Below are 72089 nucleotides of genomic sequence, written 5' to 3'. Positions count from 1 at the left end.
AGCAGGAGATCCTTAGATTACATGAGTAATCAGCACGCAAATTTATTGTGGTTTCACAAAGCAAGAAGTGTTTGCGTAATGTATGCAAAAGTGGTACTTTATTCTCCGCAGTGAACAATTCTGAGCCCTTATAATAGAAAAATATTTAATAGTTTGAAAACTCTTGAGGCATAGTTTTTAAAAGTTGTTTGAGTGTGATTAATTTGACTCAATACAAACTAACATTGAAAGAAGGGCCAATTTATTTAAATGTACAAGAGGAGCCCGTTCATTAAAAATAATTATATAAGGTTAAACAAAGGATATGAAGACTATTGGAAACCCAAGTTGTACTCTGGGGAATTAAAATTTAGTAGTAGCAGCATTTACAAACTGTTTTTTTTTAAAGACACAGTAGTTTGAAAACCAAAACTTTCTTCATTGACCGATATCCCCAAAGCAGCATCCATACAAGCAGCACATTTAACATTTGAAAATAAAATATATTAAATTATATCTTCCATTTCATATAAATGTAGCCATGCTAATGCCTATAGGATTGTTTCCCTTTAAGTTAAAATGTGATTAGATAGTGCAGTTTTGACAACATATTTGGTGTGGTAGTTATTTTTGGACTTTTATCCTACACACTTTTCTTAGTTACCAAAAGAATATGTTACCTTTTTATTTGTAACATGTTTGTTTTATTTATTATACTGGGTCAGGAACCAAGTGTATTGGGGATATGGGAGACTTTATAAATATAAGGCCCGTGTAGAAATCAATCACATTTCACAATTTAGGCCCCAATCCTTCAAATGATAAAGTAAGCTGTGTGTGTGAATAGTCACACTGGAGTACTCATATGAGCAAAAAGTTATGCATCTGCTTAGGTGCCTGCAGGATTGGGGCGTAAACTGGGTACTGTGATGGGATGTTCAGGCTAGTTGTTCTGTAAGGTGAGAATTTGCTATATCATAAAGTAGAGTTGCCCAGTGTCTGCTTTTCAACCAGAACGCCTGTTCAAAAAGTAACCCTTGCGGCTCCGGTCAGCACCACTGACCAGGCCGTTAAAAGTCCAGTTGGTGGCGCAGCAGGGTTAAAGCAGGCTCCATGCTGGCCCCGGCTCCTGAAAGGAGCCCATGGCCAATGGGAACCGTGGGGGCGGTGCCTGTGGATGGGGAAGTGCAGAGAGCCTCAGGGCCGCATCTCCACATAGGAGCCGGAGAGGGAACATGCTGCTACTTCTGGGATCTGCTTGAGGTAAGTGCCATCCAGGGCCTGTACCTGTGACCCCCTCCCACACCTCAACCCCCTGCCCACATCGCTGGCACCACCCCAGAGCCCAAACCCCAAGCCAGAGCCCTCACCCCCTCCTGATTCCCAACACATTGCCTCAGCCTGGAGCTCCCTCCTGCATCCTGAACTCCTCATTTCTGGCCCCACCATGCAGTGCACACCCCCAGCCAGAGTCCTCACCCCCTCCGCCAGCCCAGTGAAAACGAGCAAGTGAGGGTGGGGAGACCGAGTGACAGAGAGAGGGAGGATGGAGTGAGCTGGGGCGGGGCCTTGGAGGAGTGGCAGGGCAGGGTAAGTGTGTTCGGTTTTGTGCAAGTATAAAGTTGTTAATCCTATCACAAAGTCATACAAAATATTTGGAATCAAACATAAAAACCACTCAAAACTGAATGTTTTTCCACAAAAATTGCCCATTTTTTGTTTAAAAATTATATTATGTAATGTTTTCGGAAAAAGTAGTCCGGTTTCCAAGAAAAAGTCAGTGAGAATGACTTGAGGTAAGCCAGATAAAAGGAAAGTACCATTAACGTCAGTGGGAACAGGATGGGGCTTTAGAGCCCTGATTCAGCCAGACATTTCAGGATGTGTTTAGGATTAAACACATGCTTTGCTGAAAAGGAATGAGATTTCTTATATGCTTAAAGTTAAACATGTATTTACATGCTTTGTTGATTGGGGCCTACATGGGCAAAATAAGCATGCTCAGTAAGCTGAGAAGGCAAGTAAATCATTTAATAAAGGGTGTAAGATCATTCCCACAAATATTAACTTGTGCCACAAACTTCACATGTTTGGCCTATGTTAAAATAGACAAAACTGCCTCTGAATTGCTCCCACTGATGCCAGCAGCTGATTTGGCCTCTGTAGTATATCAAATTAGTAGAGTTACATTAATTTTCTATAGCTACTAAATGCCAAAGTTATGAAAGTGATACTACTTTCCTACTTACTGTTCATCTGCCTTCTAAGTTTTCACCTAATGTGAAATTTACATCACCATTTATCAAATTGTTTTTGTTTAAAAATCTTTTCAGATTAAGGACTCAAAATCTCCATTTATAATGGAGAACTGACTTGACAGAGCTGGATACAGAACTTGCTGCTGTGTCAAGACTGGAAGATTAAAAAATAATATGATGTCACATACTGTAAGTCCTCTGTAAATTCAGCATAAGTCCCTAGAATGGAAGAGTTTCATATTCTTAGCATGTGATATATTTTAAAACTTGTTTAAAACTGCAGTTTTCATTAATCATTTTTTTAAAGTGTCTATGTCAACATTTTCAAAATCACTTAAGATGTTGGATAGTTTGATTTTTGGATGCACAATCAGACATCTTATCAGGCCTAATGTTCAGAAAATATTGAGTCCCACCTTCTGAAAATCAGGCTTCTTTAAGGTGTCTCAAGTTAGGCACCCAAAAGTTGAAATTCCCTAATTCACTAAAAGGAAAGGAGTACTAGTGGCACCTTAGAGACTAACCAATTTATTTGAGCATAAGCTTTCGTGAGCTACAGTGAATGCGTCCGATGAAGTGAGCTGTAGCTCACGAAAGCGTATGCTCAAATAAATTGGTTAGTCTCTAAGGTGCCACTAGTACTCCTTTTCTTTTTGCCAATACAGACTAACACGGCTGCTACTCTGAAACCTAATTCACTAGTCACTTTTGAAAATCTTGGCCCCAATGAGAAAATTCTTCCCCAACATACACCCAGGAGGCTCTTGAATGAAAACTCTGTATTTGAGGACAGAATTCAACACTAACGTTTATTCCAATATCCACAAGTTACATGGTCTACAGTACATGGTATTTCAATGTCCTCACAGCTCTTGACAAAATTGATTTTATTAGTATATGTTGTAGAAATAGAAATTTTATGTTCAATGTTTTATCATTAATTACACACATCAATAAATGTATTTGTTTTGTACTTTGGGGCTTAATTAAATGGACTAAAAGTGTCAATATCTTGCAGCTGTTCAACTGTCTCAGAAACGGAGCCAGATGATACTTTAACTTGACGGTTATTAATGTTCTATCGATTAAACAACCAAGGTGACTGAATGGGTCAGAGAATTAGTAGTAATAGAATACAGAAGCCTTTCATTTTTAGGTTACCAATTCAAATTCAGCCTGAGTTAAGAGTGACTGTAAATTATCATCAAAATGGCTGTTTGGGGTCTGATGTCACAAAGGCTGGGTCAAATGAGGTTGGCAGTCACGGTCCAGTTCCCTATGGATAAGTCCCCGCACCACTAAAACCATCCCCACATAGCACCCGTGTTGGAAGTCTCAGCAAAGTCCCTGGACTGAGTAACCATGGTGACTGAATCACTCTTTAAGCACCCTCCCCATCACAGGACTGAGGCACACTGAGGTAAATGGGTGCACTGTGACTGCCCACACTATACTTGTCCAGAAGATAAACATCAGGACTTTTATCTCCACGGCTGTCAATCTGGCACCTTTTAGGAGTATTATATTCATACGCACCCACAGCACAAAACCTTTGCTGATGTAAACTGGCGCAGCTTCACTGACATCAATGGAAGTATGCCAGTTTACACCAGCAGATAATTGGGCCGAATAAATATATATTTAAATATTTACCTTAGTATGATTTACAGAAGTGAGCTGATACTGCTAAATAATAGATTTTGTTAATTCTAAAGTAAGCATATGATCCCATTGTGAAAGATTGTTTCCATTCTATTCTATTCCATATAGGTTCTTATACTGCCCTCTCATCACAATGGTGATCTGAGATCCTCTTGTTTCTCACATCCAATTCGTTACTCCACCATGAAGTAACATGATTCCAACAGATTATTTGCCACTGACAGAAAGGCTAGAAGAATTTAGGTAAGGCAATCCTCAGCATCGCTACATACAATTTTAGGTGCTTAGAAAATCACTGGAATTCACAAAGTCTCAGTTAGGTCTCTATAATGCAATAAGTGGGGAGAGACAGACACCTCAGAATCAGATTCACAAAAACCACTGGGAGATAACAAGGAAATAGGGGTGTGTTCTAAGCTCTGCTCCTCTCAAATTCAGCGCCTAAATCCAAACTGCAGAAAGGTGCCTGCCTGGCTTGGGATTCTCAGCTGCATAGCCTCTTGTGGGGTTAGGCCATGCCATCACTGCTGCAACAGTTCCCTCATAACTTTTAGCTCAGTGGTCAGGTTCATCACTAGGGATCTGGGAGACCCTCCTTTGAGGGGGAAAAAGGGATCTGAACAGAGATCTGCCACCTGCCAGCAGAGGGCTCCAATCACTAGGCTATGGGCTATTCTGGTGTGGGCTTGACTGAGCGTGCGTGCATGCTGGGGAGAGCAGGGGTGGCTGGGAAGAGCAGCTCAGTCTTGCCTGCTGAAGCTGTTCCACTGTGGAAAAATATTTTTTAAAAAGTCATGGGAGTAGGGTTCCTCAGTCTCCTGTCTCTCAGGTGAGTGCTGTAGCCACCAGGCTACAGCCCTCTTGCTCATTTGCTCTCATGCTCTCTCTCTCTTTGACCCAATGACTCCTTTTTTAACCCCACAGTGGAAAACTTCAGGAGAAACTGAGGGACAAACTCCCTCTCCTACCAGACATTAGAATATCCCATAGCTCAGTAGTTTGGGAGTGCACCTAAGAGATGGCAGATCTCTGTTCAAATCCCTTCTCCCCCTCAGGCAGAGGGGGGGACTTGAACCAGGGACCTCCCACATCTCAGGTATGTACCCTAACTACTAGGTTAGAAGTTATGAGGAAGGTAATCTTCTGCCTCCTCCCCCTCTCAGCGAGTTTGTGTCAGCTTACCTACAAGGGCCTGATCCTGGACGCACTCTGATCCTGCCTACCAGATCTGGCCCTACAAGCGAGCTGGAGGAGGAATGCTTATCTTTCCCCACTTTGTGCACTGCACTGAGGCTTAGGCATTCAGATGGTCAATGTGAGGTTGCAGTCCGCATGTCCAGAGATACAAATCTAGGCAGCTTTTAGTGCCAAAATTTAGACACCAAATGAGTTTAGGCATTGGGACCTGATTCTGGACTTAGGTACCTAACATGGCAGTGTCATTTGACACCAACTAAAATGGGACCTCTTTAGTCCCACTTATTTTGAAGAGCACATTCATCTTCATTGCATAGCATATGAAAAACATGTATATGGCGTAAAGATAAAGTCATTAATAGAGCCATAGAGTCTAAGGCCAGAAGGGACCACCATCCCTCCTGTATATCACTGGCCACCATCATGGCCTACCACCCACATGCTAAAACCAATAAGCAGAATGAATTAATTTCCAATTGTTTTCATTTTGTAAATATTTTTATGTTTTCACATTAGAAAGACATTACACTGTGAAAACACAAATACGAGGCACGAATCATGTGTTCTGGTGTGTTCTCGTGTCTTCTGTGACAATGTCAGATTTCACATTTCACCATGATGCATTCCTAGAATTATGCAAAACAAAACAAACAAGAGTAGCTGAATTTTAAACATAATCTGCTAAAGCACTACAAAGACCTCTACACTGACATGTTTGCTCAGATTCTTCTACTAAAGGGTGGATTTCATAACCTTTCCCCAATAAAGTATTCTATAACAAAGGTGAAGCTAAAACTTTTGTCCTAGAGTCTCAGATCAACACAAGTTAATTATTTTTATCCAGAAACATTGTGTCTCATTAAATTTTAGCCTAATTCAGTCCAGGACCAGACTAATTATTTTCCTTCATATGTTGAGTAATCTAGATGTGGACTAAAGAGAAACTGTAACTGTCCAAATTGCAAGCAATTTGCATGTACTCTCTCAAATCTCTTCTAAAAAATGACATCTTCTCTTAATCCTATCAGTGTTTTTCCAACACCTGCAAAAATGATAGTACTTTCTACCATAACACTGCTGAAGTGATAGTTCCATCTTTCAATGATGTAATACTGTAGGATTTCCTTTTGCCCTTTGCCTTTAGGGTCCTTTGGCCATGTCTTCCGCCATATTCTGTAGAGTGCCAAGCAAACATGCTTAACAAATAAATAATCATATTCAAGGTCATGAAGCCAAGTGTACAGTATGCCACATGATGCAACTAAATATCATGTAATAGAAAGTAGTGAAAGATTAGTAGATCAGACTGGTAATAGAAATCATTAAAAAAAACAAACAAACAAAGCCAAGTGAGGAAGTTAAATCCACAGTTAGGCTATTTAACATGGTGTGCAGGCCCTTTAGAGCAAGTTACAAGCACAGGACTGAGCTGCTTACAATTTCAGCACAGAATGAGTGAAATTCTGAGAGTTATCATTCCCAGGGCAAAGGGGAGCTGTAGGCCTCACACAGCAATCATCCTGGGAAGGGAGGCTTCAAGGACTCCAAGAAAGACCTAGAAGAAGGAGGTTTTGTGGTCAGTTTCCTAGTTAAAGGATACAGACAAGAGTCAGGGAAGGGGCGTTAGAAGTCTCAGAAAGAGCCTGGGCAGGGAGGATAAAGAGACAGCCAGATGGTGAGTAAAATGATTTTACTAAAGTCCCACTGAGAAAGAACAAGATCTTTTTTCCTTTTATGTATTTTTTTTAGTACACCAAATTGAAGGATGACTACAAGGTGGGAATTTGTGCTTGCTTATACATTTGCAGGTATGCAACCCTAACTTGCCAACACATATCAAGTCTTTTTCATATATAAGCTGGGTGACTACAAAAGTGTACATGTACTGTGAAAAAAATGCTGCCGCAAGGCTAAGGATTTTCAAAGCAGCCCAGAACTAGGGCTCCAAATCCCGGTGTTCTCTATGGGCTTGTCTATACTACCCGCCGGATCGGCGGACAGGGATCAATCCAGCAGGGGTTGATTTATCGCATCTATAATCGACCGCCGAGTACTCTCCCGTCAACTCTGCTACTCCACCAGAGCGAGGGGAGCAGGCAGAGTCAATGGGGGAGTGTCAGCAGTCGACTCACCACAGTGAAGATACCACAGTGAGTAGATCTAAGTACGTCGACTTCAGCTACGTTATTCACGTAGCTGAATTTGCGTAACTTAGATCAATCCCCTCCCCCGCAAGTGTAGACCAGGCCTATAAAAATCTCTGCCTCAATGTTTAGCTGTCAAATTACTATGTTGTTTTCTATCAAGCTGCCAATCCTAATTGGTCTCTGGATTTTCCTTACTTAGCCAAGTAAAGTAAACTGTTTTGCTAAAATCTTTGCTTTAGGTTTCTCCTACAGATACAAATGATTTGTCAAAAATATACTATAGCATTGTTATCATTCAAATACTATCGTATGCAGGAACCATGTATTTAACAATTCAAGAGGCATCGCACACCAGATTTTAAGTGCTATTTCAACAAACTGTAACATAAAAAGCATTCTTGGTCCATTTAAAGTTCCATTCACATAGATGTAAAAGAATGTGAGGTAGTTAGAAATACAAGGCATTGTGGAAAGGAAGCAAGCACTCTAGATAAAAGTACTTAAGATTAATTTAACATGCACAGGATTTCCCAATTAAAACTTTCACATTAGCACTGCATTTTAAACAGTTAATCTCCTAATGAGACATCCCCAGCAATGAGAAATACATTGCAGGACTGACTATGGCCCTGAGGCCTGCATCTGGAAATGGCAGTAGTTTTGTAAATGCTGGGTTTATGCTATTTTGTGAAGTTCTGGAAAGAAAGAGCTATACTGCCATCTACTGGCAATGTGTTTTCTTGTGCCATGAAGAGCTGCCTCTAAACCTGATGAAATCCCATTTGCTCCCATACAAAGTACTAAATTATTGAAATAAGCGTAAATTAAAGCAATGGTAACACTTAATTCTTCATGTATACAAAAGTTATTTTGGTTTTTAACTCTGATAGCTGTAAAATGGAAAAAAATTCTCTCTCCATTCCTCATAAAGAGTCAGAAAAATAATATCATGCAAAATAATGTGGAATAATATATACTGGAGCCGCTGGATTCCCCCCCACCACACACACACACTCCTCTCCCTCCTCTCAGCTCTCCACCTTTGAATTTTGGCTGAGAAAGAGCAACCCTTGCAGTCATCTCAACTAATGATATTCTGTGACTGACCTATCCAAAAAGGTATGTTACAGTTGACTTCTCCCCTTCTTTCCCTCAGGGGCCAAAGGTATTACCTCTTTTGCCTGATCTAGAAAAGAAGGAGTCTCTTTCACAGCTGCCCAGAGCACTGCCATAGAGACACAAGTCTAACTGAAAACAGTTTTAATGCTGTTTCCTCTGAGGGTATTTTTTGACAGCTGAGTTTGCAAATTAATTAACAGATTGAAAACAATTACTTCCTCTCCTAGCAGAAGTATTCATCCTCACTGCTCATGAAATTTTTCATCAATAGGAAGAAAATATGGAGAATTAATGTTTTGGATGAAAAGAAAGTAATAACTTACCTAATCAGTGAAAGAGGGAAGAGAGATGCTTTAGAAAGTTGCCAGGAAAGATAAAAGAATATATGTCACCTGTATTTATCTAAAAATTCTAGTTAACTTGCATCACTATTTATCTAGAATTTTGGATACTATAACAGACAGACAATTGGATGATTTCCATATTTACTGTGGGTCCTTTCCTAAATTACATATGTAAAAAGCTCTTAAGATGTACAGATAACAGAAACACTAACATTACTGAGCAACTCCAAAATATGAGGATAAAGTACAAACCGATTCAAGCTGCTGTCAGGAAAAAATCACAAAGTGACATATCATCTGAAAGCACCCTGGGGAAAAAAGCATTTTTTTTCCAATTCAGTGCATGTCTAAAGGTGTCTTAGAAGAATGAGGCTGTGAGCAGGAGCTCATAGAAACACCCACCTTGCCCACATCACCATCAAAATAAATCCAAAACAAACAAGATAGATTAATTGTATTTTCTAAAAGCAGAAATTTCATGTCATATTTTTAAAGACAGGACTTGCTATCTACAAAAGAGTTGAGGATCACTTGCTTAATAGAAAAAAAATTCTTCTTTTTCCAGGCAGCATAAAGCTAGGTTATCCCCTCTGCCTGTGGGCCTGTGTGATGGGGTTGGGATTCACCACCACAGCGCCTCCTTCTGTTCACTTGGGGAATTAGCTTAGTTCTTGCTGAGCGCCCTCTGCTGGTGGTGTCCCATCCGTCTCTCGCCCTAGATTGGCATCTCGACCCGCATTGCTCCCAGCTCGCGGCATCCTCTTCAGGACACTGCCCTCCAGGAGTGCTCACTGCTCCAGTCTCACCCCCTTCCGGGGGTTTGGTGTTATCAGCAGTCCTTCTCTTTGCCCCAGCCACAATGGCCAACCACACCCCAAAGTCTAACCCTTTTTGGCAGGGGTCTGGTGCAGTTCATGATGGCCACTCCAATGGTCAGGTGGAAGTGCAAGGGGGGGACCCAGGCCCGTCCTCTACTATGGGTCCCGACCCAGGGACCCTTTGTCAGCAGCCTTCCCTCCTTCTCTCCCTTTGTCCGTCTCTCTCCCTGGGCCATTTCCCCTTTGGCCCCTTTGCACTGGCTAGACCCTTTTTCTCAGGGCCCGCAGCCCGGCAGGTACCAGGTGGGAGTTCCCGTCTGCTCCCCCCACCTGCCCAGCACTGTGCTGTCCCTGGTGCTAGTCTCCTCACGCAGGAGACAGATTTTTACCCTCTAAAAGAAAAGGAGTACTTGTGGCACCTTAGAGACTAACCAATTTATTTGAGCATAAGCTTTCGTGAGCTACAGCTCACTTCATCGGATGCATACTGTGGAAAGTGTAGAAGATCTTTTTATATACACACAAAGCATGAAAAAATACCTCCTCCCACCCCACTCTCCTGCTGGTAATAGCTTATCTAAAGTGATTACTCTCCTTACAATATGTATGATAATCAAGTTGGGCCATTTCCAGCACAAATCCAGGTTTTCTCACCCCCCTCCCCCACACAAACCCGTACTCCTTTTCTTTTTGCGAATACAGACTAACACAGCTGTTACTCTGAAATTTTCACCCTCTGAAGACCTGGGAGAGACTACCTGCTCCCTTCCTGGGCAGCCTTTATATAGGGCCTAGCCTAGCCCTGATTGGCTGGCTGTAATTCTGGCCCTGATTGGCTGCCACCTTGCGCAGCTGCTCTGGCCTGTTGTAACCCAATCTGGCAGGGGGGTGGGGCACCGCCCCACCACAGCCTGGCAGTACTCCACATTTCTAGTACAGTACAAGACTACTAAAATTGTATGTCTCCATTATGTGTCTTTTTAGAGACAGGTGCTGATCTAATATTGTCACAGCACCAAAAAATTTATCTATTTGGACCCGATAAGTGGGTTATTTCTTTTAGGAGAAAAAAAATGAAGTGGCTAGAAGTATACTTTGAGAGAGAGAGACACTGTGGGGCAGGATGGACTAGGGAAGAAGGGAGTAAAAGCTACAAGGAGACTTAGCTAAGGCTTGCACTTGACGCACAGCAGCAAAGCAAAGGTTTCTACTGTGTTTGGATTTTTAACTATTACCTCTTCAAGCATAGCGTAGGTCACTTTTTTGTCTATATTTATTTGTCACTTCCAAATATGAAGAGGATATTTGGCAGCACCCCACAACTCTTGGAACTACCATGGACAGCTCCAAAGTGAGCAGGTTGATCTCCCACTAAAATCCTTGAAATCAATGGGAATTGTACCTGATTATGTCAAGTCTGAAAATTGCTCCAGAATGCACAGTATCACTTTATACATATAAAAGGAAACCATCCAAAAATCAATAACCCACCTACTATCCCCTCAATCCCTCCCTTAATTTCCCCATGTGTGACCTATCATTCTAAAGATTATGATACCACTGAGTTCTTAACAACAGTACTTGTTCAGCACTAACAATGTGCTCAATATTAAATTTTTTAAAACTTTTACTTTTGGCACAATATGATTTATCCCAAAAAACACCAGCTATGTTTTCTGGTAGTGAAATTATTTTCTATCCTTTACAAAAATAAGAAAAAAAACTTTGCATATAAATTATAAAACTTGATATTTAGCTGTATAGAAACTTTTTACTGATATTAAAGTAAATGGCAAGGAAAACATTCTGTTCTCTAGTTTTATGGTACACTACTTCTTGAGGTAGTGTTTAAAATTCTCCATGTATTTATACACAAGATGTTTATATCAGTTTCATCTCTCATTTACCAAGGGAATACATCTAGAACTCATTTTCTTTGGAAATTCAATTCCATCTCTTGTCTTAAAATTGGAAATTTCATATTTATGACTTTATACAATCATCCACTCTATGGGCCTTTACCAGTGATGAGCTGCCAGAAGCTGAAGAATCGGTTCCTTCAGTTGCTCCGAGCCTTCAGCGGCACTTCGGCAGCACGTCCTTCAGTCACTCCAGGCCTTCGGCGGTGCTGAAGGACTCGCCACCGAAGTCTCGGGGTGCCGCCAGGTGAGTAAAAATTCACAGGGGAGCCTCCCCAGCCAAGAGCCCAGGTGGGACGGACAGGATGGTCCCGCAGGCCGCATGTGGCTCACGGGCCAGAGTTTGCCTACCTCTTTAACAACCGGTTCTAAACCAGTTTCTAAATTTCACAACTGGTTCACGCGAACTGGCTCCAGCTCACCACTGCCCTTTACTCCAAATGAAGTCAGGAGAAGTTTTGCCACTGGATGTAAAAAGAGCAAAAGCAGGCCAAGGGGCAGTATTTTTTAAACATAGAAATGCGGAAAGTGAGCTGATCAAAAAAATGAAAACATTTGTTCACCAAAATGTTTGTGAAAAACATCTCCCCTCTCCCCGTTGGAAAACTGTGAAATTTAAAATGTTTCTACCAGCTCCAGTCATAGTCATCACTTGAAATAATCCTTTGCATTCAGACAAAGGCAGAATTTATATTCTGAGTTTAAAAGCAAAATAAGTCTGTTCATTATGTACACTGAGTCTGTCCCAAAATTTACATTCAATCAAATATTAGATGGCTATAATGAGGGGTAGTAAATATTCTGTGCATCCCTGGGAAAATCCTTCAGACTATAAGGACCTAAAATTGTTCTAACCATATGTTGTTATCCTGCACCTAAAAAAACGCATCTGACAAGACTTTTAGCCCATAACAAAGGAAGACTGGAAACAAGTTTTAGCTGTTCACAACAGTTGAACTAGCATTAAATAGTTTGCAGCAGTAATATCATACAACAATTATCAGTAATACCAAGGCACAGCCAATTCCTTTAACATATAATAAAGATTTTTTTTAAAAAAATCCTAGAGATGAAGGGTATATGCTGCCTTCATTTAAACATGGAGCTCCTACTATGCCCAGAAGAGATTTGTTCAAAGTTCAAGGGCAGAGTATGGCCTTGTGTGAACGGTACCAATAGCTAGACAAAAACTTTCACAAAGGCAGAGCCAGAAAATCTATTATACTGTTTTTTGAATAATAAAAACAGGGAAAAAACAGACAGAAAGATAAACTTCTTTTGTACTATTTTTCTTTTATCTGCCTCACAGCCACTGACACACTTGAGTACCAACAATGTTGCCCCACTGTGCAATCAGTCATCACTGACAACAGTCAAGATGGAGATAATTTCCAGGAAAGTCCATAGTCAAGTTTCTCTTCACATCTGAGTCAGTAAGGGGTATGTCCTCTTTTCAGCACCCAGAACAAGTAGCCAGGCCAGCCACTTGGCAAAAGGGAAGGAGGACAGGAATCCTCCTCCCTGGGCCATCTAGAAGCTATGGAATTAACCACCCCCTTTATACATCTCTTTTTGCCCCTTCCCATCACTGTGAGGTGGGTGGAGGACAGGTGGATGTGTGTAGCAACACATCTTCTAGCCTTCCCCTCCCCAGCCGCTGAAACACTGCCATGCACTCACAGCTGAGAAACTTCCAGCAAGCCCTTATGGATTGGTATTGCATTGGTTCCACAATAGAGGGGCTCACACAGCTATAGAAAGGGGGAAGGGCTGGATTTCCCCTTTAGAAGGTAATATCAGTTAAATTCCTCAACTTTAATGTTTTCCTGGTGGCTTGGTCATAAAGACCAACTTTAGAGTGGAAGGGGGGCAATAAACCTAATGAATGACCTATTTTGGTGAAGAAGATACGAAGGTGGAGTTAGTAAAGATTATTATCCCTCACTTTCAACAAGGTGTTGTGTATAATTTCCACATTTAATTTTGTGATTGAATTCTACTGAAATCTTGAGCAGAGAAGGGATGAATACCTTCAGTCTTTGAGAAAAATATTAACTAGCAGTATAAAAATGCAGCTCTATACCTCTGAATGCTTCACAAGTAAACTAGTTCAGCTCTGATATCTTTGATGATTAGAAAGAAAATAAGATCTTTCAGGAACTGAAAAAAATCCTGATATAGAAGAACTTTCCAAAGGAGCCTCCAACTTAGTTCTAGTCACAAAACAAACAGCTTTGTTAAAATAATGTCAGTAAGTAAGCATGGCTAAGTATAAAACATCACAGTTTTAGGAAATGGGTTTCCTCTTTTGGCCTACAGGCCCAATGGGTTTGATGGTACTATAGAGATGGAAAATTTAACATTTCTTTTAAGTTGATTCAATATCTGGTAAATCAGAAGGTCTTGCCTATAATGCCTATGTCTTTCACTCTCACTTTTTTTTTCTTTTTTGGATAAAGTTAACTACTATTTTTCTGCCATCTGGTTCGATACACACCAGAAATAAAATTTTGAACTACTTAGATAAGGCTAGAAGTGACAGGTAGGTGAGCTATTTCAGTTTTTGCATCTTTACCTGCCCAGTGGGAGGATAACCAGTTTGCCACCTTCCTCAACACCACACCACACCCAAATACCCTCTAATCTGTGGTATAGAATTCACAAAATAAGCACACTTTGGTCTTTAGCCAGCACTTTGGCCTCTCTTTCTCTTCCCATCTCTTCTTGAACACCCCAGTACATAATTCCCTTCAAAATCCTCCCATTTTTACCTTTGACTCTGTTGTAGACATTTCACATTTTTCAACTGGATGAAAGAATTATTTTCTGTCATGTGACACTGGACTCACTACTTGAGGGTATTATGAGCAGATGAAGTTATAGGGAAATGCCAGGGTGGTAAGTTAATGCTTCCTCACTTTTAAGAGAGCAAAGAAAATCAGGAACATTCTGTGCCCTTCATGCCTCAGGAATATTGTCACAAAGTATATTTTCTGTAACCCCTCAGTAGCCATGCTGTGAATGCTCTCATCAGTGTTGCTGAATTAAGGTCCAAGGTTGTATTATTATTTAATCTTTGTTAAGCACTGACAATGTGCTTGGAGCTGTACCAAAATGAAGACAGTCCCTGCCCTAGAGGATTTCCAGTCTCAAAGACAATATAGGGAAGATGAGATATACTAGGAACCTTAGAGGGCAAACAAAATAGGTAGGAGACCAATTCAAAGAATTAGGCTGGAGGGGAGTTGTGAAGGGCCTTGAAAGTGAGACAAAGTAAAAAATGTGATCAGTTGTCTACAGTATAGGAATGTCATATACTGAATATGTTTTTCAAGTCATGTTTGCTTGCTTTACAGTATATAGCAATAGTTCTCAATCAGTGTTGAGAAATTCCCAGGAGTCCATAGAGCTGCCTCAGTCATAATTCTTGAACCGCATAGAAAGACAAGGCTAGATTTGTGGCCGGGGGGAGGCGGCAGGGGAGAGCCAGGTATGAAGATTATTCCATCTCTCCCCTCCAGCTCCCCCAGCCCCCCAAACTAAGATAGAAGTTTCAAAATCCTTATCATAATGATGATATGGGATGGACGCTCCCCACCCAAGTTTACTCAGCAATGAAGGGGCTGAGAAGCACCATTCCTACTACCACAGGTAGGGGTTATTTCTTTGTTAGGGATGGCTAGGCTGGTGTGAGCCATCTCTCTTTTTAGGCATACCGTGGGGAGTTACTCTACTGCTGAGGACTGTGGAATCTTCTCTGGCCTGTAATGCCCTAGTATTTGCTAGGAACCAGATGAATTGAGAATAAGGATTAGAAGTGTGAGAGACAGGGAGATCACAGGCTCTTCTCCCTGTCCTCAACCGTAAGGCCTGGTCTACACAACCATGGTAAATCGATCTAAGCTACGCTACTTAAGTAATGTGAATAACATAACTGAAGTCGACATAGCTAGATCCACTTACTGCAGTGTCTACGCCATGCTGTGTCAATGGGAGATGCTCTCCTGCCTATTTACCATATGCTTCTCAGAGAGGTGGAGTGCGCTCTCCCATCAATTTAGCAGGTCTTCACCAGACCCACTAAATTGATGCCACTGCATTGATTGCAGCAGTGCCTATTTAGCTCCGTACTGAAGACATGGCCTTAGAGCATGTTGCTGTTGTCCCTTTTGTGGAGGACCAGCATTTACTCTAGACAGATCAACTAATTGTGGAGAATGAATCTGTCACCTTCGTTTCGCATGTGGCCTTGAAGGCCATACATATTTTCTGTTGGCTCATGGCTATTAACAAGGGTTAAGGTGTCCACTCTGCATTTTCAGAATACACTAAACAAGCTTTCCATAGGAGTTCTAAGTGTTGCATTCTGCCTTTATTCCAAATAACCATCACAAATTTAAAAAAAAAAATGATGAGAGATCTGTTGTCACTTACAACACATAAAAAACCTCTGTGCATATACCTGTCATTTTATACTTGACAATAGAAAGAGCTGAATGTGCAGTGAAAAGCCACATATTGACAAAATTACCTTTCCTTCATCCATTGCAGGAAAATGTCCTCAATGCTCTACTGAGCGAAAGACAACTGGAAAAATATGTTCTATTATGGTTTGAGACCATCAATGACATTTCTGAAGGATGTGTTTTGGCACTGTAAACTACCTTCTCCAATCTTCCTGAAGGAGTGTTTCCTACAGTATAACCACCACATATCATATGGGACCAACGTTAATGCCAGATGTTCCCAGTGGTGGAAGAGTCAGCAGAGAGAAGCCCACAGTGGGGCAAGTCATCCTAAACTTCAGTGACACCAGGAGGGGCTACTGAGGTTAGTACAGCCCCGGATCCTCAGTAGTGCTGGCTGAAAAGTGGGCCAGATCTTCTGCAGTGTATGATGACTCAGTCCCTGCTCTCAGTGCCCACTATAGAGCTCCAATGGATTTCAAATTGCTCCCTGAGAAAAGGCAGTGATAGTACCACCAGCTGTCCTCTGCTAGGATGAATTCCTGTTCCAGCATGCAGGTTTTAGCTAGTGCAGGGCAGCGACACTTCTTACACAGCTTTTCTGAATTTAGCACATGGTCTGCATTCCATTATCATAAAGCTAATTGTTGTTATATCTAGGCTGCTCTGCATATTACTATTATGTATCCATATGTTTATCCCCAGGTTAACACCTGATAGTGCCAATCTCCTTATTCCAAGGGCAACTCAATGTTTGATCTCCAAGTAGCAAGAAAACTGCCAAAGCTCTTTTTTAAAATTACTAGCCCTAATCCATGTGTCCATCATCACTGCTTATATGGACACAATTTATAAATATTTCTGTAGAGAAAATGTTTAGCAGAGCTGCAGACAGAAGCTTTAAATCCTCTAGACTGTCTCTAAAATTGCTTTCTTTAGGCTTAGCCTTTTTATTTTAAAAATATGGGAAAGAGCATGATATTGAAAAGTCATTATATTGCATCAGGTTTCAGAGTAGCAGCCGTGTAAGTCTGTATCCGCAAAAAGAAAAAGAGGACTTGTGGCACCTTAGAGACTAACAAATTTATTTGAACAAACTTCTGTGAGCTACAGCACACATGCATCTGATGAAGTGAGCTGAAGCTCACGAAAGTTTATGCTCAAATAAATTTGTTAGTCTCTAAGGTGCCACAAGTCCTCCTTTTCTTTTTTATATTGTGTCAGTTCATTCAATTTATTAGGCTCCACTATACTAAAACAAAAGGACAATGAAGAGTGTATAGATGGATGAACTATTTCTGATGCATTAAGAATCCTCCCATTACTACCCAGGAAGTTTCAACCAAAATTCACACCAATTACAAACCAAAGTGCAAGAAAGTACTTTCTCAGCTTCACCCCAGTTATTTTTATTTTCATGCACATCTGTTCTTTCTAGCCAGGACTGAGAGCAAAAGTGCCAAAATACCGCAGAAAAAGACATGACCGGAATTAGGAAGTACTGGAAACCTTGTGAGAAAAATCCATCCCAATTCTGCAGATTCAGCCAGTTAAAATAAGTATCTGGACTTTTGGTTGCTGTGACAAATGTGGATGCTCATTAGTAAGTATTAATATCGCATCTGGATCTCTCACTAGCATGGTGTTTCGGTATCACATGTGGGGGTGGACATTTCACCTGAGCAGTCTGTCTGAGGCCTTGACTGCACTTACAGGGTTCGCCAGGATAGATAACAGCAGTAGAATTACACCAGCAAACTCCATAGTGGAGACACAGACTGGCAAAAAAAAGTGACTTAGCTATCTTAAACCAATTCCCCATATGGAATTAGCAATACTTGCAAAAGGACTTTTTTGTTGGTATAATTGCATCTCACTAGCAGTTTTGCTGACATAGGTATGTCAGTGAGGGAGTGATTTTTCACACTCCTAACTGAAATAGTTAAGCCATCAAAATTTACAGGCCTGGGTAGTAGAGCCCACCTCCTAAGAAAAGAGGGAGAAAGCCCTTTTTAATAGTCACCTAACAGCTCACATTTACAGCTTGTTAAGAGACAATGCCGGAGCCAACAGCCTTAACGACTCTGGCCAATCTCCTAAACAGCTCCTAAACTGTTGCAAATAGAGGGCTCAGGACCTCCATGAACTTGGGAAATAAACCAGGAGAACAATTGGAGTGAGTGGTTGATAAAAGGACAGACTATCTCCAGGGTTACATAAAATAGCAGTTTGAGTCAGGCAATGGAGCATCTCTTATCCAATTTAAACTAGCAGTGGAAACTTCAGCTAGGCAGAAAATAATTATAATTTGGCTAGGACTCTGCAACTATCACCTTTTTTACCTCCCTTTTCTAATGTAGAACATATTGTAGCTAAACTTCTGTTGCTTCACCTTGTTGCTCCTATTGGTTTGGGAAGGCAGGGGGAGCATAGGAAGGTGCATATATCTTGCTCTTTTAGAATCATAGAGCTGGAAGGTACCTTGAGAGGTTGTCTAGTCCATCTCCCTTTGCTGAGGCAGGACAAAGTATACTTAGACCATCCCTGACAGGTGTTTGTCTGACCTGTTCTTGAAAACCTCTGACAGGGATTCTACAACCTCTTTTGGTAACTTATTCCAGAGCTTAACTATCCATATAGTTAGAAAGTTTTTTCCTAATATCTAACCTAAATCTCCCTTGCTGCAGATTAAGCACATTACTTCTTGTCCTACCTTCAGGGACATGGAGAACAACTGATCACCATACTCTTTATAACAGCTCTTAACATATTTGAAGACTGTTATTCGGTCCCCCCTTAGCCTTCTTTCTCAAGACTAAACACGCACATTTTTGTTAACCTTTCCCCATAGATCAGATTTTTCTAAATTTTTTATCATTTTTGTTGCTTTCCTCTGTGTTGGGGTAGCCTCTGAGATCTTATTCATTTGGGAGGATGTTGGGGTGGCTTCTGTGACCTTATCCACTCACTTCCCCAGAACTTAGCTCAACTCCAAACTCATCACTGAGAATTCTGTATGGCATACAATTAAACTACACTTCAGTTGGGGTGAGTACAGGACATAACACAAATCTTAAGTTACACAGAAAACCCCTTCCTTTATATACATTTACCCATCACATTACATCACATGTTTTGGAATTGGTGTGCTTATTTTGTAGGAACCAGTCCCTGTACAGCATGCTCTGGCCACACACTGTCCATGTTCGACTTTACTCTTTACCTCATTTTTATGCTCCAGACTTCCGTTGTCCATTGTTATCTTGTTCTTAGTAAATGGTTCCCTGATGTTCCCCCTCTTATCTTAGCTATCTCAGACATTCTGTATTTTAGCTTACTGACCCATTTACTTATCTTAGCACAAACATTCAATTTTCAGCCTGCTGATGTTTCCTCCCTAATCCTTTCTTCCATGAAATGAGGCCTTCCCTATGTTTAATTACTCATGTCAAGCAATGCTTACACTCTCTCAACTTGTCCCCATCCTTCTTAAAGTGTGATACTGAAACGTGGACACACTATTCCAGCTGAGGCCTCACTAGTGCTGAATACAGCAAAACAATGATCCCCCATGTCTTACATACTCCTGTTAGGTTTCAGAGTAGCAGCCGTGTTAGTCTGTATTCGCAAAAAGAAAAGGAGGACTTGTGGCACCTTAGAGACTAACCAATTTATTAGAGCATAAGCTTTCGTGAGCTACAGCTCCTGTTAGTACACCTCCAAATGATATTGGCTTTTTTTCAAACCTGCATCACATTGTTGGCTAATATTCAATTTGTGATCCACTATAGCTCTCAGATCTGTTAACAGATCCCAAATCATTCATTTCTGAAGGTCACATTTTCTAAATCTTTTATCATTTGTATTGCTCTCCTCTGGACTCTCCATTTTGTCCACATATTTTTTCCTAAAGTTAGATGCCCATAACTGGACACAGTACTCCAGCTGAGACCTCACCAGCGCTGAATAGAGTGAGATAGTTATCTCCCATGTCTTACATATTACACATCTCTTAATACACCCTAGAATATTAGGGTTTTTTGCAACTGCATCACATTGTAAATTTGTATTCAATTTGTGATCCACTATAACCCCCAGATCCTTTTCAGCAGTACTACCACATAACTAGTTATTTCCCCTTTTGTAGTTGTGCTGCATTTGATTTTTAACTTCTTAGGTGTAGTACTTTGCACTTGTCTTTATTGGATTTTGTCTTGTTGATTTCAGATCAATTCTCCAATTTTCAAGGTTATTTTGAATTATAATCCTTCCCTCCAAAGTGCTTGCAACCCCTCTCAGCTTGGTGTCATCCACAAATTTTATAAGCCTACACTCCACTCCATTATCCAAATCAATAATGAAAATATTGAACAGTATCAGACTCAGGACTGACCCTGTGGGACCCCACAAGATGCATCCTCCCAGTTTCACAGGGCAACACTGATAACTATGCTCTTTCAACTAGTTATGTACCTACCTTATAGTAATTTCATCTAGACCACATGTCCCTGGTTTGCTTATGAGAACGTCATGTTGGACTGTGTCAAAAGCCTTAATAAAATCAAGATCTATGAAGTCTACTGCTTCTCCCCAGTAATCCGGTCCAAGAAGGAAATTAGGTCGGTGTGGCATGGTTTGTTCTTGATGAATCCATGTTGGCTACTACTTATAACCCTAATGTGCTCTAGGTGCTTACAAATTGATTGTTTAATAATTTGTTCCAATATCTTTCCAGGTATCAAAATCAATCTGACTAATTTCTTATCCACTGGGACCTCTTTGTTCCCTCTTTTTTTAAAATAGGTACTGTGTGTGCAATTTTCCAGTCCTCTGTGACCTCACCCATTCTCCATGAATTCTCACAGATAATCACTAATGGTTTCAAGATTGCTTCAGTTAGTTCCTTACATATACTACAGTGAATTTCAACAGGCCCTGCTGACTTGAATACATTAGTTTATCTAAATATCCTTTAATCTGTTTTTCCCCCATTCTGGTTAGTGTTCCTTCCCCCTTATTAATATTAACTGTATTAAGCATCTGATCACAATTAATTTCTTTAGTGATACTGAAGAAAAATAGGCATTAAAAAAATCAGTCTTTTAGGGATCATCCATTATTAGTTCTCCTTCCTTGCCCAGTAGTGGACCTACATTGTTCTTTGTCTTTCTCTTGCTCCTCATGTATTTATAGAACCTCTTTTTACTTTCCTTTAAATCCCTTGCTTAGTGTAACTCATTTTATGCCTTTGCCTTTATGATTTTGTCCCTACATGCTTCTGCTATTCATTTCTACCCCTTGTTAGCAATTTGCCCATGTTTCCACTTTTTGTAGGATTCCTTTCAGGTAACTGAAGAGCTCCTGATAAAACCATATTCTTCGTATCTTTCCTTCTTAATGGGATAGTTATATTGTCTTTTTGAGAAACTGTCAGCTTTCCTGAACAACTTTTACCCTTAAATTGTCTTCCAATGGCACCTTACCTAATACAGGTTGTTCTCTGAATTTGTAAAAGTCTGGGTTTTTTTAAGTCCATTGTCCTTATTCTGCTGCTCTCACTCCTTCTTTTTTTTATAATCATGAAGCCTATCATCTCATGTTCACTTTCATCCAAGTTGCCTTCCACCTTCAGATCTGCAACCAATTCCTTTCTTATTCTATAATTATACTATTCTATTCATCTAGGTATTTCAAATATGACCCTCACCCTGGTATTTGAGCTCCAATAAAAGACTAGTAAATATATTTTATACGGATTGTAATTGAAGAATGCTTAAACTGTTAATGCTCCCCAAAAACGCATACACTTAATTCAGGCATTCAGATTGACAACTTTAAGATTAATGAGGCACGTAATTCCCATCAAAACTATTAAATAACCACCTATGAGTTCAAATTAATTAATCTTGTTCAACCTTTCATTAACAGTGTGGCAAATCTATACTGTATAATAGACTAATGGATTTTATTCAATTTTGTTTTGATGTTTTAGTATTAACCCCACATTGCCTAACAGTATTTTGGGCCAATAATTAATGTAAATTAAAATGAAATAAGATGTACACTTAGGGCCTGATCCAGCAAAGCCTTTCAGCACATGCATATCTTTAAGCATATGAGTATTTTCATTGAAGTCAATATGAATACTCATGTTTAACATTAAGCATGTGGTTGAGTGCTTTGCTGGATCAGGACCAAAAGGATTAATGTAAAATCATCCCTTAGAAAGCCAGGAAATTCTGAGTAGTAAAAGCAAGGGCTTTGGCTTACCAAGATTTAGGAGACCTGTCAAAAATGATTAACTGGAATCACTTTGCACATATTATATGCACTGTATTTAGATCACTCACAAATTACTTTGTATTACCAAATCCATACTTACATTTGTTACGGGCTCTATGACTGATTATCCCCTGCGTCTTCGGAAGCAACAAGCCAAAGGGATCAATTAGGGCTGGGTACCACAGTATCACCACTAGTGTAAGTGAACATAACTCCATTCAGTTCAATGCATTTGTGCCCACTCACATCTGTGAGGAATTTGGCCTAATATGTTTGAACAAATATATCATGATTAAAACACCTGGTGCTTTGTTTGAAAACAACCAAAAGAAAATCTCTGTATTATTTTGTGTAGAAACCTATTATTTTATTGAGGAATGTTCCATAGAGTACCTTACCCCATAAAAACCCCGTCCAATAGGCAACACTTCTTATTATAAATAGAGAGAGTTATTCATATTTTAACCTACTTTCCCCCCAGAAATAAGCAACCAAGTGATTTAAAAATGCATTTTTAAAAAAATCTGCTCTCTAGCCAAGTTTTTTGGCACGTATAAACTCCCTCAAAATGGGACAGGCAGCACTGTCTAATGGAGAGGGCACTGGACTGGGATTCAGGAAATCTGGATTCTTATCCCTTATCACTTGAACTCTTGTGTGACCTTGATCAAGTCACTTCACCACTCCTCCTCCTCACCTTTTTTGTCTCTCATCACTTTAGTCTATAAGCTCATCAGGGCAGAGTCTATTTCTCACTATATGATTGTGCAATACAGCCCCAATCTCAGCTGGGATTTCTAGGTGCTACCTAGAACTGGGGTAAGATAATGAGAAGTCTCAACAGAGTCTTAACTATAGCAGCACAACTGTAATTTACTGTACCGTATATCTTATGCTATTCTTCAAAAAGGTCTCTGCTCTGTGTGTGGGTTTGTTCCACTGCTATAATAAATATATTAATGATGCATCTTAGAGCATTACCCAGCACTAAAAACGAATCACAGCAATGTTACCCTTCACTTTTGCCCTACCAGGAGATAATACTTTTAGTATGTGATGCCATTCCCTATAGGTTTTGACAAACATGAAATAATTTAATGAAGCAATAAGACCACACAAGGAGTGTAGGTAGCATGAAATAATTCATCTTGAGGTACTAGGATATAAAAAAGAGCAGGCAAAAAAATCAGAGGCAATTCAGTGTATATTTATACACTGTACTTGTTTGTATTGTCATTCTTAGCTGTTCTAAATCCCAGAGGGCATCACCTGTGCTGTTTCACCTCTCCAAATGACCTACAGCTTTCAGGGGATTCATTGAGATGATGCAGATATACAGTAGACGCAGGCAGGAAGCAGGAGTAAACATCAGAAATGCATAGATGGACTGAATATTTCATGTAGTCCATCCATGGTGTACAATTTTTAATTCCCCAGGAGCAATGCTTCTCCAAAATTGGAGAATCATTTTGTTTGCCCTCTATTACCCCATCACAGCACCCTTTCTAAAGTGTGGTTGATTGTATCCATGAACACAATAGTCAAAGAGCATATACCAATCTTATTACCACTTTCTACTCTATACTGCTCCCTTTTACAGAATATTTGTTAAACGCACACCCAGTCTTTAATCTGTTTCAACATCTTGTATGATATTTTCTGACTTTGTAAATCTATCCAAATATTAGATGATTTCCTGAAACCACAATCAATTGTGTCTATTTGCTGCTCCACTCTTGTCTACTAATTTAGTAAGGTTCAGATCCCAGCATATATGACAGGTATGATGTCTTCTATATGAATCAGTGCCAACAGCCTCTTACTAAATTATATGCTACGTGTCTAAATATCCTGTAATCTTGTCCTTTATCAGCATTTCCCATATCTGAGAAAATTAATTTTACTGGTGTCTCCCTTAACCCTTCCTTAAATAAATGAACTACTGTACACAAGCCACCTATTTCTGTCCCCTAGTATTGACTCCATCTAGCAACCCTTTGTGCAAAAGATTTTATTTTCCCCTTTGCTACTTACTTCTGAATTCTGATATATGATTCTTCTGGGCCTGGTTCTTTGTCTGCTTTTGATAGTTCTAATTTCCTTATCATCTGCTCTCGTGCAATGATAAAACCTTTTAATGTTTTATGCTCTGGGAAAGAAGGGGAAAGAATGTGAGTGAAATCGCTTTCACCTCCTGAAATGTTACCACCTCCATCTTTTATAATCACTAGGATAAAGAATTAAATTAAATAATCACTAGGATAAAGAATTTAAATTATTAAATTATCATTTTGGCCCTCAATTGTGTCAGAATTTTATTCTTTCAATTGCCCTGCTGTCTCTTTGCTATTCTGTTCACTTCAGCTGCAAACTATATTCATCTTTGCTGCTCCTTTGCAATCTTGTATTTCAGGTGTTACTTTAATATCCTGAGTAATCATTTCTTTTCAGTTCTTTAATTTTTCCTCCTACCTGTATATCACATTTGTGTGTGTGTGTGTGTATATATATATATAATGACAAAGTTCCTCCTCTGCCTTGGTGGGTCTTGCGCTTATTGGCGGATTTGCTCACCTTGGAGCTTCACGGCAGCCCTCAGTTTGGCCGTTTTCGTGAACCCATAGTCCAGGTCAACTCCTCCTGTGTCTGACTACGAGTTGGGAGGTTTGGGGGGAACCTAGGCCCGCCCTCTACTCCGGGTTCCAGCCCAGAGCCCTGTGGAATGCAGCTGTCTAGAGTGCCTCCTGAAACAGCTGTGCGACAGCTACAACTCCCTGAGCTACTTCCCCATGGCCTCCTCCCAACACCTTCTTTATCCTCACCATAGGACCTTCCTCTTGGTGTCTGATAATGCTTGTACTCCTCAGTCCTCCAACAATATGCGTTCTCACTCTCAGCTCCCAGCTCCTTACACGCACACCACAAACTGAAGTGAGCTCCTTTTTAAACCCAAGTGCCCTGATTAGCCTGCCTTAATTGATTCTAGCAGCTTCTTGATTGGCTGCAGGTGTTCTAATCAGCCTGTCTGTCTTAATTGTCCCCGGAAGGTTCCGGATTGTTCTGGAACCTTCCCTGTTAGGAAACGGAACGTCTTTTGCTTGCTCCTCAGCTATCTGCTTTCTGTTCTTTCCTAAAGCCCCCTGGCCCGGATTTTTCTTACTTTTTGCACCTGCCTTAGTCCCCCCCCCGACCGGGCCAGACGCTTTTTTTGTTTTTTCTTTTTATTTTTTGTGTTTTTTTCCGTCTACGTCCTTCGCCAGCCACCCCCCCCCCCCACGCCTGCTTTCGGGCGCAGCTATTTGCCTCAGCTGAGCCCCCGGAGGAGGGGGGGGAAGATTGCCGATTTTGCTGTCCGGAGGGGGGAGTGGAAACCCCCAGACCCAGCCGTTTCGCCAGTAGCTCGGACCTTATAGCATTCTTAACATACCGGAGGACTTGGAACACAGCCAACACAGCCGGAGACGGAGATTCCATCGGACAGAAGAAATAATATAAATCATTGTGACGGAGGCCGTAAGACTGAGTAACTTTCTGAATTATACTCTCGTAGGGGGGAGTTTGATTGTGATTACTTGCGTTTGTGGCGGCACAGGGGGTGTGGCGTGGAGACCCCCACCCCCGATCCATCGGTGCCCCTACCCCCCCATCGTTATTACAACTGTCACGGCCCCCCCGCAGTCTGTCCCTGCTGGCAATCTGCCATCTCCCTTCGGATCCAGCTGTTTGCTTTGAACTTTGCCTTCCGGACCGGACCTAACAACCGACCAACCGAGACTCTTTGGACAAACGTGTGTGGGTCTGCACCCCCCCCCCCGGATTGCTTATCCTACAGTTTGCCCCTTTTACTGGACCCCGATTTTGTTCCCTCCTTCCTCCCAGCCCCCCTCCCTCGGCATTTTTTCCCTTCCCGTCCGCAGCCAGCGGAGGGAGGGGCTATTCTGCCTTCTCCCCTCCCCCCTTCTCCTTCCGGTGTCTCCCTGTCTCTCCCTGCTCACAATGGCGGGGAACGAGAGGGGCGAGACTGCTTTATTAAAATTAGTTGTCCCTTCCCCACCACCACCCCTGCCCAACCCCCAAGGTCTCCCCCCTACTACTATTGTTAAGGTACTTGCCACCCCCCCTGCTGGGGCACCGGTAGCAGGAGGCACCAGGGTGATTGCTGCTGCTGCTGCTGCACCCACCACCCCCCCAGATTCTAGGAAACCCCCCCCGGTTCGCAAGAAGGGCCAGGGCGGGTGGAAGGGAAAGGGCCCCGCTAATACCACTGAGCCCTCCATGGCGGGAGCTGCCCCCACCGCTGCGGCCTCGTCATCAACCGTGGCGCCCCTCCCAGCGTTTCCCTCCACCAGCTCTGCGATTGTCCCTCCCCCGGCCCCCAGGACGTATGCCCGGGCGGCAGCGGGCTCCCCGCTGCCTGCCGCCTCGTCATCTCGCGCCCCCCCTGCCTCTGCCACCATCACCAGCGGCCGAGGCCCTTTCCCCGCCTTGACCAGGAAGCACGGCGTCCGTTGCCTCCTGGTGCCCGCCTCGCCCCACGTGGAGACATACGTGCAGGCGTTGGCGAAGGTGGTGGGACCCACGGCTATTGTGGCAGCCTCCAAGATGTATGGGAAGGTCGTTTTCTTCTTAGCCTCGGAGGATGCCGCCCAGGAGGCGGTGGAGAGGGGCCTGACGGTAGGGGGGGTGTTTGTCCCCCTAGAACCGTTAGAAGACCTGGGCGTTCGCCTCGTCCTTACCTCCGTTCCTCCCTTCTTACCCAATGCTGCCCTGTTACCCGCTCTTTCCACCCTGGGGAAATTTGTTTCGGTCATCAGCCCTCTCCCGTTGGGCTGCAAGGACCCCACCCTCCGTCACATTTTTTCGTTCCGCCGGCAAGTGCAGCTCCTACCACCGGCAGGGGCACGTGACGGAGAGACGCTTGAGGGGTCCTTTCTAGTCCCCTACGAGGGAGCCCGCTATCGGGTCTTTTATTCTACCGGAGAGGCCCGGTGCTACCTCTGCCGCTCAGCGGGGCATGTCCGCAGAGACTGCCCTTTGGCTCGAGGGGGAGGGGCACCCGAAACCCCCGAGACCCGGCAGGACATCGGCCCCGTTGCTGCCGACGCCCCTGGCTGCCCAGTACCTGAAACCAACCCTCCTCCTACTCGACCCATCGCTGCTCCCGTCCGGGTCCAAGAGATATCTTCCCTACAATGCCCGGGCGAGCAAGGGGTTTCCACCCTTGCTAGTACCAACCCAATAGAGCCCATGGAGGAGGGTGTGGCAAGGATATTATCGGGTATAAGAGAGGGCCCTCCCCAAGGAGAAGCCCCCGCCCCTTATGTTGCCCCACCGCTACCTCCCCGAACCCCTAAACCATCGCCTCCGCCCCCCGACACGACCCCTGCTAACCAACCCCCAGATGATGCTATGGAGGGCTGGATCCTAGTCCAGGGGAAGCGAGGCAAGCGGAAGGCTCGAGCTCCGCTGCATCCACCCGACGCGGAAGCCCCCCGGAAGACCAGGAAAGGAGGCACTGCTATCGAGCCTCCCGCCACGGCCGCGAGCGAGATCCATCCGCCGGTGTCGGGAGGGGAAGACGGACTGGCATTGGAGGGCAGAATCCCCCCTCCACGGGAAACCCTCCCCTCCGAGACTTCTGAGGACACCCCTTCTGCCTGGACGCTACCCGAACCCCCCGCAGACCCCGAGGCGGCCATTGAGGCGGGCCCTAGAAGAGAGGCCCCCGGGGTGGCAGGAGTTGGCCTCTCCTCCGTGTATGCGGAGATTGAGGCCCTAGATTTGACCCCGGTCACCCAGGGAGGGGATGATTTGCTGCCGGCTGGCCTCGAGCTGGGCAGCCTTACCCCAGCCTCCCTTTCCCCATGCTCCCCCGCCCTTTTTGCCTTTCCGGGTGAGCACCCTGCAGAAGGCGGTCCACCACCTGATGCCGTGACCGCTAAAACCACCATGGAGCCAGCACCTAGCATTCTTGGGAGCCCCTCCCCTTCCCCCTTAACCCTTGACTCTGCTCAGGAGGCACTTTCCTTTAGCTGCTCGCCTCCTGCACCCCAGAGCCTTACCCCTGCCCCTGCCCCCACCCCTGCCCCTGCCCAAGGTCCCTCCTCCTGCAATGTTACTGCCGCCCCTGGGGTTATTTCCTTTCCGCCTTTTGCAGACTCCCCCCAGGGAGCAGTCTTTGCACTTTCTAGTCGCGACCCATTAGGAGTGGCAATTTTTCCCCTGCCATCCCCCTCCACCCCAAGGCGTGAAGTGAATTTAATAACCCCAGCCTGTCAGACGCCCCGTCGGTGGTCCGCACCCTGTCTACCTGCCTTAGCGGACCACGAGGCTGTATTAAGAGGCCCATCAGGGAATACCTTGGGAATTGTAACCCCACCCCCCCATGAGCTGCGGCATGCGCTACGGAAGTTCCTAGAGCACTCCCGTGGCGCCCGCGATAGGGCACAGCTGGCTCTTCGGCTATGGGGGGACTTTGATCAACTCCTCCAGGCCACAAAGGCCCTTATAAAGGAGGGCAGGGGGCAAGGAAAGCGCGGTGCTGCGGCCTACGAGCGAGCCCGCAGCTTCCGCAGCGATCTACTCACCTACGGGATGGGTCATGGGTTGCTGTGCAACCCGCCGGGGGCCCTGAACCCCCCCGCCAATACGAGACCCCCACCCCCCCAGCCCTCCGTATGACGCCTCTTATTATTGCGACCCTGAATACCAGGGGCTGTAGGATGGCTCTCCGCAGGTCCCAGGTGCTCTCTTACCTTCGGGAGGGGAGGTACTCTGTAGTTTTCCTGCAGGAGACCCATACAGACCCGGCCGCCGAGGACAGGTGGCGGCTGGAGTGGGGGGACGGGGTATACTTTAGCCACTTTGCGACCTGGCAGGCTGGAGTGGCAACCCTATTCTCCCCCAACCTACGGCCTGAGGTGCTAGGGGTCAATGAGGCCGTGCCGGGCCACGTGCTGCACCTTCGAGTCCGTATGGAGGGGCTCGTGGTTAATTTTGTTAACATCTATGCCCCGCAAATGAGCTCCAGGCGGCCACAATTTTATCAGCAGGTGTCCGACTTTCTCGGCACCCTGGATTCGCACGAGTGCCTGGTCCTGGGAGGGGACTTTAACACCACCCTCGAGGAACGGGACCGCTCAGGGGCCGAACCGAGTCCGGCCGCTGCGAATATTCTCCAAGGGATAGTTGACCATCATTCCCTAGTGGACGTCTGGCGTGACCATCACCCAGATGACACCTCCACGTTTACCTTTGTCCGGGTGGAGGCCCATCGGTCACACCACTCTCGGTTGGACCGTATTTACTTATCCCGTTTCCATCTTTCACAGGCCCACTCCTCCGCCATTCGGCCGGCCCCATTCTCCGATCATCATTTAGTCACTGTAACGGTTTCCCTCCGTGCAGAGAGACCGGGGCCGGCCTATTGGCACTTTAATAACAGCCTGTTGGAGGACGAGAGCTTTGTGATGTCCTTCCGGGAGTTTTGGTTGGCCTGGCGAGAGCAGTGGCGTGCCTTCCCCTCGGTGCGGCGATGGTGGGATCTCGGGAAGGTGCGCGCCAAGCTCTTCTGCCGTGACTACACTCGGGGCACCAGCCGACGGCGAAATGCGGCGATAGAGCAGCTGGAACGGGAGGTCTTAGAGATGGAGAGGCGCCTGGCCGCCGATCCCGAGGACCCGTCCCTCTGCGGAGCGTGCCGGGAGAAGCGGGAGGAGCTCCGGGCCCTTGAGGACCACCGGGCCCGAGGTGCCTTCGTTCGATCCCGCATCCGCCTCCTTCGGGAGATGGACCGTGGCTCCCGCTTCTTCTATGCCCTGGAGAAAACGAGGGGGGCCAAGAAACACGTCACCTGCCTTCTTGCGGAAGACGGCACCCCCCTCACGGGTCCGGAGGAGATGTGTGGGAGGGCCCGTGACTTCTACACAAGCCTTTTCTCCCCGGACCCGACCGATCCTGACGCTTGCGAGGTGCTCTGGGAGGAACTCCCCACGGTCAGCGTGGGCGACCGAGACCGACTAGAGCTGCCTCTCACCCTGGCCGAGTTCTCGGAAGCCCTCCGTCGCATGCCCACCAATAAATCTCCGGGCATGGACGGGCTGACCGTGGAGTTTTACCGCGCGTTCTGGGACATTCTCGGCCCAGACCTAGTCACCGTCTGGGCTGAGTCCTTGCAGAGCGGGGTCCTCCCTCTGTCATGCAGGCGAGCGGTGCTTGCTTTGCTGCCGAAGAAGGGGGACCTCCGCGATCTACGACACTGGTGTCCCGTCTCACTCCTTAGCACGGATTACAAAATCGTAGCGAAAGCAATCTCGCTGCGGCTGGGGTCCGTGATGGCGGACGTGGTCCACCCAGACCAGACCTATACTGTCCCGGGTCGCAGCATTTTCGACAACCTCTTTCTCGTCCGAGACCTTTTGGAACTCGGGCGGAGAGATGGTCTATCGTTCGCCCTCCTGTCTCTTGATCAGGAGAAGGCGTTGGATAGAGTAGACCATGGGTACCTCCTGAGCACTCTGCAGGCGTTTGGATTTGGACCTCAGTTTGTGAGTTTTCTCCGGGTGCTGTATGCCTCCGCGGAGTGTTTGGTTAGGCTCAACTGGACCCTGACTGAACCGGTCAGCTTCGGGCGAGGAGTGCGGCAAGGGTGCCCCCTCTCGGGCCAGTTGTATGCTCTGGCAATCGAGCCTTTCCTCTGTCTCCTCCGCAGGAGGATGACAGGGTTGGTGCTGCGGGAGCCGGAGCTGCGGCTGGTCCTGTCGGCATACGCCGATGACGTACTTCTCGTGGTCCAGGACCCGGGCGACTTGGCGCGAGTGGAGGCATGCCAAGCCATCTATTCGGCAGCCTCCTCCGCCCGAGTCAACTGGGTCAAGAGCTCTGGCTTGGCGGTGGGGGACTGGCGGCAGGTGAGCTCCCTCCCACCCGCACTTCAGACCATCCGGTGGAGTGCGGGTCCACTGCTCTATCTCGGCGTTTACCTTTCCGCCACGCATCCTTCCCCGCCGGAGAACTGGCAAAATTTAGAGGGCGGGGTGATAGAGCGGATCCGGAGATGGACGAGGCTTCTTCGATGTCTCTCCCTCCGAGGGAGAGCACTGGTGCTTAACCAACTAGTCCTGTCCACGCTCTGGTACCGGCTCAACACCCTGGCCCCGGCCCCGGGTTTCCTGACCCATCTCCGGAGATTGATTCTAGAGTTCTTTTGGTCAGGAATGCACTGGGCCCCTGTTGGAGTTCTTCATCTACCCCGAAGGAAGGAGGGCAGGGCCTGAAGTGTCTGTACACTCAGGTCCGCGTCTTCCGCCTCCAGGCCCTGCAGAGGCTCTTTTATAGTGCAAGTAGTTCGGCGTGGAGCATACTGGCGCACACCTTCCTGCGCCGTTTCCAAGGGTTTCGATATGACCGGCAGCTCTTTTATCTTTCTCCGAGGGGTTTTCCGCGAGACCTCTCCGGGCTGCCGGTCTTCTACCAGGACCTCCTCCGGACCTGGAAATTGTTTCTAACAACCAGGTCCGTGGCGGCCACCGTGGGGGCAGATCTCCTCACGGAGCCCCTGCTACACAACCCCCAGCTCCGTGTGCAGGTGGCGGAGTCCCGCTCGGTGCGCCAGAGGTTGGTCCTGGCGGAAGTCACGAGGGTCGGAGACCTCCTGGACTACGACCGGAGAGACTGGCTGGATCCCCTGATGCTCGCTCGGCGCATGGGGCTCTCCAGTCTCCGTACCCCCCGGCGCGTACTTCAGGAGGTGAAGGCCGCCTTGACCCCCGCTGCTCGGGCTTATGTTAGCCGAGCCTTGTGCGAGGGCGCACCCCGCCCATCCCTTACCCCAGGCCCGCCGGACCTTTCCATCGGGCCCCCACCCCATAGATCCCAACACACCCCTCACCCTTTCACTGCAAGCCGGCTGCACGAACTGCAGCCGGTTAGCTTTCAAATTGCTTCACGGAAATATTTATATACACTTACGCTTCACACCCTTCACGCCCACACCCTGGTGTCCCGCCCCGATACAAAGTGGCGGGATCTCCTGCCACCTTTGGAGGGTGAGCAACCTCGGTGGGCCAGCCTGTATTCCACCCTGGTCCCAAGGCCCGTCGGGGACATCAGTTGGCGGCTCCTTCACGGAGCTGTGAGCACGGGTGTGTTTTTGACACGGTTTACCCCCATTCCGGACACTTGTCCTTTTTGTAATGTGAGGGAAACCCTGGTGCACGTGTATTTAGAGTGTGCCAGATTGCAGCCCCTTTTCCGGCTCCTCACAAATATTTTATTACGCTTCTGGCTTCATTTTTCCCCCCACCTTTTTATCTATACACTTCCCATTCGTGGCCCCACAAAGTCGCGGGATCTTCTGGTCAACCTCCTCCTAGCTTTGGCTAAAACAGCCATTTACAAAACCAGAGAGAGGAGGTTGGCCCATGAAACGTCCTGCGATTGTGGGGCCGTTTTCCAATCCTCAGTACACTCACGTATCCGAGCGGAGTTCCTCTGGGCGGCGTCCACCGACTCCCTTGAAGCCTTCGAGGAGCGGTGGGCGCTGTCTGGGGTTCTCTGCTCGGTGACCCCGTCCGGTTCCCTCCGTCTGACCCTTTGATTGAGGGGAAGAGCGAGAGACGCCAGCCCCAGCCATTGCCGCTGTGGATACCATCATTCCTGTCATCTAGGAGGGGTCCTATAATACATGGGTGTCTACCCCCCCCTCCCTAAACCGCCCACCCCGCAGCCGTGCCCATCTTACCGGGCACTCTCAGGAGAGGGAGGATCGGTGACACTGGGCGCGGCACTGGGTAACTCGAGGGGGTGGAAGACCACGAGTGTCGAGGAAGCCCCCCCGCTCTAGGCCACCAGGTAACTCAGGAGGGTGGAAGACCACGAGTGTCGAGGAAGCCCCCCCGCTCTGGGCCCAGGCTAGCCTGAACACTTCTCCCTCCTGAAAGCTGCTGTGTTATACCTTCTGATTGCGTTGTTTTGTTGCATAGTTGTTTTGTTTTCTTTGGTAATTCTGTAAGCGTTACCAATAAACTTTCTTTTTGTTTCAAAAAAAACCTTCCCTGTTACCTTACCCAGGGAAAAGGGACCTACTTAACCTGGGGCTAATATTTCTGCCTTCTATTACTCTCCTGTAGCCATCCGGCCCGACCCTGTCACAATATATACATTTATATTTTAAATCAATTTTGGGATTTTTTGTATTCATGTAAGAGATGGTGTAATAATAAAACACTTCTCCATTATATTTCTCCAGTGGCTGTGACTTATAATCTCAATTTTAATGCTTCTTTCTTGATTACAAAAACAGGTTTTACACTAGAAAGATAGAAAAACATTAATAAACCTCTGCAGATTTGCTCACTGGTTTGAATTCTGCACTATGAGAAATTAGAAATGGTTGGAAATTATACAGGCTCCATCACCCTTGGCGTACTCCGCCTTTGGTTCAATGTTAAAATTCAGAATTACTTAAAAGGAGTTTCACTGAGTACCACAATCCTGACACAAAATATATTCAAATTTCATAGTGCTGAGTCATGGACTCTATGTGTCAGTTCATTAAAAACAAATATTTTAGCCTTTCAAAGTAAGATTTTTATGCCTATTCTCTCATTATATTTGTTTTCTTTTAAGCTACTTGGATCATAAGTGTCTTGTGATGACAAAACCACTATATGCTTATGGATTTGAGGCTTCAATCTGCAAGTTGCAATGGTCCTTATCCAGCAAAACACTTAAACATATGCTTAGTTTCAAACATGTGAGTAGTTCCACTTTGTTTTATCGGCAGCAGAGTTTTCACACCAAACAAGATAAAGCATTTAGCCCATTACACAAAATTACATGACTTTTAGCATTAAATTTGCTTTGATTGACAATAGCTTTGAACTGCCATTATGTACCTTATGGTATTGGATCAGATAAAAATCTGAGTAGCCCTGCTCTGAGATTTATCCATTGTTGTCTCAAAAGGTGGGAAACAAAAGCAAATGCTTGGGTGTTTCACAAATGCCTAGACAGGCAAATATACAACATTAATCAGATGAATAAGCCCAGTTAAATAGAAGTGGTATAAATACAGCCAAAAGGACATGCTTAAGCGATGGTGGGCCCACTCAGTAAAGATGAGAGGAGAGTGGCTAACAATGAGGGCAAGTGTTCATTCTGTAGATGATGGAAAGGGTCTCCCTTCTGAAAACCTCCAATTGTGAGACTTAATAAAATTCTAACAGGGAAGGCAGTGTATTTGTGCCTTGTGTTTTGCCACAACTTGGTTGGAGTTGGAGAAACTCCACTGAATATAATAATTATTTTTTTAATCTGTAAAATAGGATGAAACCCCTTGACAATGAAAAGTAGTCCACTCTGGAACTCATCACATTTAGGTTAATCACATACCAAGAAAGCAAAGCAGTTGTGCTGGTTGAGAATTTGAAAAGCTACAGCAGAGAAAAAAAATGCATGCTATTCCTCACAATTGCCACATCACAAGACCATAAAAACTCTGTATGACAATCAGATTCTTAGCCAGCCAGGTTCATTCACCTTTTCCCCATCGAAGGTCCAGTCTCCTTCCCTCCTACTTAATCTCTTTCAGGTCACTAAGGGAGTGCCTACACTGCAATTAAACATCCGTGGCTAGCTCATGTCAACTGACTTGAGCTACCGGGGCTTGGGCTGCATGACTGTAAAACTGCGGTATAGATATTTGGCCTCAGGCTAGAGCCCAGATTCTGGGATTATGTGAGGGGGGGAAGGTCCCAAAGCCCAGGCTCCAGCCCGTGCCAGAACACCTACACCATGCTTTTACAGCCCTACAGCCTGAGCCCCATGAGTCCAAGCCAGCCACAGGTATTAAATTGTGGAGTAGACATACCCTGATAAGCTATGGTGACCTGTTAGAATAATAAGGAATATACTAACTAGATGCTGCTTTACTAATAATGAAAGCCTGGGCTTCCATTCTTGATCGAACAAAATTCAAGGATATATATTTGCTTAAGATGGAATGTAGATTCAATTTTACTCAATTGTGCAATCATGGAAATTACCTATGGCCTAAAAAGCATGGCTGTGTTTTGAAAAACTTTTGAAATAATGTCCATTTTTTAGTCTCCTTTCGTTTTGCTAGCTGAAAGAAACAGCTTTTGTCATTTCTAATTTTCCAGGTGCCCCTTCGGTACAAAAGCTGTAAGCTGAATACATGTGGTCTCAAGGCTGTTTTCTTTTCTGCAACCTGTGAACTGAGTGGAACTGAAATCAGCAGTCTATAACCTCTGTGCCCAATCATCCTCTGTGGTAAACAAAAATTTCATAGACAAAGACAATACCGTTGGCCTTTTGTATTTTAAAAAAAAAAGGTTTGGTTCTCTTTGCTCTACAAAGTGAAGAGTCTTTGAAATGTAAAACACTTATACATTATATAAGCCCATTATCTTTAGTCTATTACTAAAAATGGGACTTCCACTGGTACTGCTGCATACACTGCAGAAAATTGTTGCTATTTGCTTCCAAGTGAAAAGAAAAAAAATGCTGCAGTTTTTCTTCATGAATGCAGGAATTTTATCGTGTCTTTTAGGTTATTGTGACATATTTATAGTTCTTTTGAACATTTCTTTTGAGAACTGTTAAAGATATCCATTAAGAAAAGTATCCTTTTAGTATATCGAGTATATCTCTAAGTACTGTGGGATTGATTTTGTGGGCACTTATTTGTATATCATTGTTGAATCCTAGGCTTTGAGAGTATAAGCAGAGAAGAACCGGGACCTGCAGTTCCCAGGCAAAGAGACATGAAAAGGGAAATACATCATTTCAGTGGCCTCTTCCAAACTTCTCCCACATAAGACCTTTGTGGGTGTATGGTCTGAATGCTGGAAAGGAAGGCTGTCTGCATTATCTCACTGCAAACATGCAGATTCTTTCCCAGGTACAGTACTGCTGAGCTTATCACTAATATCTTATGAAGTGACCAACTCCACTAAATTGACATGTGTTCTTCCAGTTTTGCTGGCTGTGTATTATAATCAGACTATCACATAGTGCTGATTTAGAGCATTATATTACTGAGAGGTGTGTTTGTTTTTCAATGTTTCTGATCATTGGCTATTTCAGTATATGATGATGTTCTATACACAAAAAAGGTAAAGGACGAGAAGTGATGAAGTTAAGTATCATCAGGGATGTTGGGGAAGAGTGTAAGAGACTAGAAATATGCGGGATGTAGCTCATTGCAATGTGTACAAAATTCTGTGTGTGAAAGGTTGTTGTTAAGTAAACTGGTTAAATCTTGCTTCAGACTGGTCTAAACACAAAAGTTGCACTGATTTAGCGAAAACTGGTTTTCAGATCAATGTAATTAAATAGTGCAAACCCATGTAAACTCTCACGCTGGTTTACAATGGGCTTATTTTGATTTAGTTTAAATCATTAAAAAAATCTATGTAAGATAAGCCAATATATGCCTTTTGCAAAATAATTTGTGAGTGTTCATATAAGTGCTTGTAGGAGTGTAGCTAAATTGACTTTTAAAAAATGATTTTAGTTAAACTGCTGCAACGTTGCACATGGACAAAGCCTTAGTGCGTTGCCACCTTAGCTGAAGCAAGTGCTGTTGGCTGTATAGATGCCACTGCCATTTATACTAGGCCTTCTTGTCTATTTAATGATAACATCTTCTTTAGAGAAGGCAAGTTGCCAACAACATTTAGACATTCCATGGTCCATCCCTTGTTCAAGAAATGATTACTTGATGTTAATGATCTCTCCAACTACCATACCCTGTATGACCAGCAGTTTTCCCAAAAAATGTATATTGTTTGAAAAGCTATCACCACCTTATATCATTTTATATGAAGCCAAACAATCTAGTCTCTGCTTACAAACATCCTATAACTTTCATATATATATATATATATATATATATGAAACTGTATTAAACTCTAAAAGGAAATACAAGGTGCATGTACAATACAAGTGCTCTTATTTGGGTTCTGATCCAAAGGCCACTGAAATTGATATAGTCTACAGACTTCAGTGCAGAGGATACAATGCATCATGTACTCTGTGATTACTCTTCGGAGGAAACCAAAACTTCAACCAGCAAACAAAATCTACCAGATTTCAGTTACTGTGGACTGAGACAAGGATTGCTTAAGTACAACTAGCAAGAAGCAGAATTTGCTTAAATGTTTGTTGAAACAAAATTGTGAAATATTTTTATGCTTTCCCCAAATTAAATTCCATTGTCAATTACTGTTACACAAGAAAATATACAGAAACTGTACCATGGGAAATGTATGCGATCATCAACCAAAAGGTAATATGAAATTTAAATGAAAAATAAAGCAATTCAGTATTGTTAAATCATTTTATAATTGGATTAAATAATATTTTCTTCCTATTTTTGGCCTTGTGCAATTAAGAGACAATGAAATCAGTGCAAACACTCCAACCATATGATTAGTGTCAATCTAACTGGCATTTGGTGCAAGTGGAGTTAATTATAATGATAAATCAAATGGAGTGGTGACTTGAGGTAGTCTGATAAAACCTAAAGATTCATACAAAGTTATGAACACACTGCATTTGAACTTATTTTGGACAAAGTGGGAATATACAATTTTAGATTTGGGTTCAAATTCACAGGTCTAATTAAAAAAATATCAGCAAAAAGCTAAAAATAAATAAATAAATTCCTTCAACAATTATAACAAAAGTTTGTTTTCAGACTACCAATTCCATTTAAACAATTACAAATATTGATTAAACTTCAGAATATTTCTATATTTTGTGCATAAAATGCACATGTTGCTACCAACACAGGAAATTCACAAATCAGTATTAATAAAACTCCTGGGAACCTCTCATTTAAGTTCTTATTTCATTTTAAAGTGTTATAGTAGTTGTGTTTATAGCACATTTGGACTGAAGGAACTATTTTTGTTTTTTTTAAAAAAGAGGAATGAAGCAGATCTGTAGACTTCAATTCTAACGAAACATTTATGTATTTTGGGATTACATTGCAGAGCCTACAATAATTAAAATCGTATGTAGAGCAGAAATGTCTTATTTTTTATGTTACATTAGTTCTTCAGAATTATTATAAACCTGCCTGATGTAATTCTAATTTTCTACTCAGTCTTCGATGGAGTCCCACTGGGATAGTGAGATATTGTGATTATTCAGAAAAGCAATGAAATAAGAGATTAAGACTCCCTGCTAATGAGTACAAGAGAAAGGAAAGAAATGTGCCAATCTACAGTGTAGTGCTTACACATTGACCTGCCAGACAACAGGAAATAAATTCTCATAAAAAGAAAAGGAGTACTTGTGGCACCTTAGAGACTAACAATTTTATTTGAGCATAAGCATTCGTGAGCTACAGCTCACTTCATCAGAGCTGTAGCTCACGAAAACTTATGCTCAAATAAATTTGTTAGTCTCTAAGGTGCCACAAGTACTCCTGTTCTTTTTGTGAATACAGACTAACATGGCTGCTACTCTGAAACCTTAGATTCTCATGTTAATGATCAAATTAAATATTGGTAGAGAAGCAAACACTAAAATATTTCAGAAAAACTGTGCTATTTAAATTGGTATCTATAATGTTTTGATTACCTCCACTAAATTTTTGGGAGGGTAGCTGAATATTTAAAAGGAGTATTACACCTCTAGAGTACATTAAAAAAACCATGGCAGATCTCAGTAAAATGTCCACTGTTGTTGGTAAGTTTCCATCACGATTGTGTTTATACTGAAGCTGACCACCTGTGATAATCTGGTCAATTGTCCCTGTCGCTGAAACAGCCATGAATTTCTCTGCTGCGGAAACAAAAATGACCAATGAAACCTTGTGAAAGGGCCATTCCAGTGTCCTATATGTTGGTGGCAAATGTAAAGTTGATGCCTAGAATGTTACTACCTAGCTAGAGATCATCCAAGTGGCATTCAACCTGCAAGAAGGCTACATACCTTTGGAATTTGCCATGATGATGCTAAGTAAGATTCTGTCAATTTTATTAGTCCTAAACCCATTTGTTTCAGCCTATAATTTAAGAACAGAATTTGCCCACGCTGAAAGCAAACACAGCTCTCTTAGGAAACTGCAAATACTTCCAAAGGACTGAACTGGCCCAAACAATCTAAAATTCATAAAGAAAACAAAAAAACTTAAAATACCAAAATCCCAGTCGTGCACTTCTTAATCAAGCAAAACTAGCATTATTATCCATCTGCAGTTATTTTTCCAAGAGCTCTCATGTAAATTTCCCATGAAAAATCAGAATTCTAAACATAATGATCAAGTAAAAGGAATTTTACAACCACCAGCAATAACCACTCTGCAAGATCTCTGAAGGCTGATACCCACACATCAATTACTCTTACACTGCATCTTGCAATAGTGCTGAACTACTTCAACTACATTCAAGGGTGTTAATATTCTATCGTCCTAGAGCTATAAAACAACCACTCCAGAAGGGGATGTCTCTCCATTTAAACAAAAAGGAAAAAAAAAAAGAAAAAAAAAAGAAAAGAACAAACTTTGTTATTCAGTACAATTATCCATGCAAGATACATAGAATTGCAAAAATGTAGGTATTTTAGGACCTTTTGCACATCTACATTTAAAAGCACTACCCAAAAAAAATGATCATGCGATTTCTTGGCTCTTCTCAAAGCTTTAAAATTAGATTTTTTTTTCTGTTGAAATACATCAGCAACATACAGTATCAAACTGTAAAGATAGTTAGTTTTCTCCTCCAAAAGCCAAATCAGAAAAAAAATCATGTAATCTTGCTTGTTTTGCACTTCTTGTCAGCTTGGAAGGTGCAGCATTATGCCATACATCCGGTAGAAATATAGAACTATATGTGATGTGTATGTGAACAAGGTACTATGCATAAGCACAAACTCTTATCGATAAGAGCACATGTTTTGGGACTAAAGCGTAGTTGCATAGGTTATGGCAAAATCTATTCACTGCAAAAATCAGTCTGGGCAGCATTTTACAAACCTCCACACCCTGCCACAATACTCTAGATACTTGAAGTAATTTCGAGACACTTGTATTGATCATTGAGATCCGGTGAGCTGCTCTGCAGTAAGAGGAGGAAAGATATACATGTATGCATTTCACATTCATAGATTTTAAGGACAGAAGCCACATGTGATCATCTAGTTTGACATCCTGTATAACACAGGCCATAGGACTTCCCTGAATTAATTAATAATTTCCTGAATTATAATATGAACAATATCGTTCCAATAATAAATTATCCTTCTTATTAAAATGTTGTGCCTTATTAGTCTAACTACAACCTCCAACCATTGGATCTCATACTTTTGTTGGCTAGACTGAAAAGTCTTCCATTATCAAATTTCTGTTACCCATTGAGGTGCTTATAGACTGTGATCAAGTCATCCCTTAATCATCTCTTTGATGAACTAAATTGATTAAGCTCTTTGAATCTTTCACTATAAGGCATATATTTTAACCATTTTAATATTTCAATCATTCTTGTGGCTCTTCTCTAAAACCTCTCAAATTTTTCAACATCCTTCTGGAGTTGTGAACACCAGAGCAAGGCATAGTATTCCAGCAGCAATTACACCAGTGCCAAATACAGAGGTAATATTATTTTTCTAAAAAAGAAAAGGAGTACTTGTGGCACCTTAGAGACTAACCAATTTATTAGAGCATAAGCTTTCGTGAGCTACAGCTCACTTCATCAGATGCATATCGTGGAAACTGCAGCAGACTTTATATATACACAGAGAATATGAAACAATACCTCCTCCCACCCCACTGTCCTGCTGGTAATAGCTTATCTAAAGTGATCATCAGGTGGGCCATTGGATTTGTGCTGGAAATGGCCCACCTGATGATCACTTTAGATAAGCTATTACCAGCAGGACAGTGGGGTGGGAGGAGGTATTGTTTCATATTCTCTGTGTATATATAAAGTCTGCTGCAGTTTCCACGATATGCATCTGATGAAGTGAGCTGTAGCTCACGAAAGCTTATGCTCTAATAAATTGGTTAGTCTCTAAGGTGCCACAAGTACTCCTTTTCTTTTTGCGAATACAGACTAACACGGCTGTTACTCTGAAACCTGTCATTATTTTTCTACTGCTACTTAATATACACTGTTTACACATCCAAGGATTGTATTACCCCTCTTGGCCACAGATCATGTTCAGCTGATTATGTAACATGACCCTCAAGTCTTTTTCAGAGTCATTGGTTCCTATGATAATATCCTCTATTGTATAAGCATGGCCTACATACTCTGGCCATATTGTAATATATGTTTGCTTGCACCAGCTTACCAAACGATCCAGATTTCACTGTATCAGTGACCTTTTCTTTTCATTATTTACCATCACCCCAATCTTTGTGTCATCTACACACTTGATCAGTGATGGTTTATGGTTTTCTTCCAGGACATTGATAAAAATGTTAACTACCACTGGGCCAAGAAGCAAACATTTTGGGACACCACTAGAAATACACCCAGTTGATGATGATTCCGCTTTTACAATTACATCTTGAGAGATATCAGATAACCAGTTTTTTAGTTCACTTAATCTGTGCCACATTGATTTGGTATAATTCTGTTTCTTAATCAAAATACTGTGTGGTACCAAGTAAAATGTCTTCCTGAAGTGAAAGTATATTACAACACTACTACCTTTATAAGCCAAACTTGTAATTTCATCAGAAAGATATCAAATTAGTTTGATCAGATTATTTTCCATAAACCCATGTTGATTATCCATTAATTATATTACCTTCCTTTAATTCTTTATTAATCAAGTCCCGTATCAGCCATTCCATTGTTTTGCCAGGGATCCTCTGATTACCCAGGCCTATAACTACCTGAGTCATCACATTTATCCCTTTTAAATATTGATATATTTAAACATTAGCTTTCTTCTAGTCCTCTGAAGCTTACCCATTGTTCCAAAATTTATTTAAAATCAACATTAACAGTCCAGAGAGCTCCTCAACCAGCTCTTTTAAAATCCTTGGATGCAAGGTATCCAGATCTGCTGATTTAAAAATGGCTAACTTCAGTTTGCTGCTGTTTAACATCTTCCTTAGTTACTATTGGAATAAAAATTATTTCATCATCATCACATGACATAAATACATCATCGGGTTTTTTCCCCAAATACAGAACATTAATATTTATTGAACATTTCTGCCTTTTCAGCATTATTGCCAGTTCTAACATTTCCATCTAGTTATGGACCAATACTACTGTTTAGGATTTTTTTTTGTTATATATTTGGGGAGTGGTATTTTTATGGCTTCTTTCCCTCTGAGACACACTGCTTTTTAAGCAGTGTAGACTTCTTTCTAAATTGCAGTTTTTTAGCCATCAAGTAAAGTGTTCTTACACAATTCCCAATCATCATTCATATTTTTCTGTTTAAATTCTCCCAGCTGATCTGGCTCAGAGTTGTGTTCAACTTTGACTCTTTTAAAGCAGCAAGTACTTATTACTGATCTGGACTTCATTCTCTTTGTACATAAGAAATGTAACCAAGTAATTATCACTTCCTCCTGAGCAACCACAAATTTTAGTTCTGTAATCAATTCCTCTTTATTTGTCTAGATGAGGACTAAAGTAGAATTCCTGTGTTGTATGCAACGCTTTTTGAGTTAGCAAATTGTCCTTCAAAATGCTCCTTATTGTATAATCCCCGGTCTCTCCTTCACAAACTATTTAATTTGTTGTCTTTCTTGTTGCATTTGTGAAAGGACAGGGACAGTATCTTCTATTTTTCTGGAAAGCACTTACTACTAGACTTTGGTTTATTGAAAAATAAATTTAAAAGTATTCTGTTTGTATGACCTATGGCCAGGCTGTTGTAGCAGTTGAACTTTAAGAGCTTCTTTGGTTTTAAGTAGAGAGGATCTCTCTCAACCTGGTAAAATCTTTTCAGACACAAGAGCTATTTAAACTTAGCCTTCTAAAACTACAATGGTGTGAACTAAGCAATTGTTTCCAAACCCTAACATGTGATACCCATGTGATGGATGCATGCATACAATAAATTTTGATTCATTTAACTGCAAAATGTTATATACTTTTAAATATATATTTACTGACAGGAGCTGTGCAGTCACAAAACAGCCAGGGGAAGGAGGGCCTCCACCCAATTTATAACTTTTAGCCCAGTGGTTAGGGCATTCATAGAATCATAGAATATCAGGGTTGGAAGGGACCCCAGAAGGTCATCTAGTCCAACCCCCTGCTCGAAGCAGGACCAATTCCCAGTTAAGTCATCCCAGCCAGGGCTTTGTCAAGCCTGACCTTAAAAACCTCTAAGGAAGGAGATTCTACCACCTCCCTAGGTAACGCATTCCAGTGTTTCACCACCCTCTTAGTGAAAAAGTTTTTCCTAATATCCAATCTAAACCTCCCCCACTGCAACTTGAGACTATTACTCCTCGTTCTGTCATCTGCTACCATTGAGAACAGTCTAGAGCCATCCTCTTTGGAACCCCCTTTCAGGTAGTTGAAAGCAGCTATCAAATCCCCCCTCATTCTTCTCTTCTGCAGGCTAAACAATCCCAGCTCCCTCAGCCTCTCCTCATAACTCATGTGTTCTAGACCCCTAATAATTTTTCTTGCCCTTTGCTGGACTCTCTCCAATTTATCCACATCCTTCTTGTAGTGTGGGGCCCAAAACTGGACACAGTACTCCAGATGAGGCCTCACCAATGTCGAATAGAGGGGAACGATCACGTCCCTCTATCTGCTCGCTATGCCCCTACTTATACATCCCAAAATGCCATTGGCCTTCTTGGCAACAAGGGCACACTGCTGACTCATATCCAGCTTCTCGTCCACTGTCACCCCTAGGTCCTTTTCCGCAGAACTGCTGCCTAGCCATTCGGTCCCTAGTCTGTAGCGGTGCATTGGATTCTTCCATCCTAAGTGCAGGACCCTGCACTTATCCTTATTGAACCTCATCAGATTTCTTTTGGCCCAATCCTCCAATTTGTCTAGGTCCTTCTATATCCTATCCCTCCCCTCCAGCGTATCTACCACTCCTCCCAGTTTAGTATCATCCGCAAATTTGCTGAGAGTGCAATCCACACCATCCTCCAGATCATTTATGAAGATATTGAACAAAACCGGCCCCAGGACCAACCCTTGGGGCACTCCACTTGATACCGGCTGCCAACTAGACATGGAGCCATTGATCACTACCTGTTGAGCCCGGCAATCTAGCCAGCTTTCTACCTACCTTATAGTGCATTCATCCAGCCCATACTTCCTTAACTTGCTGACAAGAATACTGTGGGAGACCGTGTCAAAAGCTTTGCTAAAGTCAAGAAACAATACATCCACTGCTTTCCCTTCATCCACAGAACCAGTAATCTCATCATAAAAGGTGATTAGATTAGTCAGGCATGACCTTTCCTTGGTGAATCCATGCTGGCTGTTCCTGATCACTTTCCTCTCATGCAAGTGCTTCAGGATTGATTCTTTGAGGACCTGCTCCATGATTTTTCCAGGAACTGAGGTGAGGCTGACTGGCCTGTAGTTCCCTGGATCCTCCTTCTTCCCTTTTTTAAAGATGGGCACTACATTAGCCTTTTTCCAGTCATCCGGGACTTCCCCGGTTCACCACGAGTTTTCAAAGATAATGGCCAATGGCTCTGCAATCACAGCCGCTAATTCCTTTAGCACTCTCGGATGCAACTCGTCCGGCCCCATGGACTTGTGCACGTCCAGCTTTTCTAAAAATAGTCCCTAACCACCTCTATCTCCACAGAGGGCTGGCCATCTCTTCCCCATTTTGTGATGCCCAGCGCAGCAGTCTGGGAGCTGACCTTGTTAGTGAAGACAGGCAAAAAAAGCATTGAGTACATTAGCTTTTTCCACATCCTCTGTCACTAGGTTGCCTCCCTCATTCATTAAGGGGCCCACACTTTCCTTGGCTTTCTTCTTGTTGCCAACATACCTGAAGAAACCCTTCTTGTTACTCTTGACATCTCTTACTAGCTGCAGCTCCAGGTGCGATTTGGCCCTCCTGATATCATTCCTACATGCCCGAGCAATATTTTTATACTCTTCCCTGGTCATATGTCCAATCTTCCACTTCTTGTAAGCTTCTTTTTTATGTTTAAGATCCGCTAGGATTTCACCATTAAGCCAAGCTGGTCGCCTGCCATATTTACTATTCTTTCGACTCATTCAGCTTGTATGTGGGAAACCCAGGTTTTAATCACAACTCTCCATCAGGGATTTGAACCCAGGTCTTCCCCTGCCTATCTGACTGTCCTACCCATCAGGCTATAAGCTATTCTGGGTTACTGGAGAAAGGTGTATAAATCTCTTCTGTTGAAGTTGTTCCACACTTAAGTAGTCATTGGATCAGGGAGTTAAACTTCAGTCTCCCACCTGCCAAAGAAGAGTCCTAACCACCAGGCTACACAGTAATTTTCACTCTCCCTTTAAGGCCCAATGACTATAATCAGGTATTTTATACAAAACAGAACAGCTTCCACAGGACAGAGACATGCACCCTTGTAAGGGACTGCGGAAGATTTTGTTACGGCCTAGCTAGGGAACTTCCGCTTTCTCGAGGCCGCCTGGTCACTGTAGGACATAGGGAACCAATTCTAACCGGTTTCGGCCGGTTCTCTCTGCCCTGTTGGGAAGTACCTTATTATATATTCATGAGCTGATTGTGTACTGCTTATTAGGGCTCGCTGTTTACCCCTTCGTTGGACTCCTTCCCAGGCAAAGCTCCGGGGTGCTGGGTTCTCCGCCTCCGTGACAGCAACGCTTGGGGTCCCCATTGAGGGTGTGTCACTAACCTTCAATAAAGCCAGTAACTCGCTGCTTAGCTGCGTGTGGATCTCGTTTTTCAGAGTACCTCTGCCGGCCTGCGGTGCTTCGAACACCTTGGCCGAGAACAACCCTGAATACTCTGAAACCCAGTGGTTAAGGCTCTCTTCTGGGAGGTAGAAGACCCACTCCCTACTCCAATGAATACTTAATTTATACAGCATGGAACAACTTGAACGGGAGATACCAAGACACCCTACCAACTCAAAATGGTGTCACAAGGGTGTTTTGAGGGTACATACATTAAATACTGAGAAGAAGTTTGAGCTGTACTGATAAAAACTACTGTATAAGAAATAGCTGTTATTATTGTGTGTTCTACTGCTGATGGTTATGAATTAATTTCCTCATTCTCCACTGCCTTATGAGATCTATGGGGAGGTGTCTGAAAAATCTGAATGGGTGCAGTTACTCTTGTGCCCGTCCATTGAGGGTGAAACTTAGTTTTCAAACATTTTTATTCCCTTGTGTATGTGTTTTTCTATCACAGGAACATGTGCACAGATTATCCAGCCTTTGTGTACAAATTGGCAACCATCACTTTGCTCATTTGAAAATTCACCCTGTATATCAATTATTCAATCAAGGTTGTGGCTAATTGTGAAAAGACAGCAGGGACTGGTCACCAGCCTTCTCTAGTGGTAGATAACTAGAAATATGTGCTAACTGTCATTATGTGAAAGACAGTGAACCCAAGAACTGCCACTTAAGCACAGCTCTCATTATTTATTCTCTTTATACTATACAGCCTGCTATCAAAATCAACTTTCTTTCAAATTTCACAGTTTTTAAATGTTTAAAACCAGAGATATTTTCCAGACATTTTTTGCCTAATTAGACTTCTAGAAAAATACATTTAAACATAATATAAAATATTTTGCCATACTGGATCATATTGCTTCAGTAAAATGTTAGCTACTGTGTTTTTAAAGTGCCATGCCAAGGCCTGATTCTACAATTTACTGGGAGTTCTTTACAGAGAGGAATACAGTATAGGGCCCAGAGTTAATATTCCCTCTTGTTCCTTTATCGTGGTCCTTCAAAAAGTGCTTAAATCAAGTAACTACTACAGAGCAGCAAGGTAGAAGAGGCACTCAGAGATACCAATATGAGGTTGGAAACGGGAAACAATTGGACCTGTTTGCTGCTCAGCTCTTTTGAAAACCTGACTCTTGTTGTTTATCAAGAGTCAAAGTGTGCTCAGCACTGAACAAACAGATCAAGAGACATGGCTCTTCCTAGCCCAGAGAGCTTGCAATCCAGTACAAACATGCAAAACCATTCAGACTTATGGTACATAGCACATGAGGTGCTGGAAGGACTCAGAGTATTATGAAGATTCATGAGATTTAACATTTGTAAAGGGCTTTGAGATCCTTGGATGACAAAGGTAATGTACTGTAATCACAAAGTCAGTGTTCTTGAATCAACGTGATGATGGGAGAGAAGACTACAAATGTGTGCAGATTGTATATTTTTTAAATGCTATAGGTCTGAATTATCTTCTCTCCAAATGAACAGATGTGAAATTAAAGAAGGGTTTACACCATTTTTCACATGAGGAGAGCAATATGTATTCGCTATCACTAAATTGGCTTTGTTTTGTTTTTATTAAACCAATTGTGTTCTTTGTATTATCCAAGAGGCCTAGAATTTTAAATAAATGCAGTTCTACATTTGAATAAATCAATAATTTTTGTTCCACTGGAGGTTTTTGCTAATGATCTTTTTAGCCTTCTTCAAGTAAATCAGACCCAGATTTTACACATCCCGATTAAATTACTTTCAAGCATGTGGAGATCATTTTCTTCATCATTGAGTCAGGGTTTCTGGCATCACAGTCATACACTTTGATTTCAAAAGTAATGCTTAAATTTTCAACCCTACAAGAAATTCTCTTGTATAACTCAGACTTTACATATTGCAAGTTTCAATTTAAAGAATATTGTTGCCTCAGTTATTTAGTTGAATTTGTCTTGTATAAAATTTTAATTTAGCTCAAGGTGAAACAAAAAGATATTGAAATATTTATTTTTATTACAAATAGAACAAAGCATTCTTTGTATTTGTATTTGCTTTCCTCCATAATTTTAGGCAGGCAGATTCTTTCATGGAGAAATCATTCAAATTACCATCAACTTACATACTTTGTTTATAGCTATAAATTAAATATCAAGTACAAGTGAACTGCATTTTAAACATTAATTAAAAATTATATACTTACCGTACAGCAGATGGGAAAGGGCACCATGTTAATCTGACTGGTTTAATTCAATCTGACTAATTTAATTTCCCCAGATTTATTAAAATGTAATTATTTTTCTTTTGTTGTCAGATTTTAAATATTTTAAAATTCACCCTTCTTTCATGAAGGGAAGAATATCATTATAAGTTACACTGAATTTAGGAAGGTATTATATTAGCATTCCACAAAGTACAAACCATAATTAGTCAACACCTTTTCCACGGCTGACAAACTATTTTAAGGCCATTTTAGTCCAAAATGAAATTCAGCATTCATGTCCTTTTGGGAGCTTCTATACTTAAGGAAAAAAGAATTATTTAAATGGGTTCCTAGAAGTCCAAATAAAAAAGGTTGGAGTTAAATCCCAAATTCCTAAAATATAGTACCTAATAGACATACGTATATAAGCCTCAGTGAGTATTCAGCTGGGGGCATATAAAGGGCAAGGAGGGCACGGGTGGAGAATGCTTTCTTCCAACTATCCTCAGTGCCAGATGACCCTTGAAGACCATTCATTGCCAGCTGCTGCAGGTTAGAGCTGACCACATGACAAGGCAGAGAATTGGGGAGTCTTAACTAGTTCCATAATGGAACCCCTTGCTGTGGCAAGCGGAAACTCAGGGTATGCCTACACTGGAATAAAAGACCCACAGCATGGCCATGACTGTTCCGGGTCAGCTGACTCAAGCTCTCCGGCTTGGCCTGTGGTGCTAAAAATTGTTGTGTGGACATTCAGGCATGGGCAGGAGCCTGGGGTCTGGGACCCTCCCACCCCGTGGGGTTCCACGGCTTGTGTTCCAGCCCGAGCCTGAACATCTACACAGCAATTTTACTGTGGGTGTTTAATTGCGGTGTAGATATACCCTCAGCATGACAGAGAACCTTGCCCAGTAAACCCTGCTGCCAAGTTGGGCTGTTGAGTGCACATTATATAATTCCCCTCCCCATTTGGGAATTCTTTGAAATTTAAGAAATATAGGTTTATGCAACTCCAGCAAAGAAAGCATTTTTAAAAATTAAAGAACCTACAGATCTACTAGAAAGGTTAAGACAGTTCCTTTCTTTGTTTGAGAACCATGGCACTTGTTGATGTTTATTTTTGTACCTTTTTCGACAGAAAGTCTTGCTAGCTTTAGACAGACTTGGTGCATGACACTGGTGTCAGAACATTTTCACACAGTCTGACTCCACACAGATTGTTGACATTTGGAAAACTATTGGTTCTTTTCATCAGATTTTATCAAAGAAGTTGAGTCCTTCACTCTAACATGAGTGACTATAATTAGATGGCTCCCTAACCAAATCCTCCTCCCCTTCCAGCTTTTGACACAACCGTAAGTTATTTACTCACAGGATAAGCCTTGCAATGAAGTCAATGAGATGCACAATAAATGCATCATTAATTTATGCTAGATATTCTTCTGTTCCCTTCATATCCATTGTCATTATCCTCCCACAGCACTCATGCTAATTCTAAGTGATGGTTTCCATCAGCAAATTAAAAAACAATACTCTCCAGACTCTAGTGATGAAAAACATACAGAATAAAACAATACGTTCTATGAGAATGCTGCACTTTGTTATCTTTATGGTGCAGAATGAAAGACAAATTAGGGAAAGAATGCTGTGCAAGCCCTTTTATTGCTTTTATGATAATAAGAAGATAGTGACTATTTGTTTTGATTGGATGGTACAAATTCATTGTTCTGGTACAAATTATTGATTTAGTTGAAAATCAGTAGTTGCCTGATTTAACACTTACAGGTGTTTCTTTCTGATAGTTTACATTTGCAATTTAAATTGCATTTACAAAGCTTAAATGACTAATCCCCAACTACTAGGCACGCTCCTCCGTGGAAGAAGATAAATCCAGTGTCAAGTATGTTTTTGCTAAATGCATTATTGGGGGAAAAGTCATTTCTTATTCTGCTAAATGGAGAAAGTTTTGGTGTGGAAAAAAAATGGAGACTTTTATAAGTTGCATGTTAGAGACAAAGCACAGACATTACAAATTAATTGCATTTTAGTTTACATGCAGAAAATGCACCTGCTTGCATATGTTGCATACATTCAGTTCTTATAGAGGATTTTCAGTTCGAGTTCATTTCCTCAGGGCTGACTTTTTGGCCTGGTGTAAACTGGAAAAGAAGTCTTAAACACCATTGCAGAAAGGGTGCTGGAGATGGTGTAACAGCAAGTGTGGAAGGGGACAAACTATGTATAGCTGAAATGGTACTCAATTCACTGCTGCCATCCATTGTCAACAAATAATTTTCATGGTATAGACCAAACCTCAGATATACAGAATGAGGATTTCTCATCTCTAAAAAACAAAGAAGCATGAGAACACCAAGACACTGGGTTCACTGGAACTGCAAACAAATCTTGAAAAGGAGGCCATGATTTTTTATTATCTGCCTCTCTCCTTTCCCATAACCCCCCAGTACAGACACAATACACATTATTTCTCCTACCAGCTCTTTTTCAGTCAAGCATGTTGAGGATCAGGTAGCAGGGAAAGGTGCCTAGAACCTTTTGCGGGGTCAAGCTGGACTTGGCAGTATGCTGGAAGGAGGGATTTTTTTTAAAAAAATACAGGGCACGCACACTGATGCTTATTTTTGAACCCACTTCTGTTGTGACTCCTACAGCTAAGTCTACACCGATGCCCAGGTTGTGCAGCAGTCAGAGTAGCTGATTTTATATATTTTTAAAAAAACCTTTCACAGATTATTTGGAAGTGCCAAATTGTGCAATAGCTATCTATGAAACAGAGCAATCTTATCTTCATTACTCTTGGCCAGCTTTCCTCCTGCTTCCTGTCTTTTCTTTGTCACACTCACTTGCTTCAATCTAAATTGTAAGATCTTCAGGGCCAGGATTATGTCTTCTTGTGTATTTGTGCAACGCCTAGTACAATGGGGACTTGACCCCAATTGAGGCCTTTCAGCGCTATTGCAACACAAATAATATTTAATATTCTTGCAGTGTGGAAGCTCCACTGGTATCTTGTGATGATTTTAAAAAATGGAGTAATTGAGCTTTGCCAATTTTATACCTTCCGTCTGATGTTCAGAGGTTATAATTGCAACCTGTTTCTTCTCTGGCTATTATATAGGGTTATATTGTGTCCTATTGAAATCCATGGAACTATTTGCACAAGTAAGTGCTCATAAATGGGTGGTAAACTTGCATAATCAAGCCCAGTGGCTCTCAACCTTTCCAGACTACTGTACCCCTTTCAGAAGTCTGATTTGTCTTGTGTACCTCCAAGCCTTACCTCACTTGAAAAGTACTTGCTTACAAAATCAAACATAAAAATACAAATGTCACAGCACACTATTACTGAAAAAATAGCTTACTTTGTCATTTTTACCATGGAATATAAATATTGTACTTACATTTCAGTGTCTAGTATATAGAGCAGTATAAACAAGTCATCGTCTATATGAAATTTTAATTTGTACTGACTTCACCAGTGCTTTTCATGTAGCCTGTTGTAAAAGTAGGCAAATATCTAGATGAGTTGATGTACCCCCTGGAGACATCTGCATACCCACAGAGTACATGTACTCCTGGTGGAGAACCACTATCTAGCCCATATTCAACAACCAAACAAAAAATGTGTTTTACAACTCATTCGTTGCCAAGTAACATTTGCAGAATTTTACAGTTTCTATAAAAAGAAAAGGAGTACTTGTGGCACCTTAGAGACTAACCAATTTATTTGAGCATGAGCTTTCGTGAGCTACAGCTCACTTCATCGGATGCATCAAATAAATTGGTTAGTCTCTAAGGTGCCACAAGTACTCCTTTTCTTTTTGCAAATACAGACTAACACGGCTGTTACCCTGAAACAGTTTCTATAATGAACGGAGTCTGGTGATTTTTTTTTTTTTGCAGTATGTCATAATTTGCAAAATTCCCAGAAGTCTCTTGTGTCCAGAAGTCTGTGTTCCTTCAGTACACAACTAATTCCCTTCCTATAGCTAGCCTTTTGGAATTAGCCAAAATCACTATTCTAGAAATCTAAGTCCTTGGTCAGTCTTTACTCAGGACCTCAGTGAGAGTTTTGCCTTTGCATTTTCTCTTTAACCACAAGCATTACTTTATAATTATCAGTCCCAGAGAGTTAAGTAAACAGAGCTTTTGCTCACTTAGACTTCCATCCAGCAGCTGTGCTTGGAAACTGTATGACTTCACAGGTTCATTTCTTTTCCCCTGCAGCTCTGCAACTTTATTTTAGCATCAGCTATTCTGTAAAGCTTGTACATCTCTATTATCACCCAGGGATATAGCATTGTTTCTTTCTTTCCCAGTGGTTCTGTGACCTCACTTTACCATGCAACAGGTATTTTATATAACATTCAACCTGTTGGAACTGGCAAAGAATCACATTAGAATTCCATACAGTAATGTACGCAAGCTGATTTTCTGACCTTTCTCCAATATGGATTCAATGTCAAATGGCTATAACCTGCTGAGTGACATTATAACCAGGTTTTATTGTTCTGTACAAGAAAGTATAACCCTAAAAATGGAAGGCAAATCAAAAGGGGGTTGAAGCACAGCTATTACCAATCTGATTCTGCACTAAGCCAACAGGACAGGTCTAGACTTAGAGAATAACCAGCAGCCATCCAAGAGGTTTGAGAAAACACCCCAGCAGGGTGCCATTCAGAGGAATAAAATGCCATTTCTTAACAAATAGATCACAGGCTTGAGGGGACTCTACAGCTACCAAACCACTCTGTGAGTAGCCACAGGCACTGAGCACATCAAAGGGAACAAGAAGGTAAAGGGGAAGTGCTCTGAAGACTGGCAGTGACAGAAGGTGGTCATTTCAGGTTACTGCTATTGACAGTAAGTACTGTACACGAGTCAGTCACTTTTAGTACCCTATTAATATTTTAAAAATACTCTCAATAACTTTTTATAATTTTATTATTTTTTACTCTCCTTTGTTTTAATGCCTTCTCTATTTGGCACACACACATTTGTCTGTGTTTCTAAGCAACGTTCAACTGAACATCACTGTGTTTTGTTTGGAAAGTCTAGTTTGATTCACATGCAGATCGTAAACTAATATACAGAACAAACTAAAGGCTTCAAATCCTGGGAGGTGCTCAGAACCCTCAACCCACACTGACCTCAGCATAGGTGTTCGGCACCCCATAGGATCAACCCCACAAATAGGTATGTTTGTAATAGTGGCCATGAAAAATAAGATAAGAAAACTGAAATAGATTATTAGGGTATTTGCACCAAATCATCAATAAGCAGAGTGTACTAAATTAGTACCTATTCCATACATTAGACCACACAGTGCTTATCACCATGAATAATGCCACTGAATTCACAGTGGTAATAATCATGGCAAGCAATAATAAGTTTTGCAGGATCAAGTTGTAAAGGGTTGAAACTTCCATAAGCACATAGAAATTGGCTAAGCAGGATCATGAGTTGGGGTTCAACACTGGTGAGTTGCACTGAGCAGACACTTTACTCTTTGGGTCAGGGGGAATCTGGAAGGGGATGAGCGTACCCACATCATCAGGAGAAATAGCAGAAAAAAATCACTTGCAATCACAGTGGCTACATTGTGTTCTCTAAGCGCATGTGTGACTGAGCAATCAGCCTCTGAGAAAAAGGGAACACCAGGGAGAGGGCCACTGAAAGATTACACTGAAACAGCATTCTGTAATATCAACCCTCTTCCTTGAAGCACAAGATGGCCCAGGGAAGTGACAGAGAAGACGACACCAAATTCATGGTATAATTTGCAAAGCCTGCTCCCCTCCATTCAGATATGGAGTCTCTTTATCTTGAGTTGGAATTTCCTTACTGCTTTGGGTCTCTCTCTGGCTCCAGGGCCCCAAGAAAAGCTGGTAGTACTTACTCACTGCTGAGACCAGCCATCTTGGAATCAGATGAGTGTGCCCGAGATTCTGGGAATGGCAGAAATGCAGTATTGCAGCTTCACAGGAGAAATGGCAATATGCTTGTTTTTTGGGTGCTTCCTATTTTTTATGTAGCATAAAGTTGGTGTCCTCTTTCTTCTGTGATGGCTAGCAGGAGGCTGGCATTTTTAGTACTTCATACACATGGCAGTTTTAGAGTCAGAAATCCTCACACACACTCATCCCAGCAAAACCATTCTTCTCTCCTTCAAAACCTAACATGCAGCTGTTCCCAAACTGTCATTCTGTTGTCACTCAGTTCTACTCATGAAGTCATCACATGATTCTGTTGCTATAACAACCTAACATTCTGTTACTAAAGCAAACGTCTCACACAAGGATTTTAGAGATGTGCCACCATCTTGGAGTTAACCTTACAATGATGATTTTAAAATGTGTTTCCTCTGCAATAGTTTTTTACATATAAAACACTATTTTTTCAATCAAACTGTGTACAAGAGCCTACTTTATTAACAAACTAAATTTCAGTAAGATGTTTCTGTGCAAAGGGACTGATATTTTTCACTGTGAAAAGCTTTCTTCCTAACTTTTAAAGTTTATTGTTTTTTTTAAAAATAGCCCTGTTCAAAAACTTAGCTTTTCTTTATGTAGCCTATTCAGTCCCTCTGTGTGATGTGAAAGTGGAGCTGTATCAGCTAGTATCACAGGGGCTGGTCTTTGTGCACTGGATTTTTTAGAACCCCACTCATGTCCCTAACTGCCCTCTGCACATTGGCATAGAGAACTGCTGCGGAAATTAGTTCTGCTCCAAGGAGGGAGTGAACACCCTTTGCACACAAGGATGCACACCAAGCTATGGTGAATTAATTAGAAAGGTGGAAAAGTCTATAGGCTGAAGCCAAACGCTGGTGGGAATCATAGGCTCGTAAAGTTGAGATGTCAGGTCTCTTCAGGCCAGATCTTCCCAGCAAAATCTGTTTTTTATATGGGGCTGCTCTTACTTAAACTGGTGTTACCTGAATTTATGTGAGGTGATTTTTTTAAAGAATTTTAAAAGAATAAAACTCAGAATGCTTGTGCTGTATACAACAACCATCTTGGCTGGTCTCCATCTTTCTTTGTTTCATTACCCCAAGTGGGGCTAATGTGCTATTCCACTAAGTCAGTGTACACTGCTCTAATGGTACAAAGGGGCATTAAAACAGGTGGAAATGGCTCCTGCGAGTACCTCTACACCTCTACCAGTCAGGGTGGGCTGGTAAGAGAGAGGATGAATACAAGTCACAGACAAGGAAGGTTTGTGAACTCCAGCTATTCTGCGCTTCTCCTGAGCCATAGAGTCATATTCCATTAACTGAATCAAATAAATTTGTTCATCTCTACGGTATGAGCCACAAGTACTCCTCGTTCTTTTTGCTGATACAGACTAACACGGCTGCCACTCTGAAACCTGAAATATTCAGGTTATCTATCGGACCTGAAACTCAAACTGGGTGAATAGTTAGATTGGTAACTATTAGTCAGTGTTGCCAACTCTCATGGTTTTATCATAAGTCTCACAATAAATGGCATTTTTCTCAAAATCCCAACTCCTTTACTTATGTGAATCCTTGAAAATCTCAGCGTGACCGTGCTGAAAACCAGAAGCTGTACCAGCACTCAGGTCAATTATTTCCCCAGGAGCAGGCCTCACTGAAGGAAGAAATGTCTAATTACTAGACCAATAACTGCAAGAATTGAAAAGGAGCTCAGGAAGGAAGTGCAGGGGGAGGAGAAAAAAAGAATATATATGGGTGGGTGGGTGTGCGCGCGTGTGTGTGCACACACAGGCTGGCCAGGGTAAAAGGAGGTGTCTGCATGGAGAGATTTCTTCTCTCTCTTATGATTGTATGACACTGTAAATAGAATTGCTGCTTGAGATTCTAAGAGGTAGGGTTGATAAAACTCAAAGCACATAGCGGTGGTTACAATCCAGAGATGTCAAAGCCATTTATACAAAAAGACAGGAGCGGAGGGCTGTGCCCTGTCACACTCAGTTTTCATTAAAAAGGGTGGGGGGAAAGCTTCTAGTTTTCATGGTTATGAACAACAAGCTAGAAAATGGCAAAGAGAAGGTGCCACGGGACTCTTTGCTGCTTTTACAGATCCAGACTAACACGGCTACCCCTCTGAAGGTAGAAAAGTGACCTAAGTGCATCCTAAAGGCTCAAAAACCAGAAGGCGATTAAAAAAAATATCTCAACCTTTTTAAGCCTCTCAAATGGTCTGGGTGGAGGGCTGGCTCATGACTTTTGAATCCTTGGGGATGGCAATACTGGATATCACCATTTTTGTTATATATGACTCACAATTTGATCTGACAGGAACAAGCAACATTTAGCTTGGCTGTGAAAAAGAAATGGAGGCTAACATACTGCAAAGACAGTCAGAAAGGAGGGGGTCCAATGCAGCAATGATATGGTATTAATGGGACAATTGAAAATTAAATGGAAGTCTGCTCAACAGCCAATAAATCTGGTTTATATCTGCCTCACTTTGTAAGAAAGAAACTTAAATATTTTTAAATATACACTCCACCTATGTAGCTAAATCAGATGATGTTTTGGTGCAAAAGATGACAGGAAAAGATTTTAAATGTCCTAAAATTCCCTAGCATTGTTCCTCTCCTACTAGACTACCTCTCTCTCTCTCTCTCTCTCTCTGCCACTGCCTTCAGAGCTACAAAGATCCAATGAACTTGTCAGGCACTGTTATTTACAGATATTAGGTCATCCAATAAGGGAGTAGAAACCATGTCACATGACATAGGTAATCAATTAGAACAAAAAATTCTGAAAAGTGAATACTCAAAGGAGTACTCTCAAAAGCCCAAATGTGATTTGAAGAATATTTGCTGAACTACATAAAACAAACATTTATAAAAATCATTAACAGACCATGGATAATTCATAGACTGAAAGGAGGATCAAATCCCAGGACAGCTATTTGCAAAGAAGAGTTTGACCTGCTCTACTCAGCACATGCATATTGTGGAAGTGGAATGAACTGGCTCCTGAACTTCAGATATTTTTGCATATATTATTCCAGTAATTCCTTAGCTTTGAGTTGGGGGGGGGGAACGTAAGTTATCATGGAACTGCTGAAAAATCCAGTGATTTCTGAGATTCCTAACTCTACCATGAGAGCACTTTCTAGGATCTATTATATGTTTAAGATCCTGGAAAAAGCTGGAGGATAGGAAACCAGAAGTGTTCTATCTTTTTTACTGGGAAGATGCCTTCTCCCTTTCCACATACTAGCTTGCAATTGCTCATTTGAATCTCTAGCTAAACAAATCATCAGCAAGTTCTGCACAGTCCTGTTCCAACTGAATGTTCCAAATGTTTGGAATTCCCATTAAGTGCAGTGGAACTTCTGCCACAACATCCTATTTATTTAGAATTTAAAATAGTTGGTGCTGAGCTTGTTAGTTTCATTTTATTGTTGATGAAAAACTTTGAGAAATTAAAGGGACCAGATACACAGAGCAATTCTTCAAAATAGAAAGGAAGTAAAAAAATCAGGAGATCAATAAAAAAACAGGGTCACTTGCAGGGAAAAAGCTCCTACTTGTTTTCTTTGAAAATTATGTATAAAGTAACCTAATCAGTAATTGGCATTTACTTTTTCTTTTGAATTCTAATGCACTGTATAATCTTATTTGTATCTAGTGTTTCTATGGAAACTTCTCTCCCATGTAAACTTCATTCTATTTAATAATTAAAAGCACTTAAAAGCAAAATTGAATACTTACCAGTACAAGTACTGATTATGTTAATTTAAATTATAAATGCTTTCTCTTCAGTGTGATCATGTATTTTTAAGTCCTTTAGACAATCATGCTTCAAGCACATTTGGGATGGAGTATGTGCACTGATAACTTTCATATGGTAATAGGTTTCAAATTTCATGTAAATCTTTTTTTTTTTTAAACCAGGAGCATTTATCTTTTATTCATTACATAATCCTCTTTACATACAATGGCTATATGAAATATCAGTAATAATCAGTTTCACCCTTTTGATTGCTTAAGAATTTTATGTAGTTCAAAATTTGATTTTCATGTTTTCTGGCTGCAAGGCCTCTGCATATTCTCCCTGGTTCATTTGCTGCACAGAGCCCAATCCTGAATTCCTGATGCAAACATACTCAGGCCCCGATTCAGTAAACCACTTAAAGCACAAGCCTAACTTTAATTGTGGCATTGATGTGATTATTCATGTGCTTAGGGTTAGGTAGGTGCTTATATGCTTTTCTGCATCAGGGCCATAAGGCTGCTTGATTTAACACTTCTTCCTAGCGTACGTGCAATGTTCCTTAGGCCTTGTCTACACTTACAGATGTACAGCTCTGTGAGTTAAACCCGCCTTCGTAGAGCTGAGTAGGGAAACTGCTGCAGTCTGTCCACACTGACAGCTGCCAGGGCACTGCTGTGGCCACATTTGCAGCTGCACTAGGAGCAGTGCATTGTGGGCAGCTATCCCATCATTCAAGTAGCTGCAACGTGCTTTTCAAATTGGGAGGAGTGGGGTGGAGTGTGAGAGGGAGAGAGAGTGGGTTTTTAGGGTGCTGAGAGTGTGTCAGCACGCTGTCTTGTAAGTACAGACCCCTCTCCCTCCCCCACCTCTCTCTCACTCACTGAAAGCAAACGGCAGCTGTTTCTCTTTTTCTCATAGAGGAGATAAGCAGCTGCTCACCAAAACAGACCCCAACCCCCCGCGCTGCCTCTCTCTTCAAGCAAACATTAGCTGTCGGCACTCCAGGAGCCCCCTGCCTGCCTCTTACTCATTCAAAGCAAATGGTAGTTGTGTTTGTTTTTTTGATAAGCAGTCCCCGAAACAGAGCTTTGAAACGGCACTTCCGCATCCGGAGTTCACAACAAAACAAGACAGGATGCTTCAGTTAAAAGGATTATGGGGAGTTTCCAGAGGTCAATCTGTGCGTAATAATGTTACTCCCTGTTTACACTGGAGCTGGAGCTTCTCCACCAATGTGCAACAGCTGTTAATCTTCTTGGGGAGGTGGAGTACCAGGAGCGCCCCAGCCAGGGAGTCAGAGCACTCTATGTGCCTTGCCAGTGTGGACCAGGAGTTAGGTAGAGTGCTCTGGGAGGCTTTATTGCGGTATAACGTGCTAGCGTAGCCAAAGCCTTAGATTCATCACCAAATTTGGTCCACTGGTTGGATCCCTGGCCATGCCGCTGATGGGGAGCACAACATGAACATTGATCCATGACCCTCGATTTTACACTAATGGTGTTATACTGACTGTATGAATATGCCAAAAGTTAACATTAAGCTTGGCATATTAGTCAGCCAGGCTCCTTGCATATCTAAGGTCGGTGCATGCAGAACTCATGATAGCATCAGGGCCTTCTATGATGTAGCATCCACAGACCATTTACACTCCATTTAAAAAAAAAATCATGTAATAAAAGTAAGAGGCTTGGTTCTTACTTTATAGATAATCCTATTCTGGATAACCCTAATGGTTAGAGGACTGGACTCAGGAAGCCCAGTTCTGCAATTAGATTGATGCAGGTAGACCCTGGCACCCACATGGATCCCCATTAAAGTCAACAAGGCTTTTCAGACCCAAAAGGCCCCCCCCTGCACTTACCTGAATGTAGAATCTGGGCCTTGTTTCGGGTTCCCTTCTAAAACTGTTCCTGAATTTCTCCCTCTCTTGCTTATTTTGTTATATTTCCTTTTTGTCAAAACAGTAAATAGAATTATTTTTGTATTTTTCTATATAACAGGCACAAAGAAATGATACACACAAAGAACTGACTCCTCTGTAGCAATGCTAAGTGAATCCACCTCATTATATATTTTCCATTTTCATTTTACAATAGCAAGAAAAACACAAAACTGAAATTCCATCAAACAATTGTCTTCTGAGAGTTACTGTCGCTGCAGGATAAGGGAAAGAAGTTTCCTATATATATATATATATACACACACACACACACAGTTTCTTTTGTGTTGCATAATACACTATTGTTCATTAAACTATAATAATAGAGCAGTTTGTAAGGGAAAAAAGAGGTGGTTATGTTGGATAGCAGTGCAAAAGCATACCATATAACCTATTGTTACTGAAGTTGTTATTTTATGATTGTGGCGCACTTGGCAAAGCCTGATGGTAAACCAAGTAAAATTATATTCTCGATAACTTTAACATTTCCCCCTTTTATTTATATATGGCCAGAATCTGCTACACTCACTCATTCTGTTTAGTACCTTACAAAATGATTGGTCCCATTGAAATTAATGAGGCCACTCACTGAGTAAGGTACTAGGACTCGTGTCAAGTGTATCAGATTCTGACCTTCATTTATTACAATTCTTGTCAGTCTAGTTATAGTAGTAAAATGATCTAGATGGGAAACTGGAAAATTCATATAAAGGAAAGAGGAAAGGAAGTAGGAGACATCAGATGGCTAAATAAAGTTATGCAGGAAAGGAAGAGAGTGCTAACTGTGAGCTAAAGGTAAGACCTCTGTTAGTGCTTGGGTTCATTAGGTTAGGATTGAATATCATACAGAAATAATATCAGGATTTTGGCAGATATAGCTGGCCTTACCATGAAGATTAATGAAAACTTGAATCATATTTTAGAAGGCTTCAATTAGCTTTTTCTGGCATTTCTTCACCCCTGAATATTTTTGATGGAAAACTATTACAACTGTTGAGGAGCCTGGAAGAGATTTTCCTTTTGCCAAATGGATGGTAACATGGCATAATAAACCTAGTGCCCTTTATGCACACCAAAAAGGTAGGGCTTTGAATAATAATGAATAATAAGACAAAATCCAGTTTCTAAGCCAAATTGATGGGACATAGGTCAGAACAGATCTAAAAGGGCAAAAAGCAGTGACCAAGATGAATGAGCCAGTACCAGCAAGATACGCTGTATGACCACGTCAAACCAAAAAAAAAACCTTTATGTAAAAACATAATGGGAGCTCCAGAGCAATCCAAATTTCTGGTACTGTAGAAAAAAAAAGTCCAATAAATTGACCGATCTGTGTAATTATCAGTCCAAATGCTGTGACCACCACCTGATTCATCTTCTTGTAATCTAAGAGCAGTTCTCCTTCAAAAAGCAGTCTCCATCTGACTGGTATCCTGTAACATGTGCCTTGTTAAAAGGAACAGAATAACATGGTATACAAATTGAACAGAGTTTCTAGACATGCATACAAACATGTCAGAGACTTTGCAACTATTTGTGAGATGGCAATTTGTCTGACGTTTTTGGTTCTAAAAGAGTAACCAGATGCTTTGTGGTCTGTTTTGAAGCAGAAACAGTCCACAAAGCTCTGGTTACTCTATTATAAATGAAAAGATCAGACAGATTGCTATCTAGCAAACAATGTTTCCAAATTAGACTAGTGTGATTTTGGTTTTCATTTTTCTATTGTTCATATTCCTGGGAAAAGCACAGTGTGGTTCACCCACTCCAGGCCCAGCACTGCCAGAATTCCAGCAAGAGAAGAAACTCACAGAAAGCGTGTTCATCTTCTGTTCATAGATGCAGGCCTGGCTTGACATCAGTAATTTGATATGGATGAGACCTCATGTTTTGGGAGACAGGGTTAGGGAGATAAATGGCAGAAAACAGAATGTCTTATACTAACTAAAATAAGGGGGAACACCAAGGGAATCATTTACAATAGACAAGAGAACAATGGACAAGCCTGGAAAGTGAGATGAGGTAAAGAGTAAGTTGTGCATGGATAGTGTGTGGACAGAGCATGCTGTACAGGAAGTGGTTTCTACAAAGTGACTAAGTCAACTCCAAAACACATAATGCAATGAATAGTAATGTGTAAACGTGTACAAAATAAGAAGTTTGCTATGTAACTTTGGATGTGTGGTATACCCTATACCCACCCCCTACGTTTAGGTTGATCACCAGCAGGAGAGTGAATTTGTGTGGGGGGGTGGAGGGTGAGAAAACCTGGATTTGTGCTGGAAATCACTTTAGATAAGCTATTACCAGCAGGACAGTGGGGTGGGAATAGGTATTGTTTCATATTCTCTGTGTATATATAAAGCCTGCTGCAGTTTCCACGATATGCATCTGAGGAAGTGAGCTGTAGCTCACGAAAGCTTATGCTCTAATAAATTGGTTAGTCTCTAAGGTGCCACAAGTCCTCCTTTTCTTTTTGCGAATACAGACTAACACGGCTGCTACTCTGAAACCTGTAGTTTTACTGTATGCCAAATAACGGAACCTGAGTAAGGAGACCAGTGAGTTCTTCAGGAACTAAGTGGAAGGGGTCTCAAAAGCTACACCAACCTAGTGGTGTCATGACTTGGATCGGATCCATGTGTCCGGACCAGGTAACATATAGTCTATTATACATGTAGCTTTACAGTTAAGGATTGCAACCCAGCAGTTTAACAATAGCAGTGGAAGTGTTTAAATTTAAGGAGGTTGCCAGGGCACTGGAGGAGTAGGTAAAAATCTCAGGGCGGACCCGCTGGACTTCCCAGAGATGTGGTAATGGGAGATTGGAACTGGGTGGGAAAGAAACTCCAACAAGTAGTGCTGAATAAAAAATGCAGGAAAAAGAAGGAAAAAAAAGATTGCTTTGAAACTTTGATTATCCAAGACAATGCCCAATGGGAGAAAAAGATATAAGGCCAGAAGGGACCACCAGATCATCTAGTCTGACCTTCTGTAAAGGACATCAACACCACCCAGCATCCACACAACTGAACAGAACCCAAAAGCTATTTGTTTAATAGAGGAGTATTTAGCTGAAGGTTCAGGCAATCACTGGTTTGTGCGCCTGTTCATAATGTTTTATGATTTTAAAAGGTGTGAAAAAATGGTTATCACCTTCCTTTTTCAGAAAGTGACAATATGGTGCTAGTGTCTTAAAAAGATCTCTAGGAATCTTTTGTAACCCAATGTAAAAGTTAATTTTGAAAGAACTAGACTAAATGACTAGATAGTCATAAGGGTTCCTTAAAAATCTATTAATAGGCCTGGTTTGGCAGGGAAATAAATGATTTTTTTTCCTACCTCATGCTGGTATCCCAAATCTATGGACTCAGCATTGGAGAACTCAAAAAAGGTTGGTTTTTATCTTCATATTTGGCATTGACATTAGTCTCTCATGCATATTTATTTTGTTCACACAATTTAAACAAACAGATTACAGAAGGATGAGTCTGGTTTGATACACACTTTGAACTTTGGTCAGAAATCCTTCTTCTGAATGCCCATCATCATCTTTAAAATGTGATCATTAGGTATATCAGAGCCTTCTGTCAGGAACATGGGCAAAATTGCCATATGGGTTCCTCTTCAAATCATCTGATTTCAGTATCTACATATATACTTAATTTGCTCCCATCACCCATGGTAGCTAAAGAGCTCACTATCATTAATGAATATCTAGCCTCAGAAAACTCATGTGAAGTAGGATCTCCATTTTACAGATGGGGAACTGAGGCACATGACTTGCTTGAGATCACACTGGAAGTCTTCAGCTGCATTAGGAATTAAACCCAGGTCTCCTGAGTCCTAGACTTATGCCCTATCATCCTTCCAAATAAAATGTGATGACGCACACATATTAGTTTAACAAGAATTGTTAGGCATACAAGTCTCAATTGCACCCCTCTGTCAGATGAAATAAGTAGATTAAAAATATCATGTCACCCAAATCTTCAGGGTAAAGGAATTTTAATACATTACATTATCACACATGCAGAGATGTTTAAAGTTTCATTTTAGAAAGGCTACAGCTAATGATGGGGGGAGGCTACAGCTAATGATGGGGGGAAATGTTAAAATTGTATCTGCCTTTTCTGATAGTCTAAAAACATCTGGCCCAATATATTTGAAGTGAAATTAAGTTTTCTTGAATAAAAAGTGACTTTAAATAAAAATAACTTTATTTTATCATTTATATTTTTGTAATTTAAGCAATTAATAATTTGGCAGCAATTACATTCTAATAAAGATATCCGTGTAGTAATGAGTTAATTGAATTATTTCCAAAGTAACTAGAATATCTATTTTTAAATATAGCTTAAAATATTTAGTGGTTAGCTTCTAGTCTCCCTTCCTTTCCTAGATCTTTCCTAACACCAATGGCCAGGCTAGTCACTGCTTGACTAACACACACAGAATTTGAATGAATGTACTAAACCTCATGAGAGAAGGACTGAAGTGACTAGTCATGTGTATTTCAGTAGTGCCTAAAGGTCAATCAAGACCAGGGCACCATTGTGCTAGTCACTGTACAAACACAGTCCCTGCCCTGAAGAGCTTACAATCTAAATAGACACAACAGAAACAGGGTGGGGGAAAGGATAGAACACACACGCAGAGTGAACCATGTGATGGCAGCAAAGCTCCATATTTATTTATTTATTTGATGGTGGGGAGTTAGAAGGGGATCCAGTAAATGGAAAGAAAAGTGAAGAAAGTGGGGCAAAGAGAACAAGACGGGGAGGAAAAGGGGCAAGTGTGGAGTGGAGCTGAGGTGGAGAGACTGTTAGGAAGGGGGAGAAGGGAGGGAGAGGAAACTATTAATCAGCACAGCCAAAACTGTATGTCCAGAGGTCCCTGTTTTAGTTGCTTTTCTAATATCAGCTAGCGTCTCTGGATGACTCTTCTCTGCAGTTTGCACAAGATTAGGGTGACCAGACAGCAAGTGTGAAAAATCAGGACACGGGGTGGGGGTAATAGGAGCCTATAAAAGAAAAAGACCCAAAAATCGGGACTGACCCTATAAAATCAGGACATCTGGTCGCCCTACCCACGTCACATGGTGGTGGGAGGAAGACACCATCTGGGTCCTAGTACCCTCAGAGTAGGGCGGGGTCTGTCCTGACAGTTCTAGGAACAGGGAGGTGACGGGGGGAGGGGCTGCCCCAGCTGGGCCCCATTTTACTCTCTCCCCCAGTGCAGCAGTCCCGGCTTTGGCTGCTTCTGCTCCTACCAGCTGGAGCCTCTGCCAAGGAAGGACTATTACTATTATAGACACACACCTATACCATGATACGCTTTTAAAAGTAGATAGGTAGTAAACTGTGGCATACTCTGTATAAACATGTTAAAATAAACTTGTTGAAAAAAAGAATATAATCATTTGGGGACACCTTTTCAAAGTGCTGTTTATCTGCCCTATAATGTCAGGGTACTAATTCTGGGGGGCACTTAAGAACTTTGAGTTAAGAAACAACTGGAATATCAAAATATGTTCCCTTTTGAATTATGGAGGTGTGACAGCTCAGACAAGACCTCCAGGATTCAGTCAAGCTTGGTTCAAATACCAAGGACTACTCTCATTGACTGTCTTAAACAGAGTTTTCCTGAAAACGTTCTCACTGCAAAAAAATGCATGTTTCTCCAAAGAACACTACAATTGCCATTTAATTCCACACTAGAGTGCTCTCAGCCTGGGCTCCAGCAGTCTAAGCATATTCTTCCCTAGAAGCAAGGACCTTCCCTAGAAAAGCCCTCTTTTCTAACAGCTGACTTCTTGGTAAGACTCAGGTTTCAGCTCCTTCTTCCCTTCCAATGAACCTAAACTCTTCCCAACTCTTACTGTTTCCCAGGTAGGATGGGATCATATTTCAGTCCCTCCCACCCGCCTGGAAACAAAGGCAGTCCTTCAAAATGCCATGAAAAATTAATTAGGGGTTCATAGATCAAAGTCAACAGCTTCAATTGCACCCCAGGCAAATTGGGTGCCAATGAACTTGCTGAAAAATTACTCTAAATTGTAACCAATACCTAACATGACGAAGAAGGCAAGCAGATGTGGTGGCTCTTTATTATTTAGGAGTGCTAGTTCCCCTCCAGAGTTTGACAAGGTGCCTGCCCTGAAGAGTTTGCAATGTAGAATTTCTACGTGGCACCGCAGTTGGGGGTGAGAACAAACAAGAGGTGCTAACAAAAAACTTGTTAAACTACGAACAGCCTTAGGTTATAATTCAGACAAATCAGGGCCCAGTTCTTTGGTCCATCATGAGCTCTTCCAAGCACAGCTCCCAGCATGAAAAGTAAAAGGGGCGCTACATTCTTTCTGTCGTACCTCAATGCTGGAGCTACCCACATTGCAATTCAGAGCAGTGCTCTTCATTACATCTGGTTGGCTGTCCATGGCCCCAACTGCCCATTCAGGGTGACAGGGACTGCAGAGTTGTGTCTAGCCATTCCATCTATGCTAGAGGAATCCTCAACTGGCTAGTTAAGACAGTTTTACAGCCCCCACTGAAATAGCACAAAGTAGCTACAGTGCACAGATAAGCTGTGCGCCCCCTGTGCAAAGACCTATTATAAGGAAAGCTATGTTGGGCTCTCGTTGAACCTCTAAATTTTCACATGAGTTGTTAAGGTTCCTCTCCCACTCTGAACTCTAGGGTACAGATGTGGGGACCTGCATGAAAACCTCCTAAGCTTACTTTTACCAGCTTAGGTTAAAACTTCCCCAAGGTACAAATTAATTTTATCCTTTGTCCTTGGAATATCCACTGCCACCACCAAACTCTAACTGGGTTTACTGGGAAACATAGTTTGGACACGTCTTTCCCCCCAAAATCCTCCCAACCCTTGCACCCCACTTCCTGGGAAAGGTTTGGTAAAAATCCTCACCAATTTGCATAGGTGACCACAGACCCAAACCCTTGGATCTGAGGGCAATGAAAAAGCATTCAGTTTTCTTACAAGACGACTTAATAGAAATAGAAGTAAATAGAGGTAAAGGAATCACCTCTGTAAAATCAGGATGGTAGATACCTTACATGGTAATTAGATTCAAAACACAGAGAATCCCTCTAGGCAAAACCTTAAGTTACAAAAAAGACACACAGACAGAAATAGTCATTCTATTCAGCACAGTTCTTTTCTCAGCCATTTAAAGAAATCCTAATCTAACACATACCTAGCTAGATTACTTACTAAAAGTTCTAAGACTCCATTCCTGTTCTATCCCCGGCAAAAAAAGCATATAGACAGACACAGACCCTTTGTTTCTCTCCCTCCTCCCAGCTTTTGAAAGTATCTTGTCTCCTCATTGGTCATTTTGGTCAGGTGCCAGTGGGGTTACCTTTCGCTTCTTAACCCTTTACAGGTGAGAGGATTTTTCCTCTGGCCAGGAGGGATTTTAAAGGGGTTTACCCTTCCCTTTATATTTATGACATGAGTGCATGAGGATTTAACCATGCAATTCCCCTCATATATAGCTACACAGCTTTACAATTTTAGAGGAAGTAATGAAGCTTATTAAAGTTGCATTTATTTGGAATTTTTCTGGGGGCAGATGGGCTGCACGGGTTTTTTTTGTTTTTTTTTTTAAGTCCTTGTGTTCTGTATTAGAACTAAGTGAATTCTAACAGCAATTACTGTATAAATGTAGATATTGTTCATGCTATGTAAAAATGACAAATGGCAAGAGATATATTGAATCCCAGAGTCTATTTCCTTGTTTTCTGAAGAAGATGCAGAAGTGGGTTTTGCCCTAGTCACATTCAGTTTTTAATCTAGCTGTAAAATACTATAACTGATAATTGGAGGGAAAACAAATGCTTTTTCCTAACCAAAAGTAAACTCGCTTAGAGTAATTGTATTGAACTTCCATCCCATCTTACAAACATGTATCTTCAGCATAATTTATGAAGACTTCATTTTGAAATATTTATGGCAATTTTTAAAGTTAGATTGGTAAAGATCAGTTCAGCTCTCTGCATAACTTCTCTAATGCCCAAGCTTTAATTGCATTTATCCATCAATGTCACATGCGGTTTGGAGAATAGATGCGAGGCCAAAACTGTTAGCACTGACTAGGAATAGGCCTTTGATTTAATTAACAATAGTATCTCAGTAGAGACGTTAAAGGTTATATTCATCCTGCTTTAATAAATTGGATTCAGACTCTTTATTTGGGTAGAGATCAATGAGTGATGTTCAAGTCTACTTCTTAGAAGTGGCAGAACATAAAGCAGTGATACACTGTAGCATGGTGGTAAGCTTGACCTAATTTTTAAAAAATGATTAATTACCTCACATCATTTAAATATATCAGTATGTTGATCATAGTACTATGCTAAGGTACGCTTCAGTGAGATAAATGACAGTTTTGACTGTCCCCTTGATTCTGTTTTGATATGACCTTCCAAGTAAAATATAAGGAATGGTTTTCTATCTTGAAAGCTATGACATGTTCCTTCATTCTTTTTGCCTTGATGGTCAAGTCACTAACAACTCCGAGCTAATTAAATTACTCATGTGAAGCTCACATGCTGAACATCAAGCATGCATTGCTAGTGCCACATGATCCTCATTCAATTTGTCTGTCTTCAATCCATCTTAATTCGTTTTGCATTTTATGTATTTCATATGCAACACTGAACACCTTTAAAATTATCACCATAGAAATGTTGTTAAATATAAATTCTGGCTTATGTATGGAGCATAGGAGCTGAACTTGTGATCAGAAAACTAAGAACATAATGCCAACTTCAGTTCCTCCATAATGCAGTTAAGACTCGGCATAGGCAGCACCGTTTTCTCGTATTTCATTAAAATACAGAATGCGCTATGGAACTGGGTGCATGATGAAATGTGTCCTCTGGGTATAGCAGTAGCTTCTAACCTGGTGCATCAGAGAGCTATATTTTGTGCATAAATGTCATACACTTGTTTGAATATTGTTGGGTTACAATTTATGCATCCTACAGTTCACATTTTCCATTAAAATAGTTATATGAAAGATGTTATTTCGGAACTGGTAGGAATGCGTGTGGCATGCATTGAAATGGAGCTAGAATTCAGATTACACAGGCACTCTAATTAGGACAAATCCTCATATGATTTACTCCAGCTGTGGATTTGGCCCTCAAAATCCTGAACAAGATTTTCTGATACTATTTATATAATCTTAGAGTGAAGCCTGTGCATCAGGATTTTTGTTCTCACAACTTCATCTCCAGTCATATTTGAAAACAAATCACACTGGAACTGATGAGAAAGTGTCTATTCAGGACAGTCTTAAAACAGTCTGTCAAAAAAACAGTATACGCCAGACACTACAGAAGCAAAATATAGAAAAAACAATATTTAGTAGTTGGGTATTTATTAACAGTAATAGTACTACTGAGTTGAGTCTATGAAGTCTATGTTTTAATGCCAAATACCATTAGAATTAAAGCTGATTGAGAATCTTCCAGCAAAATAGAGGTTGGTCAGAAAATGCCAATTAATTTACTCCAAAACTTTTGATGAAAATGTTTCTGCTTCACTTACTTTTCAACAAACCACAGGTAGAATTCTCTCACAAACCTGCCAGGTTTCCAGCCAGTTCACCAGATGGGCTGCTGGGGAGCCTGGCCTTCCACAGTCTGTGGCATAATGTCAGTGCCACAGTACAGACTCCCCTAGCCCAGAGATCTAAAGACTTCCACATTCACCTGGTTTCTTGTGATGCCCAACTCCCACAGTCTGGTGAGCCAGCTGCCCTGAGAGTCGGACAGGTCATGGGGCCAGCTAGCCTGGAAGTATGGAAGTCCTGAGTTTTCCAGCCCCAGGGAAGTCCAAATGCCAGGGCTACATAAAGCTGCAGACCCTGGAAGCCTGGGTAATTGCCAGTTGAAACTGACATGATTTTTTGTCAGTTTTGTGGCTGCTATTTAGTGGGTGGCAGCTGTGAAATTGCCAAGAATCATGTCAATTTTAGTCAGCTTTTGCCAGGGTCTTTGGGGAGTATTTCAGAAAAAAATTACACCATTTCCAGTTCATGGGAAATTTTTTAAAAATTCGTTTTGTTCTGAATTAGAATGAAACCAAATTTTGAAGTGTCAAAATTTCCTGAAAAGTAGAAATTCTGAGTTTTGGCCAGCTATAATTAAAGTAACACCAGAGGATAACCTTGTCAGAAAATAAATGGAATATTCTGTTTTTCAAATCACAAGTAAAGGCTAACCATATATCAAAGACAAGTTCCATGAAGCTAAATGGATCTTGCAAATGGTGAGAAGAGCAACTCCCAATGAGAAATGTCTTCAGCAAATAGCTGATAAGAGATCATGAACTACAGATTATATCTTTTGTAGAGCAAGTATCTGTGAAGCATGCAAATAAACAGCATTAAAAAAATAAACAATGGAAAAGGGAGGACAAAGATTTTACAAGATTTTTTTAAGGCAATTTATCATTCTGGGTCTCCTATTAATAAATATAGCTAATTGACAGTATGCTATGAACCCAATGCAAAGTAATTCATTAAAACAAGTAAGAAAGTCATACCTTGTGTTTCAGTTGGCCAACAAATATGCATAATCTGGGCAACTAACAACATACTCTCAGAAGTATAAAGAAAGAAAAACTATATTGGTGTGCAGTATTGGGGGGAGGGGTGAAGATTCAGGCTATTTGTTGATATTTCCAGATCTTACTGAAGAACTTCAGGCCCAAGGTTCTTCGTTTATTTGTAATAGAAAAAAGAGGTCGCCATCACAGACCACATGACTAATTTTAACAGTCTTTGTTTACTAAACGTTTTAACATTTATTCTAGTACAAAAATATAGTGTGAATTCAGTGAATTCAGTAGTCACAGATAAACTCAGAGACCCATCATAGGTCTGGCTGAGTTGTGCTTGGCATCAGACCCCAGCAATGGTGGCTTTATGCCACCTATGTGTTCTCCTGACCCTAAGGCCAGCTGAAACCAGTTCAGCTCTCAGAGCAAATTAGAGTAGTCTGCAGACTGCAGTCAAGGCTGGAGCAGGTCTGAAGATCTTCCTCAAGACATCTTTTCTGTATACTCTCTCATGGTTTTATGGGTTCATTTTTATACATGGAAATCATATGTATAAAGCACAAATCTACTAAACTGCACAATATCAATCATTTCTCTCAAAGAAGGTATAATACCAACTGATCATGAGAATTACCCAGGCATCCAGGGAATGTTCTGTATAGCTGAATTTCATTAAAGGATACAGAAGCCTACATGATAAAACTATCAAACCTGGTTTATAATCAGAGCTTAGTGAAACTTTTCAGCCAAAACTTTTTTTCAGCTACAAATGTTTTGTGACTTCATGTCAATTTTGCTGAATTGTTTGTGTTAAAAAAAAAAAGATGAAAAAAGTCAAAAGATTTTGTTTTGACATTTTCTAAATTGAACAGTCTGATTTTGTTAGTCACAACAACTTTTCAATTTGGAATTTTCGTCAATTTCATTTAATTATTTTTTTAAATGCTGGAGATCAAAATGAAACATTTAATTTTGGGTAGAACAAAATGTTTTGTTTGATGTGAAATTAATTTACTTTTAGTTTTTGATTCACTGAAAATTTTGAAAAATTGTGTTTTCAGGTTGACCGCTCTTTTTTTTTTCCATTTTTTTTAATTGACAGCAAGCTGAAAAGTCTGTTTTTTTGCACAGCTCTAATTATGATGACTGTCACAAGGTTAAAAAAAGAGAAACTTTAAGTCTTCACATTTTGGGTAAATTATAAATCATTCATCCTCAAGATGACCTAGAAATCTTCAGTGATATTTTAAATCTTCAGATCTGAATGCTATGAAATATCTAAATATTGCAGTTGTTAAACCTGGGTGATAGCTCAAAGCTTTTGTCTTATAATGGCCACTTACATTTTGATAGTCCTGCTGGATCGGCAGAGGGACTGGGTTCACAAGTTCAGAGCAAACATTTTCAAAGTTATAAAGCAAAACTTACATATTTTTATTGCATGGAATACAGACATTACAAATGAGATTAATGCATGCAGCAACTTACAAGCATTGTAGAGTCTAAACACTAAATACCTTCTTATAAGACTAA

This window comes from Lepidochelys olivacea (genome assembly GCF_965140295.1).
Source record: "Lepidochelys olivacea isolate rLepOli2 genome assembly, chromosome: 4".
Taxonomy (NCBI): Eukaryota; Metazoa; Chordata; order Testudines; family Cheloniidae; genus Lepidochelys; species Lepidochelys olivacea.
This window is presented reverse-complemented; position numbering follows the sequence as displayed.